Genomic DNA, 72,089 nt, shown 5'->3' on the forward strand with positions numbered 1-72,089 from the left:
TTGCACAGTGTAAATATCTTTTGGATCTACCTATCTCTTTCAACCAAGTGTCTATCTCTATATCAACTCCAAGCTCTCTTTCCCAAGCTCTAAATTGGTTTAGTTTGATTGGGTCTGTCTGGGATAATAGAAGGTTATAGTTAAATGAGAGAGTTCTCTTAGATGTTTTATGGGCATACCATCTATATTCCCATTTAGTCATTACCCTCACCACTGTCCTGTGAGGCCCCATGATCGCAAGAAACTTACTAGTCTGAGAAATTCGAAGTGTAGGGAGTTAGGAAGAAAAAATTTCAGTTTAGCTTCCTCAAAAGAGATTGGAAAATCTCCATTCAGAAGAGCCTCAATAGGAAGTTCTGCTGTCTCACCCCAGGCCCTAATATGAGTCTGGGAAAGAGTGATCAGAACACTTCGGATACTATGTGCTGGCGAAGGGTGCGGGGAAATGGATATTACATTCCTTTTTTGATCCCATAGTTTTAAAGCATCAATTAATAGTGGGTGATATATTTTCAATGTTTGTCTCATATGTGTTGGGATCCAAGGTAGATCTGACAGAGAGATTCCCTTGGGAAGCCAGGATTGTTCAATCTCTTGCCACCTGTATAAATTATCTTTGATGCTCCAGCCTAGAATGTGAGCGAGCCTCGCTGCATCGTGATATGAAAGGACACTTGGGGATGCTAGACCACCCCTTAAGATAGGTCGTTGAATGATTGAGGATGCTATTCTAGGCCTTTTGCCTATCCAGATATAGGTATTAATGATACTTGATACTTGTTCAGTAGGGGCCTAGGAACAGACAAAGAAATGCATCTAAACAGGTATGTCAATTTGGGGAGCAGGGACATTTTAATAGCAGCTATCCTACCTGTCCACGAGAACTCCCTAAATTCCCAACTCTCTAGTAGTTTCTTAAATTCCGACAAGCAATCTGAAAAATTTCTGGAAATCACATCCTCTAGACAGGGGCTTAGATAAATACCTAAATGTTTGATAAATGTAGGAGACCAATTAAAAGCATATTTCTTTTTAAGGCTGTATAGTTGCGGGGTAGGGATACCGACAGATAAAGCCTCTGTTTTGGACAGATTTAGCTTATAAAAACTGCATTGTGAGAATCTCTCAATCGTTTTGAATAATGATGGTACAGAAGTAGTGGGTGAGGTGAGTAGTAGCGTAATATCATCAGCAAAAAGAGCTATTTTATGACAGGACTTTCCTATCTATATTCCACTAATATCTTTGTTTATTCTTATGTCCTGAGCTAAGGGCTCGATGGAGAGGGCAAACAAGAGAGGAGACAGGGGGCACCCCTGTCTGGTCCCATTCAGAATATGAAATGACTCAGATTTGAAACCCGGTCCACTAACTATGGCTTGCGGGTGGGAATATAGGACACGGGTTGCTTTTATAAAGGCAGGTGGAAGTCCAAAGATCCGAAGTACTTCCCAAAGATAATCCCACCTGACCCTGTCAAACGCCTTTTCGGCATCTAGATACAGGGCCAGGAAAGGGATCCCCTGAGCTTTGGCTTCAAACAAGGTGGATAGAATACGACGCGTATTATCTGGACCTTCTCGGTGGGGTATAAAACCTACTTGGTCTATGTGAACAATCTCGCCTATTATTCTAGAAAGTCTATTTGCAAGAATTTTAGAATATAGCTTAGTATCTATATCAATAAATGAAATGGGTCTGTAGCTTTGGCATAATTGGGGATCTTTATCAGGCTTTAAAATAGTTATGATTTCAGCTAATAAAAATTCCTCAAGGCATGAGCCTGTGGTCATAAATTCATTAAAGGTCCTAGCTAGAATAGGATAGAGAAGGACGCCAAAAGTTTTAAAAAACTTTCCCGTGAAGCCATCCGGTCCTGGGGCCTTGTCATTTTTTAATTGTCCTACTACTTGTATCACTTCCTCAACCGTAATAGTTGCGCCTAGAATATCTGAGGCTTTATCGTCTATTCTTGGTAATCCTAGCTCAGATAAAAATTCTCGGATCTCTAGGATAGATAAGGTGTATGGAGCCGACCCTTCCTGTATATTATATAAGCTAGTATAGTACAATTTAAATATTTCTCCAATATCCTTTGGAGCTATTGCTAGTCTGTTATTATATGTGATCGAGGAAATAGTTCTCTGGGCCTGTCTGCCTCTAAGTTTTGCAGCAAGTAGGGTGTTGGCTTTATTGCTATGGTAATAGAATTTTTGTTTAAATTGACTAAGGGTTTTTTGTACTTTACTTAATTCCAAGGTAAGTAGTTCCTTTTTGATGGTTTCTAATGATTTAGCACCTGACTGAGTATGGTTTAGTTTCTGTTCTGCTAGTTGAAGTCTATATAGACAAGTAAGTTCTGCCAATGATCTACCTGTGTCCTTTTTATGATGAGCAGCTTTTTTGATCAGGCAGCCTCTAGTGTAGGCTTTTAATGAGGCCCAAATTATTTGGGCTTTACTCTGTCCATTGTCATTTATCTGGAGAAACTCCTTTAGTTCATTCTCCATTTCTTCTCTTATCTTGGGAATTGCAACTAACCAGTTTGGGTATTTCCATTTACTTCTAGGGGCTCTTACCAGGTTTGAAAATGAGGCTACTACTGGGTCATGATCAGACCAAGCTATTGCACCTATCTTGATGCTAGTGATTTCATCTAGGGAGGGAGCTTCTACAAAGATGTAGTCAATTCTCGAGAACATAGTATGTGATTTAGAGTAATAGGTAAAGTCCTGGTCTATTGTGTGGTAGGAGCGCCATGCGTCATAAAGATTATATTGCGTCATTAATGACCTAAACGCCATTGCTGAAGAGGATATCGACCTGTCAGACCTGAGTTGCTTTGAACTCTTTCTATCAATCATCGGGTCCCAGATTAGATTAAAGTCCCCTCCCAAAATTAACGTGCCCTGCTTAATCTTGAAAAGGAGTTTTAAGAATTTTTTCAAAAAAGGTATCTGTTTGGAGTTTGGGGCATAGAGACAGGCTAAAGTATACACATGGTCGTTCAATTTACAGATAAGAATCGTTTATCTAGCGCCTGGATCAGATTCCTTATATAAGACTTCTACTCTAATATCAGCTTTAATTAGTATTGCCACTCCCCTAGTTTTGGAGGAGTGCGAGGCCTCTGCCCATATTGGGAAATTTTTAATCGAGAATGGTATGTCGCGTGAACCGGTCCAATGGGTCTCCTGCAAACTCTAGTCTCTCTCAGGTGTTTACTCAGAAGACTTCGTTTTGTAGGGGAGTTGAGACCCTGTACGTTATGTGTGAGCACCTGAAGATGCATGTTTGCTTGAGGGGAAGAAAGAGAAAGAAGAAAAAAAAAAAAAAAAAAAAAAATAAAAAAAAAAGAGGGGGGAGCGGGGGGAAGGGACTGAGGAGAGGGAAGGGAGAACTAACTAGCTGGGGATAAAATTTAACAGTTTACTTATTAGTTTTCTCTTACTTTTCCTTTCCTCTCTATTATCCTTGTTTTATCCTTCCTACTCTTTTTACTTCCTCCTCTCTTTCTTTCTTACTTCTTAGTTTTTAATAACAGTGGGTCTTGATACAAAGAACTTAATATATAGCGGAAAAGGGGGGGGGATTTGGGGTACATCAGCGGATAAGCACCGCTTCTAAGATATATAATAGATCTATGTAGGTATAATGATGAAATACTGAAAATGTATGAGTGAGCAGTAAAGATAGTAGTATTAACAGTTATGGTCTATTAGATACTGCCAGTAGGGGGGGGGGGGGGGCGGAAGACCATAAAAAAAAAGGATGATAATCGACGCGGTCGATTAATTGGCTTGAAACTAACTACGGAGTGTATTACTTGAGATGTATGTTAGGATAGTACAGAAAAGGAAATAGAAGAAGGTGGAGGGGGTGGGACCCCAACTCTAAAGAGTTGAGAATTAGACAATTATTTGAGATAATCATATTCTCTCTGGTGTGTGTGCTGCTGAACTTACTATATCACCCAGGCAGGGAGATAGAAATGTATTGCATAGTAGGAAGAATAACCTGTATGTGCTAGAAAGTTCTGTCTATCTATCTGATATGGGGTCTTAAGCAAGCTCTATTGTGTTCAATAGAGAAATAGTTATAGAGTGTCTTCATACCTGGGTTTTCTGAATAGGAATCTAGCCTGCATGTATTTTATGTATATTACAAACAGTTACTTTTCCGAATATCAGCTGTTAGTGTTAAGCTAGAGAAGAAAATAAGATCTCTAATGTTACACCTGATATATATCAACTTCTTGAATTTTTCCATAAACTTTCATTAAGTACCCATTTATAATTAGTATGTCTACTCCCAGGATGGTAATAAGAGGGAGGGGTGACATATCAAATAACCCTCCTTTAGTCTTTAACTGGACATACTATAATAAATTAGATAAACTTTAAACATATTTTAACATAATACTGTTTTAACATTGTACAACTTTAGGGTGAAACGATGATAGTATGGCTTAATCAACGTGACTAAGACTACTTGTCAACCTTCAATTTTCTATATAAGTTACTGAACATCAGATGTACATATTACAACCTGGTGATGCTAAATCATTATTACTAATGAATAGTATCTTAAAAAGCATAGAATTATTAACATTCTCAACTATATGTAGGACATACCAGGGTTGGGCCCATCTACCACTTCAAGAGGGTTCCTGGTCAGATAGAGTTCTCCTTTTAGAAGGGGGAGGTGAGCGTCTGGGTTTTGGAGCCCACTCCAGGGACGAGGCCCTACGCAGAGAAGGGTTAGATTGAGAAGAGGAGCCTTGTGCAGAATCCTATCTGTTGATCAAGGTTAGATGACTGAGCCGAGGGGGATTTCTGAAGGAGGTCTAGTTTCCCCATTACCTCCATTCCTTGTTTGAGGGAAAAGATCGTATATGTGTTGCCATCAAATTGTATGAAGAGTTTTACTGGAAAACACCACCTGTATTTTATGGAGTGTTTGCGTAAACACTGAGTGACTGGAAAAAAAGGATCTTCTTTTAGCAAGCGTATGCGTGGAAAGGTCCGGGAAAAACAGGATCTCCTTGTATGGTTCAGGCAGTTCTTTGTTAAGGAAGCCCGCTTTCAGGATTTTTTCTTTAAAGTCATAATAGTGTAGCCGGACAATGACATCTCTAGGTTGTGCCTGATTAACATTACGTGCTCTCAAGGCTCTGTGAGCCCTATCAATCCTGTAGTCGGTGTCTTGAGGACTATTTAGCAGAGCCACAAACATAGTCATCAGATATTGAGGAAGTTCGGTCGCAGTAATACTCTCGGGTATTCCTCTGATGCGAACATTGTTGCGTCGGGATATATCTTCAAGATCCGCTAATTTACCTTCTAGTTCAGATATTAGCTCTGCTAGAGTTTGAGTGTATGATAGAAGATTTGAATGATCTGTAGCAAGATCTTCATGTTTACGCTCTAAGATATCCGATCTTTCACCAAGTGTGGCTATGTCTCTTTTAAGTTCAGCTACTGATGATTTGAGTTCCAGTTTCATAGAAGTGTGATGAGTATCCATTTTGGCTGATAAAGAATTGATAAGTTCTCTAAGAGATGATGTTTCGTTGTTATCCGAGTTTCTAGGTCCAGAGGAATGTTTCATACTTTCTTCTTCTTGTTTCGTAGGAGAATCTCTTGAGTCATCATCCGATAAGTCCCTCTCGGCTATACATTTACTATGAAAGTGGTCTGCTACCGTTCTCTTAGGCGCATCTGCTTGACTAAGTTTTTTTCCTGTTGGAATGAGACATTATGGTGGATGAAAACAAATGTATTAATATTTATGTAAGCTGCTAGACCAGAAACCCTCCTGTGTCTTATTCAAATTGGGGTCCCGAACCACCTTCTAATTAATAATTTAGCACATTTTCACTGTACCAGGCCTAGGAAGAGAATAAATGTACCTGAAAGAAAGATAATGAGGTAGGACCTGTATCTATTTAATAACTTAACAGTATCAATATATTCAGATATACTCAATATAAACGGTAAATACCAATCCAATACTATATATAGGTTGTCTGATTTCAATTATTAAAGACCTAGTGTGGTCCTCTCCTAGGGGAGTTGTCGCTCTACGACAGTCTGGGACAGGGAGAGAGGGTATGACCCGCCAGCTCAGGACTGGCGGGAAAGGGAAGGAGAGAACACACTAACAGAAAAGGTACAAATGCAAGTTTCCTGAGGATAGAATATGTTTACAATAGTGGACTATTACCAATCAACTGCAAGACAATTCTCTGGAACCCTAAGGAAGCAATGACAGGTTAAGGCAAAAATTACACTCCACCTCAGTTTGTGATTCTGAGGACAATAAGGCTGGCGCAGCAGCCTGTGGTTATTGGGTATATGATAATGAGATCAGATGTTGCCAAGTCTTACATGTAGGTATATATTTATATTGCCAATTCTACGTACTGAATGGGTTTACCAATTCCTCTAAGAGTTCCTGGAGTGGAATTATGCACTGTAGAGGCTATGGAGTAAGTCCATAAAACAAAGGGCCATTTATATCTTCTAAAGACAGATGTCAAATTTCTTAGACAAAAAGCAAAAGGGTGCTGGAAGTCAAGACTATCAGGCCCATTTATCAAGCTCCGTACGGAGCTTGAAGGGCCGTGTTTCTGGCGAGTCTAAAGACCGCTGCTTCATAACCCTGTCCGCCTGCTCTGAGCAGGCGGACAGGAATCACCGGAAATCAACCCGATCGAATACGATCGGGTTGATTGACAGCTCCCTGCTGGCGGCCGATTGGCCGTGAGTCAGCAGGGGGCGGCGTTGCACCAGCAGCTCTTGTGAGCTGCTGGTGCAATGTTAAATGTGGAGAGCGTATTGCTCTCCGCATTTAGCGAGGTCTTGCGGACCTGATCCGCAGTGTCGGATCAGGTCCGCAAGCCCTTTGATAAATGGGCCCCAATGGCTACATATAAAAGATTAAATGGTAACCCGGTATTTAATATTCAAAAGGAGGTTAGATCTATCTTAGATAGAGCCTTGTCCAGAAATATTATTGATAAAACTTTGTTCACTTATCTTTTTGTAGAATGACCAAAAACCCCTATATTGTATACAGTACCAAAGGTACATAAGAGCCTTGAGAGACCCCCGGGTCGTCCCATTGTGGCAGGAGTTAACTCTGTATTTACCAACATTGCCACATATCTGGACAAAATACTTCAACCAGAAGTGTTAAAACTAACTTCCTACATCAGGGATACTAGTGATTTTCTAGACAAATTAAAGAATCTATCTGTACAGAACACTAAATATATACTTTTTACCCTTGATGTATGTAGTTTATACACGGTTATTAACCATGAAAGTGGTATTGAATCCAGTATGTGTACTTTGAAAAATGCTGGTACTTATACTATCCCACAATTACAATTTGTGGAAGAACTATTGAGACTAGTGTTGTATCACAATTATTTCCTCTTTGCTGATGATTGGTATGAGCAGGTCAGAGGAACTGCAATGGGGTCCAATGTCGCCCCATCATACGCCAACCTATTTATGGGACAAATAGAAGAAAGGTTTGTATATGAGAATACCCTGTTTAAACTCTATGGAGCAGCCTGGTGGCGCTTCATAGATGATGTGTTTGGCGTGTGGTGGGGTGACATTGGAACCCTTCTATCCTTTGTTGAACAACTTAACAACTCTGTTAATGGGGTTAAGTATACTCTATCTCACAGTGAGGAAAGAATTGTCTTCCTTGATACAGTTGTATATAGGAATATTGATGGTCTACTGAATGTGGATATACATAAGAAACCTACTGACAGAAACACTTTATTGTCATTTGATAGCTATCACCCAGACCGATAAAAAAAATGTTTTAACCAGATGTTAAGGGTTAAAAGGATAGTCACTGACAAAGCGCTGGCAGAGCAAAGATTAAAGGAAATGGCTGTAAGATTCAAAGAAAGAGGTTATCCAGATGCTCTAGTTAACATTGAAAAAGAGAGAATCATAAAAGAAGAGGTAGCCATTAACAATAATAGAAGAGATAAAAATCAGCGCATGGTATGTGTCACACAATTTAACCCCTACAGCAAAGAGATTTCTAGAATTGTTCATAAGCACTGGAATGTGCTCAAAAATTGTAATCCTGATATTGCAGCCTTCAAAGATCCTTCTATGATGGCTTACAAAAGAGTATCTAATTTGAAGGATAAGTTAGTGAGGAGTGATGTAGGATCAGGTAAAACCCAGATACAAACATACATCACTTCAAAGAATGCAGGCACATTCCCTTGTTTAGGATGTGCCAGTTGTAATGCTGTCATTAAGGGTAAAGAATTCCTACACCCGTTAACATTGAAAAAAATTAAAATTAGGGAACATTATACATGTGACTCATCCTATGTTATTTATCTTATAAAGTGCCCCTGTTCAAAAATCTATTTAGGGGAGACGACCAGAAAGGTGAGAGATAGAATGAGTCAGCACAGATCCAATATTTGCTGCAAGGATTTAAATGCACCTGTTTCTTGTCATTTTATAGAGGCTGGTCATAGTATCAGCCAACTTAGATGGCAAGTTATAGATAGTGTAGGAAGACTTTGTAGAGGAGGCAATAGGGAGCAGGTGCTAAAACAAAAGGAATCTTTTTGGATTCATAAATTGAATGCTATGGTCCCTACAGGTCTGAATAGGGAACTTGATTTTACTGTGTTTCTGTAGGTTTAAGGCATCTGTTCTGTATGAGTATTGTTTTTAGTTTAATCAATAGGTTAAGTGCACTTAGTTTTGTCTGCATAGAATTTAAAAGCAGCAAAATAAGTAATTTAGTTAATAAGATGTAATGATTTTCATTCTCCACTAGGTGATGCTATAATATAAGTAATGCTCAATTGTATGTAAAGGGTTAAACTTTCCCCTTATAAAGCATTTGCACACACCTGTTGAACCTATGCATGATTAAGGGAGTGGATCCCGAAACGTTGCATTTTTTATCTTTTGTACCTGAATAAAGACCTAAAGTTTTAACTTGGTGCTGTGGATACTCTATTTATTAAACAAGATATGAGTGGTGGCACTGGGCAAGTGGGCACAGTATATGCTGTGAGCCTTACACAAAAAAGCAGACTGATGTTTCACAGTCAAAAATGTTTATTTTTTAAATATCTAAACTACTGTTACAACAAATATGAGTGGTGCCACTAACTTGGCCAGTGAGCCTGGCACACACGCTGGCAGGCAGGCAAATGCAATAAGATTACAATAACAGACTGATGTTTCACAGTCCAAATTTTTTTTTTAAATATTTACACTACTATTACAACAAATATGATTGGTGGCAGTAGTTGGCAAGTGGGCCTGGCATACACGCTGGCAGGCAGGCAACTTCAATAAGATTACACTAGCAGACTGATGTTTCACAGACCAAATTTTTTTTTTTAAAATATTTACAATACTGTTATAACAAATATGATTGGTGGCACTAGTTGGCAAGTGGGCCTGGCACACACTCTGGCTGGCAGGCAGGCAGGCAACTGCAATTCGATTGCACTAGCAGACTGATGTTTCACAGTCAAAAAAGTTTATATTTTAAATATTTACACTACTGTTACAACAAACATGAGTGGTGCCACTAACTTGGCAAGTGGGCCTGGCACACACGCTGGCAGGCAGGCAGGCAAATTCAATTACATTACACTAACAGACTGATGTTTCACAGTCAAAATTTTTTTTTAAAATATTTACACTACTGTTATAACAAATATGATTGGTGGCACTAGTTGGAAAGTGGGTCTGGCACACACGCTGGCAGACAGGCAACTGCAATTAAATAACACTAGCAGATTGAAGTAATTTTTTGTTTGTTTTAATTTACACTAATGTTACACCAGATAGGAGTGGTGGCACTGAGGATGGAAGTAGGCACAGTATATGCTGGGAGCCTGACACACAGGCTGGCACTAGTGGCAGGCTAGCCTGGCAACTAAAATTAAATAACACTAGCAGACTGATGTAAAAGTTTTTTTAAAAAAAATTTACACTAATGTTACAACAGATAGAAGTGGTGGCACTGAGGATGTAAGTAGGCACAGTATATGCTGGGAGCCTGACACACAGGCTGGCATTAGTGGCAGGCTGGCCTGTCAAATAGAATTAAATAACACTAGCAGACTGATGCAAAAGTTTTTTTTAAAAAAATTACACTAATGTTACAACAGATAGGAGTGGTGGCACTGAGGATGGAAGTAGGCACAGTATATGCTGGGAGCATGACACACAGGCTGGCACTAGTGGCAGGCTGGCATGGCAACTAAAATTAAAAAAACACTAGCAGACTGATGTTAAAATTATTTTTTGAAAAATGTACACTAATGTTACACCAGATATGAGTGGTGGCACTGAGGCTGGCAGTGGCAGGCTGGCCTGGCAACTGCAATTAGATTACACTAGCAGACTGATGTAAAAGTTTTTTATAAAAAGATTTACACTAATGTTACACCAGATATGAGTGGTAGAAAACAGAGCAATTAGGCACAGTATATGCTGTGGGCCTGACACACAGGCCTGATGGAAAATGAAATTAGATTACACTAGCAAACTGATGTAAAAGTTTTTTTTTTTTAAATTTACCCTAATGTTACACCAGATATGAGTGGTGGCACAGAGCAATTAATCACAGTATATGCTGTGGGCCTGACAATTTTTTTTTTTTTTTTTATTTTTTTTAATTTACCCTAATGTTACACCAGATATGAGTGGTGGCACAAAGCAATTAATCACAATATATGCTGTGGGCCTTGCACACAGGCCTAATGGAAAATGAAATTAGATTACACTAGCAAACTGATGTAAAAGTTTTTTTTTTTTAAATTTACACTAATGTTACACCAGATATCAGTGGTGGCACAGAGCAATTAATCACAGTATATGCTGTGAGATACAGGGTCAAAGTTTCCTCAATGATGACGAATAGGGGGCGGATCGAACATTGCATATGTTCGCCCGCCGCGGCGAACGCGAACAAACTAAAATCACCGGGAACTGTTCTCCGGCGAACTGTTCATGACATCACTACACCTGATAACTTTCAGCCTTAATTATCTCTATCTCAACTTGTATTTTATCCTCTAAACGTGAGACTTCCTGTACGGTGAGTAAAATTAGATCATAGGAGCATTTATTAAGGATGCAGCACCATTTACTGCAAAATTCAAGATTAGTTCTTCCTAGTGTAGGTACATTAGCAATCCTAAAGCCCCTTGGTATTAGTTTGTTTTTATAATAGTTAGACAAATAAACAGCGTGTAGGTTGTAATCAATTTTGCGTTTGTTTAAATTCAAAAGTTTGTGATAAATATCAATAGGGATATCTCACCTCAACTCACGCAAGTCAGTGGTGTTCAGTATCCGTGCAGCATCGTCATCAGTGAACATCAACGTGTCAGTGTTCACTTGATCATCATCTATCCGATGTGTATTCACTCCTGGGGGGGGAGTAACTGATCGCACCAGCTTCCATAGAAAAAATAAGGAAACAAAATATGGAAAAAAGGCTGCTAAAAACAACAACAGCTCAAGAGAGTTTTGAGACTGAAGCAGAAAAATGCTGTCACAGTGAACAGAGCTCACACTGCTGTGTGTCTTCGGGAAACAGCTTCTATGAATTCCATAAAAGGAATGCAAAAAAGTAATAGTCAAAAAAATATAATGTAATAAATGCTTGGGTGCAATTTCCAAAAAATATATAAAGCAAAGTCCTGTGTAGGAATGCACAACATATATTTAGTAGCAGCTTCCAGGGTGCAATGTCAAAACAGTATGTACAATGCAAAAAAGGCAGCACTCACTGGTCATTTGTAAGTAAAATTTAGCTTTTAATAATACAAAAAGTAAAAATCTTGGGAAAAACATGACGTTTCGATGCCTAACTGGCATCTTTTTCAAATGTCCCAAAAGGTAAATCCAAAGTGGTCACACCAGCTATGTGGTGTTCCCCATGAGAGCATAAAACTACTGGCTGAATGTGTTATATTTATACAAGTCATAGCTGACATTGAGGCTGTGTTCAGCTGTGGATAATCACTTGCAAATCTGATCAGCTGGTTCCATTCCCACCCACAAGCTTTATACTTCATTGTGCTGTTAGTTGAGCAACTGCATGGCTAATTTGCATATGTGGGAGTGATCTGCACCGGAGTAGTGTCCAATGATCTTGAGATGTTTTCAGGTGTCATCATACACGCCCACTTGTCTCTGCTGTGAGTGAAACTTCCCCAAACAAAGGGATATTAGCCTGTGACTTATGAACTGCTTCTGGCACAACGATGCCGTATGTTTCACACAGGTTGGTGAGGGGTCACCTTTGTCAATCAACGTAGAAACTGCATGTTCACCTTGGCACATATTGTACTGAACATTGTACTGGGATGTAATACACTTTCAAAAGTTGTAGTAAGAAGATCAAATGTCCCAGCTAATGCAGGAATGTCAGGAAATATCGATGGGGTGTAATACACATTCAATCTATTCAAATCAGACAACACAAATGCCCCACTTGTAGAGGGTATATCCCCATTGGGTAATATGAAGCTCCCATGCAAGATTAGCAGAAAATGCTTGATAGAGCACACAATACAGCAACATGTGGGGGTGGTGATGTTAAATAAATGACATCTAATAACACATTAGACAAATAGCAAAGGAAGAGAAAAAATGTAGAGAAGAAAAAAAAAAAGAAAAAAAAAAAAAAAAATTAAAAACATAGTAGAAGCTGGAACAGTGAGCAAATTCAAAAAGTGTCCATTTTGTAATCCAATGATAGAAACATTTAATGCATTTTTATTCATACATTAGTGGATCATTTTTATCCAATGAACGGCCCAAAGTCCAATTTAATGTTTAATCCTTTGGGAGAGACGTTGTCCAACATGTAGATCCATATGGACTCTAGTCTAAGTAACATATTGTTGCGGTCTCCCCCCCTTTTTGGAATAGGTAGATGATCAATAATCATGCAGCGTACACTAGAGATGCTATGTTTCTGTGTAGCAAAGTGTCGGGCAACTGGGAGATCAGATGCTCCATTCTTCAGTGCCTCCCTAATTGAGCATCTATGATTCGCCATTCTATCTTTGAAAGGGGTGGTCGTTTTCCCCACATAGACCAGAGAACAGGGGCAAATTAGGATATATATGACATATGAGCTGTTACAATTCAGACGGTAACGAATGGTATATATTTTATTCTTGTGTGGATGTTGAAAAGAATCTCCAACTTGCATGGAATTACGGTTAACACAATCACCGCATTAGTAGCAACCACTTTTTCGAGATTTTAACCACGTATCACCTTGATGGGTACTTTTGGGATCATTTTTTACCAGTAGGTCCCTGATACTCCTCACCCGTCTGTAAACCACTCTTGGAGTGTTAGTTTTCCAGGATGCCAGGCTCTTGTCGGTCTCAAGTAAGTCCCATCTATTGTGAATGGAATCCCTTATGGTCTCATGTGATGGAGAGAATGTGGTGATGAAGTTTAACTTCTCTTCAGTCGTGTTTTTTCTTTCTTTATGTTTTAGGAGCGAATCTTGGTTACACCTGTGAAGTTTCTGTCTCGCCATATTAATATCCTTAATGTCATATAGCCTTTCCTCCAATTTCTTACACATAGTTTACTGCAGATTTCTGGTTCAGAATTATTCCTGATTACTCGCGTGAGTTGGGAGGAGATAATGCCTAACTTTTGGTGTCATGGGTGATAGCTAGATGCCAGCAGCAGCGAGTTTCTATCAGTGCTCTTAGTGTATAAAGATGTACCAAATCTAATGTGTTGTTCAGTTCTGACTTTAAAAATATTTAATTTCAAAAAGTGTATTTGTTCATGATCACATTCCATTTTGAACCTAATAGGGCCTTTGATCTGATTCAGGTGTTCTACCCATAGTATCAAATCCTGTTCACTGCCACACCAAATCAAAAACAAGTCATCTATGTATCTAGTGTACATCAGGATGTTGGAATGTGTGTAGAGTTGCATAATATGATGCTCATACCAGAGCATAAAGATATTGGCATAGACAGGGGCCATGTTCGAGCCCATGGCTGTCCCTGCTATCTGCAAATAAAAATTACTTTCAAAAGAGAAATATTTTTTAGTTAAGCAATGTTCCATAAGTTCCAAAAGGAACTCTAATGGAGGACCTCTATAGTCTGGGTTCCCCGTGGCCATGGATCTAACAGCCTCCAAGCAATCCAAGTGGGGGATGACAGTATAGAGGCTGTCAACGTCCATGGTCACGAGGATATCCCCATCAGTCAATAAATGAAAAGTTTGTAGTTTACGTATCATCGCAGATGAATCTTGTAAATATGATCTCGAATTAGTAACTAGGGGTTGAAGGTGAAGCCTCTATACTGTCATCCCCCTAACATCCCCCACTTGGATGGCTTGGAGGCTGTTAGATCCATGGCCACGTGGAACCCAGACTATAGGGGTCCTCCATTAGAGTTCCTTTTGGAACTTATGGAACATTGCTTAACTAAAAATTATTTCTCTTTTGAAAGTAATTTTTATTTGCAGATAGCAGGGACAGCCATGGGCTCGAACATGGCCCCTGTCTATGCCAATATCTTTATGCTCTGGTATGAGCATCATATTATGCAACCCTACACACATCCCAACATCCTGATGTACACTAGATACATAGATGACTTGTTTTTGATTTGGTGTGGCAGTGAACAGGATTTAATACTATGGGTAGAACACCTGAATCAGATCAAAGGCCCTATCAGGTTCAAAATGGAATGTGATCATGAACAAATACACTTTTTGGATTTAAATATTTTTAAAGTCAGAACTGAACAACACATTAGATTTGGTACATCTGTATACACTAAGAGCACTGATAGAAACTCGCTGCTGCTGGCATCTAGCTATCACCCACGACACCAAAAGTTAGGCATTATCTCCTCCCAACTCACGTGAGTAATCAGGAATAATTCCGAACCAGAAATCTGCAGTAAACAATTGGATGCTATGTGTAAGAAATTGGAGGAAAGGCAATACGACATTAAGGATATTAATATGGCGAGACAGAAACTCCATAGGTGTAACCAAGATTCGCTCCTAAAACATAAAGAAAGAAAAAACACGACTGAAGAGAAGTTAAACTTCATCACCACATTATCTCCATCACAAGAGACCATAAGGGATTCCATTCACAATAGATGGGACTTACTTGAGACCGACAAGAGCCTGACATCCTGGAAAACTAACACTTTAAGGGCGCAATCCGATATAGATTGTAGTTTGCGGCGCAAGTGAGTGAACCCCCGCCGCCAGTAGTTTCAGCTCGCAACTCGAGCTATCACATATACGGCGCCATCAGAGGCTAAAGTTCCGTATGTCTGACAAACCAGCGATGTCCAGAAATCTGCGTAAGTACAAATTTCTGGAGTCGCCAGTGACTTACGGCACTTTAGAAACTGCCGGCACCTACAAAAGCTGACTAAGTTATAAAATCACCCGTACTGTCTAACACGCCTCCCAAACATAGCCCGACACATCTAACCCTCTATCCGCTATCCCCCCTCACTATCCTAACAATAAAAAATGTATTAACCCCTAAACCGCCGCTCCCGGACCCCGCCACCACCTAATAAAGTTATTAACCCCTAAACCGCTGCTCCCGGACCCTGCCGCCAGCTATATTAAATCTATAACCCCCTAATGTGAGCCCCTACCCCGCCGCCATCTACCTTACCTACCTCCTAAAGTGAGCCCCTTACACCGCCGCAATCTACCTTACCTACCCCCTAAAGTGAGCCCCTACCCCGCCGCCATCTACCTTACCTACACCCTAAAGTGAGTCCCTTACACTGCCACCATCTACCTTACCTACCCCCTAAAGTGAGCCCCTACCCCGCCGCAATCTACCTTACCTACCCCCTAAAGTGAGCCCCTTACACCGCCACCATCTACCTTACCTACCCCCTAAAGTGAGCTCCTACCCCGCCGCCATCTATTTTAAAAATATTAACCCCTAATTTAATCCCCCTACACCGCCGCCACCTGTATTAAACACATTAACCCCTAATCGAATCCCCCTACACCGCCGCCATCTATATTAACTATATTAACCCTAATTATATTAGGGTTAATATAGTTAATATAGTTATTATATTATATATATTAACTATATTAACCCTAATTATATTAGGGTTAATATTGTTAATATTGTTATTATATTATATATATATATTAAGTATAATAACCCTATCTAACTCTAACATCCCTAACTAAATTCTTATTAAAATAATTCTAATTAATATTAATATTATTAATTAAAATATTCCTATTTAAATCTAAATACTTACCTATAAAATAAACCCTAAGATAGCTACAATGTAATTAATCATTACATTGTAGCTATTTTAGGGTTTATATTTATTTTACAGGTAACTTGGTATTTATTTTAACTAGGTACAATAGCTATTAAATAGTTAATAACTATTTAATAGCTACCTAGTTAAAATAATTACCAATTTACCTGTAAAATAAATCCTAACCTAAGTTACAAATACACCTACACTATCAATAAATTAAATTAACTACAAATATCTAAACTAAAATACAATTAAATAAACTAAACTAAATTACAAAAAAAAACAAACACTAAATTACAAAAAATAAAAAAAATTACAAGATTTTTAAGCTAATTACACCTATTCTAAGCCCCCTAATAAAATAATAAAGCCCCCCAAAATAAAAAAAAATTCCCTACCCTATTCTAAATTAAAAAAGTTAACAGCTCTTTTACCTTACCAGCCCTTAAAAGGGCCTTTTGCGGGGCATGCCCCAAAGAAAACAGCTCTTTTGCCTGTAAAAAAAACACAATACCACCCCCCAACATTACAACCCACCACCCACATACCCCTATTCTAAACCCTCACAAACCCCCCTTAAAAAAACTAACACTACCCCCCTGAAGATCTCCCTACTTTGTATTCACCCAGCCAGGCATAACTCTTCATCCGATCCGGGCGATGTCTTCAATCAAGCGGCAGAGAAGTCTTCTTCCATCCGGGCGATGTCTTCAAGCAAGCGGCATAGAAGTCTTCTTCCATCCGGGCGATGTCTTCAAGTAAAGTGGCATCTTCAATCTTCTTTCTTCGCTCCTCCGCCGCGGAGCATCCATCCGGCATGACGACTGAACGAGGAATGAGGTACCTTTAAATGATGTCATCCATCATTTTTTTTATTTTGGGGGGCTTTATTATTTTATTAGGGGGCTTAGAATAGGTGTAATTAGCTTAAAAATCTTGTAATCTTTTTTATTTTTTGTAATTTAGTGTTTCTTTTTTTGTAATTTAGTTTATTTAATTGTATTTTAGTTTAGATATTTGTAGTTAATTTAATTTATTGATAGTGTAGGTGTATTTGTAACTTAGGCTAGGATTTATTTTACAGGTAAATTGGTAATTATTTTAACTAGGTAGCTATTAAATAGTTATTAACTATTTAATAGCTATTGTACCTAGTTAAAATAAATACCAAGTTACCTGTAAAATAAATATAAACCCTAAAATAGCTACAATGTAATGATTAATTACATTGTAGCTATCTTAGGGTTTATTTTATAGGTAAGTATTTAGATTTAAATAGGAATATTTTAATTAATAATATTAATATTAATTAGATTTATTTTAATAAGAATTTAGTTAGGGATGTTAGAGTTAGATAGGGTTATTATACTTAATATATATATAATATAATAACGATATTAACTATATTAAGCCTAATATAAGTAGGGTTAATATAGTTAATATAGCTGGCGGCGGTGTAGGGGGATTAGATTAGGGGTTAATGTGTTTAATATAGGCGGTCTAGGGGGATTAAATTAGGGGTTAATATTTTTAAAATAGATGGCGGCGGGGTAGGAGCTCACTTTAGGGGGTAGGTAAGGTAGATGGCGGCGGGGTAGGGGCTCACTTTAGGGGGTAGGTAAGGTAGATGGCGGCGGGGTAGGGGCTCACTTTAGGGGGTACGGGGGTACGTAAGGTAGATGGTGGCGGGGTAGGGGCTCACTTTAGGAGGTAGGTAAGGTAGCTGGCGGCGGGGTAGGGGCTCACTTTAGGGGGTAGGTATGGTAGATGGCAGCGGGGTAGGGGCTCACTTTAGGGGGTAGGTAAGGTAGATGGCGGCGGGGTAGCGGCTCACTTTAGGGGGTAGGTAAGGTAGATGGCGGCGGTGTAAGGGGCTCACATTAGGGGGTATGTAATGTAGCTGGCGAAGGAGTAGGGGATCACATTAGGGGGTTATACTTTTTATGTAGGTGGCGGCGGGGTCCGGGAGCGGCGGTTTAGGGGTTAAATACTTTATTAGGGATTGCGGCGGGGGATCGCGGTTGACAGGTAGATAGACATTGCGCATGCGTTAGGTGTTCGGTTTTATTTAGCAGATCGCAGTTGACAGGTAGATAGACATTGCGCATGCATTAGGTGTTAGGTTTTATTTGGCAGGTAGTTTAGGGAATTACGGGGCTCCAATAGACAGCGTAAGGCTTACTACGGCTGCATTTTGTGGCGAGGTGAAAATGGAGTAAGATTTCTCCATTTTCGCCACGTAAGTCCTTACGCTGTATATTGGATACCAAACTGCGCGGGTTTGGTATACCTGCCTATGGCCCAAAAAACTACGGGCGAAGGCAGAAATATACGAGCGTAACTTCTAGGTTACGCCGTATATAGGATACCAAACCCGTGCAAACTTCGGCATCGCCGGCTTTTGCGGGTGACGCTGCATATCGGATCGGACCCCAAGAGTGGTTTACAGACGGGTGAGGAGTATCAGGGACCTACTGGTAAAAAATGATCCCAAAAGTACCCATCAAGGTGATACGTGGTTAAAATCTTGAAAAAGTGGTTGCAACAAATGCGGTGATTGTGTTAACTGTAATTCCATGCAAGTTGGAGATTCTTTTCAACATCCACACAAGAATAAAAGATATACCATTCGTTACCGTCTGAATTGTAACAGCTCATATGTCATATATATCCTTATTTGCCCCTGTTCTCTGGTCTATGTGAGGAAAACGACCACCCCTTTCAAAGATAGAATGGCGAATCATAGATGCTCAATTAGGGAGGCACTGAAGAATGGAGCATCTGATCTCCCAGTTGCCCGACACTTTGCTACACAGAAACATAGCATCTCCAGTCTACGCTGCATGATTATTGATCATCTACCTATTCCAAAAATGGGGGGAGACCGCAACAATATGTTACTTAGACTAGAGTCCAGATGGATCTACATGTTGGACAACGTCTGTCCCAAAGGATTAAACATTAAATTGGACTTTGGGCCGTTCATTGGATAAAAATGATCCACTAATGTATGAATAAAAATGCATTAAATGTTTCTATCATTGGATTACAAAATGGACACTTTTTGAATTTGCTCATTGTTCCAGCTTCTACTAAATTTGTTCATTTATTTTTTTTTTTCATTTTTTCTTCTCTACATTTTTTCTCTTCCTTTGCTTCTTGGTGTTACTAGATGTCATTTATTTAACATCACCACCCCCCACATGCTGCTGTATTGTGTGCTCTATCAAGCATTTTCTGCTAATCTTGCATGGGAGCTTCATATTAACTAATGGGGATGTACCTGCTACAAGTGGGGCATTCGTGTTGTCTGATTTGACTAGATTGAATGTGTATTACACCCCATCGATATTTCCTGATATTCCTGCATTAGCTGTTGCTTTATGAATAAATGCGAGGGTGTACCCGCTATAGGTGGGACATTTGATCTCCTCACTACAACTTTTGAATGTGTATTACATCCCAGTACAATGTTCAGTACAATATGTGCCAAGGTGAACATGCAGTTTCTACGTTGATTGACAAAGGTGACCCCTCACCAACCTGTGTGAAACATACGGCATTGTTGCGCCAGAAGCAGTTCATAAGTCACAGGCTAATATCCCTTTGTTTGGGGAAGTTTCACTCACAGCAGAGACAAGTGGGCGTGTATGATGACACCTGAAAGCATCGCAAGATCATTGGACACTACTCCGGTGCAGATCACTCCCACTTATGCAAATTAGCCATGCAGTTGCTCAACTAACAGCACAATGAAGTATAAAGCTTGTGGGTGGGAACGGAACCAGCTGATCAGATTTGCAAGTGATTATCCACAGCTGAACACAGCCTCGATGTCAGCTATGACTTGTATAAATATAACACATTCAGCCAGTAGTTTTATGCTCTCATGGGGAACACCACATAGCTGGTGTGACCACTTTGGATTTACCTTTTGGGACATTTGAAAAAGATGCCAGTTAGGCATTGAAACGTCATGTTTTTCCCAAGATTTTTACTTTTTGTATTATTAAGAGCTAAATTTTACTTACAAATGACCAGTGAGTGCTGCCTTTTTTGCATAGTATATATATAAATAAAAATAAAAAAAAATGCATATCTGCCAAAAGGGTACCTACCATTTGTGTATTGATCATAGCTATATGATATTCAAAGTTATTTGCGTGCTCGTACCTTGTACAATTGTTTGACGTGTTCAAATCGCAATTTCCCGAATGTTGTGTGTCTGAACTGCATAACAGCTGATTTAAAATACCCGCGGTAAAGCTATTTTCAGTGACGTATAATGCGTCACCATTAAGGGGCGTGTGATAGCTATGAACTGACAAAACATAAAATTACAACTATTTTGTCAAGTATTATGATGGTACTGTTTGTTTAATACTATAGTTACATAGATGGTAATGTGATATAACTTATGTGGATTTGTTATATAACTTATGTGGATTTATGGAATAGGCTATTTAGATTATTGTGACCTAACCACAACTACAGCCGTATAGATTTTTTAGGAAGCAATAACTTTGAATATCATATAGCTATGACTATGCTTATACTTAGCCGATGTTGTCTGTTTATATACTAAGACTTAATATTTTAGCACTTTGATAAAATTGATTATAATGTGATGTTATTTTGTTATTTATGTGTGTACATAATTAATATACAGACATAGACGCATAGGATACAATGTAGGCAAATAAATGTATTCTTGTTAATATGCAACAATGTGGTTTTTGTTTTGCAACACTTTATAACAGTTACATATATAAGCAATGATAGAAGCATTGATTATTTGCAAAACTATCGCCTAGATTTAGAGTTCTGCGGCCAAAGGGGTGCGTTAGCTACGCATGCTTTTTTTCCCCCGCACCTTTTAAACAACGCTGGTATTGAGAGTTCTCTGAAGGGCTGCATTAGGCTCCAAAAAGGGAGTGTACAGGCATATTTACCGCCACTGCAACTCTCAATACCAGCAGTGCTTACGGACGTGGCCAGCTTCAAAAATGTGCTCGTGCATGATTCCCCCATAGGAAACAATGGGGCAGTTTGAGCTGAAAAAAAAACCTAACACCTACAAAAAAGCAGCGTTCAGCTCCTAACGCAGCCCCATTGATTCCTATGGGGAAACACTCTCTAAATCTGCACCTAACACCCTAACCTTACACGTATTAACCCCTAATCTGCCGACCCCGCTATCACTGACCCCTGCATATTATTTTTAACCCCTAATTTGCCACTCCGTACACCGTCGCAACCTACGTTATCCCTATGTACCCCTAATCTGCTGCCCCTAACACCGCCAACACCTATATTATATTTATTAACCTATAATCTGACGCCCCCAACATCGCCGCCAACTACCTACAATTATTAACTAATCTGCCGACCGGATCTCACCGCTACTATAATAAATGTATTAAGCCCTAATCGGCCTCACTCCCGCCTCAAAAACCCTATATTAAATAGTATTAACCCCTAATCTGCCCTCCCTAACATCGCCGACACCTAACTTCAAGTATTAACCCCTAATCTGCCGACCGGACCTCGCCGCTACTCTAATAAATGTATTAACCCCTAAAGCTAAGTCTAACCCTAACCCTAGCACACCCTAAATTAAATATAATTTAAATCTAACGAAATAAAATAAATCTTATTAAATAAATTATTCCTATTTAAAGCTAAATACCTGTAAAATAAACCCTAATATAGCTACAATTTAAATAATAATTATATTGTAGCTATTTTAGGATTAATATTTATTTTACAGGCAACTTTGTATTTATTTTAACCAGGTACAATAGCTATTAAATAGTTATTTACTATTTAATAGCTACCTAGTTAAAATAATTACAAAATTACCTGTAAAATAAATCCTAACCTAAGTTACAATTAAACCTAACACTACACTATCAATAAATAAATTACAAAAAATAAAAAAAGATTACAAGAATTTTAAACTAATTATACCTACTCTAAGCCCCCTAAAAAAATAACAAAGCCCCCCAAAATAAAAAAAATGCCCTACCCTATTCTAAAATAAAAAGTTAACAGCTCTTTTACCTTACCAGCCCTTAAAAGGGCTTTTTGTGGGGCATGCCCCAAAGAAAACAGCTCTTTTGCATTTAAATAAACATACAATACCCCCCCCAACATTACAACCCACCACCCACATACCCCTAATCTAACCCAAACCCCCCTTAAAAAACCTAACACTAAGCCCCTGAAGATCTTCCTACCTTGTGTTCACCACGCCAGGTATCACCAATCCGTCCAGAAGAGGGTCAGAAGTCTTCCTCCTATCCGGCATGAAGAGGTCCAGAAGAGGGTCCGAAGTCTTCATCCTATCCGGCAAGAAGAGGAGATCCGGACTGGCAAACATCGTCATCCAAGTGGCATCTTCTATCTTCTTCCATCCGGCGTGGAGCGGGACCATCTTGAAGCAGCCGACGCGGATCCATCCTCTTCTTCCGACGTCCTAAGTCCGAATGAAGGTTCCTTTAAATGACGTCATCCAAGATGGCGTCCCTCGAATCGAGGTAGGAAAAATCTGATTGGCTGATTCAATCAGCAAATCAGATTGAAATTCTATCCGATTGGCTGATCCAATCAGCCAATCAGATTGAGCTTGCATTCTATTGGCTGTTCCGATCAGCCAATAGAATGCGAGCTCAATCTGATTGGCTGATTGGATCAGCCAATCGGATTGAACTTCAATATGATTGGCTGATTGAATCAGCCAATCAGATTTATCCTACCTTAATTCTGATTAGCTTATAGAATCCTATCAGCCAATCGGAATTCGAGGGACGCCATCTTGGATGACGTCACTTAAAGGAATATTCATTCGGTAAGTAGGCGTTGGTTGAAGAGGATGGATCCGCGTCGGCTGCTTTGAAGATGGCTCCGCTCCGCTCCGGATGGATGAAGATTGAAGACGCCGCCTGGATGAAGACTTCTATCGGATGGAAGACCACTTCAGCGCCCCTTGGATGAAGACTTCTACCAGATGGAAGACCTCTTCAGCGCCCCTTGGATGATGACTTCTATCAGATGGAAGACCTCTTCAGCCAATCAGATTCAAGTTCAATCGGATTGGCTGATCCGATCAGCCAATCAGATTGAGCTCGCATTCTATTGGCTGTTCCGATCAGCCAATAGAATGCAAGCTCAATCCTATCAGCCAATCGGAATTCGAAGGACGCCATCTTGGATGACGTCATTTAAAAGAACCTTCATTCGGACTTAGGACATCGGAAGAAGAGGATGGATCCGCGTCGGCTGCTTCAAGATGGTCCCGCTCCGCGCCGGATGGAAGAAGATAGAAGATGCCGCTTGGATGAAGATGTTTGCCGGTCCGGATCTCCTCTTCTTGCCGGATAGGATGAAGACTTCGGACCCTCTTCTGGACAGAACGGTGGTCCCCGGCGTGGTGAAGACAAGGTAGGAAGATCTTCAGGGGCTTAGTGTTAGGTTTTTTAAGGGGGGTTTGGGTTAGATTAGGGGTATGTGGGTGGTGGGTTGTAATGTTGGGGGGGGGTATTGTATGTTTATTTAAATGCAAAAGAGCTGTTTTCTTTGGGGCATGCCCCGCAAAAGGCCCTTTTAAGGGCTAGTAAGGTAAAAGAGCTGTTAACTTTTTATTTTAGAATAGGGTAGTGCATTTTTTTATTTTGGGGGGCTTTGTTATTTTTTTAGGGGGCTTAGAGTAGGTGTAATTAGTTTAAAATTCTTGTAATCTTTTTTTATTTTTTGTAATTTAGTGGGGGTTTTTTTTGTAATTTAGTTTAGTTAATTTAATTGTAGATAATTGTAGATAGTTTATTTAATTAATTTATTGATAGTGTAGTGTTAGGTTTAATTGTAACTTAGGTTAGGATTTATTTTACAGGTAATTTTGTAATTATTTTAACTAGGTAACTATTAAATAGTTAACTATTTAATAGCTATTGTACCTGGTTAATATAATTACAAAGTTGCCTGTAAAATAAATATTAATCCTAAAATAGCTACAATATAATTATAATTTATATTGTAGCTATATTAGTGTTTATTTTACAGGTAAGTATTTAGCTTTAAATAGTAATAATTTATTTAATAGTTAATTTATTTCGTTAGATTTAAATTATATTTAAGTTAGGGGGATGTTAGGGTTAGGGTTAGACTTAGCTTTAGGGGTTAATACATTTATTATAGTAGCGGTGAGGTCCGGTCGGCAGATTAGAGGTTAATACTTAAAGTTAGGTGTCGGCGATGTTAGGGAGGGCAGATTAGGGGTTAATACTATCTATTATAGGGTTTTTGAGGCGGGAGTGAGGCGGATTAGGGCTTAATACATTTATTATAGTAGCGGTGAGGTCCGGTCGGCAAATTAGGGGTTAATAATTGTAGGTAGGTAGCGGCGACGTGTGGGGGGGGCAGATTAGGGGTTAATAAATATAATATAGGGGTCGGCAATGTTAGGGGCAGCAGATTAGGCGTACATAGGGATAATGTATGTTGCGGCGGTGTGCGGTCGGAAGATTAAGGGTTAAAAAAATGTAATAGAGTGGCGGCAATGTGGGGGGGGGCGTCGGTTTAGGGGTACATAGGTATTTTATGGGTGTTAGTGTACTTTAGAGCACAGTAATTAAGAGCTTTATGACCCGGCGTTAGCCCAGAAAGCTCTTAACTCCTGGCTTTTTGCTGCGACTGGAGTCTTGTCGTTAGATTTCTAATGCTAACTTCAGCCAAGACTCTAAATACCGGTGTTAGAAAGATCCCATTGAAAAGATAGGATACGCAATTGACGTAAGGGGATCTGCGGAATGGAAAAGTCGCGGCTGGAAAGTGAGCGTTAGACCCTATCCTGACTGACTCTAAATACCAGCGGGTGGCCAAAACCAGCGTTAGGACATCCTAACGCTGGTTTTGACGGCTAACGAAGAACTCTAAATCGAGGCGTATGAGAATTAGGTGCAAATTGACGGTATTTTCTTTTGAATTCCTTAAATTATGACCATACACAAAAGGTTGACATCTTTAGTAAATACTATTTTGCCATTGCAGTTGGGAATTTTTAAAGGTTTTAAATATTTCTAAGCAATTGTTATGCTTATGTTTAAACACAGGGTTAAGGTATAGAAAAGAAAAAAAGTGAATAAAAATGGTGTTTCATTATTTGTAATATATATATTAACACAATATATTGTTATATGTATATTAATTTGTAAATATTAATATTATAGATTGTCTAAAAAAAATCTGTGTAAATCTATACCTGTATATAATCATGTACTGTATATATATACAACGCCAATTCCGAAAAAAAGTTGTGACAGTTTGGAAAATGCAAACAAAAAGTAATTTGAAAATTCAATTCATCCTGTACTATATTGAAAGCACACTATTAACACATTATTTGATGTTTTACATTGTGAATTTAATGTATTTTTGAAAATATACACTCATTTCAAATATGATGACTGCAGCACACTCCAAAAAAAGTTAGGAAAGTCAACTGTTTACCACTGTGTAACATCACAATTTCTCTCAATAACACTTATTAAGCATTTGGGCACTGAAGACACTAATTAGTTAAGTTTAGCAAGCAGAATTTCCCCCCATTCATCCATTATGAATGTCTTCAGCTGCGCAAGTGTATGGGGCTTTTGTTGCCTTATTTTGATCTTCATAATGTGCCACACATTCTTAATCGGAGAGAGGTCAGGACTGCAGGCAGGTCATGCTAGCACCCACACTGTATGCTTACGCAACCATGCACTTGTAATCCGGGCAGAATATGATTTGGCGTTGTCCTGCTGTAAAATGTAGAGACTTCATCTGGATGGCAGCATATTTTGCTCCTAAATGTATATACATTCTCTCTGCATTAATGTTGCTCTCACAGATGTGCAAGTTACCCATGCCATGGCATTGACACACCCCCATACCATAACAGACCATAATCGCTTGGATGGTCCTTTTCCTCTTTGAGCCGGAGAACACGATGACAATTTTTTCCAAAAACTATTTGAAATGTTGACTTGTTGGACACAAAATACAATTCCACTGTGCTACTGTCCATCTCAGATGAGACCGAACCCATAGAAGTCGGCGTTGTTCCTTGACATTAAGCCTTAACTTGCATCTGTGGATGCAGCGGTAAATACTGTTGACTGACAAAGGTTTACCGAAGTATTCCTAAGCCCATGTCAGCATATGCATTACAGATTCATGACAGTTTTTGAGACTGTGATATCTTAGGGATCGGAGATCACGCGCATTGAGAAGTGGTTTTTGATCTTGCCTTTTACGCACCAAGATTTGACTGGATTCCTTGAATCTTTTAACTATATTGTGCACTACAGAATGTGAAATGCCCAAAATCCTACAGATTTGTCTTTGGGGTATGTTATTCTCAATGTGTTGGATTATTCACTGATGCATCTGTTGGCAGATTGGCGAGCCTCGATCCGTCCTTGCTCTTGAAGGACTGGGCCTTTTTTGGAAGCTACTTATATTTTATGATTGCCTCACGTTTTTCACATCACCATCTTATTTCAACTTGTCACATCGCTATTAGTCCTAAATTCCCCATGTCCTAAATCTTTTAGAACGTGTTGCAGTCATCAGATTGTGAATGTAATCTATTTTTGAAAATATAAACTCATGTCCCCATACTTAGGCACTATATCCCATACCCACAAAATCAAACATGGGGTTATAAAGGCCGCAGCCAATTTTATTTAGAAAATTTATAAACAAATAAATAACTTACAACACACATAAAAGTAATTGGCTACGAAGTAACACACAATAGTGCATGTCCCATAGGAGCTCAATATCTCTTAAAACTCTTTCAATTAAACATATTGCTAACCTCTCCTGAACCCACAGGAGGTACCCACATTGCTTCCGCAACTTCTCAAACAGCAAGCACATTGCTGTAAATCTTCTTCCCCACCATAATAAACAGGGAGGGAGGGCGGAAGCTTCTTCTCAGCTACTGGTCTGGAAATGAAGAGAGCACCTACACTTCCTTCACACCCCTATATGCCCTCTTCTTCCTAGCACCTCCCACCTACCCATCCAAATGCACACATGCTTCTTTATGGCCTGCCCTCGGGTCAAAAGCTCCTCCTTCATATTCAGTCTTTCAGGGCTGCCTTGACCCCATACTTAGGAACTATATCCCATACCCACAAAATCAAACATCCTTCAACTTAGGGTTATAAAGGCCGCAGCCAATTTTATTTAGAAAATTCGTAAACAAATAAATAACTTACAACACACATAAAAAATAATTGGCTACAAAGTAACACACAATAGTGCTTGCCCATAGGAGCTCAATAACTCTTAAAACTCTTTCAAGTAAACATATTGCTAACCTCTCCTGAACCCACAGGAGGTACCCACATTGCTTCCACAACTTCTCAAACAGCAAGCACACAGGCACAGGCACGGCCACTGGCCAAGCCCTGCCAAACACCCAAGGCCTTTAAAACCCCTTTTTTCAAATTAAAATTAAATAACTGCAAACGCACTTCATTCAAGTGCACTCCATCTTTAAAAAAAACAACAAATACCTGACTCCCCTTTAAATTTTACATGCTAAATGGACACCCCCTCTGCCTCACAAAACTACCTAAAACCCTGTTAATTTTTCGTCTAGAAGTATCCAACTTCTTGCTATCCCATGCTGCCCTCCAGAAAACCCTAGGTTCCAATTCAGACCAAACAACCCATAACTGATGAAATAGCTCTCACAATCTTCCCAAATCTTACTTCATCCTAAGCACCAGATCTCTCTGTGCCATAAAACCCAGATAATTTCCTCCTGCATGAATTACTAAAATACCTGGAGGGTGGAAGAGCCTTGAATATTCAACAACCTTTTAAAGTACCTGATCCCATTTCAAGCCCCTAACACCAAGCCAATGCAGGACCACTTCCTCAGTAGACAAACCAAGCTGACAACCATCATTTCTCACCGCTGAGAAAAAATATCCTGTAGCATATCAGTCTGACCCTGCCAGGGGCGTATTAAGGCATAGGCCAACAAGGCCGGTGCCTAGGGCAGCAGATTTTTAAGGGGCAGCAGAATTTTGAGTCCCTAGGGCCACTCTACTGAACTCAGGGCCGGGTGGCTAACTCAACCAATTACTAATGACTTAAATGGCTGGCCCGGCTATTGCTATCCTATGGGATTTTATGTGGGTGCGCATGACGTGGTGACAGTGGAGGCGGAGCTCACTTGCGCAGCCTGGCCTGGACTGAGAGGGAATGCGGTATTCTTCCTGGCTCCACCGTGTGATTGAGACTCACACAGACTACACAGTGCAGTGTGCACTACACAGTGACCACTGTGAAACAGCATATGTCTTTCTCCCTTCAATACATCTTCATTAGGCATTAAAATACTTAAACGGATTAGTCACTAAATACTTGTACATTTACTGTTTGTCTATCTGTCATACATGCAAAGAATAAGTATTTATTGCTGAATCTATACAACTATGTGACTTAAAACACAACTGAAAATATGTTGTATGCATTTAATACATTCAGAAACAATACAAGTATATACTTTATTATGAGTGTATCATGTGACTTTATCCCCTAGGATACAATTCCTAAACCTATCATAACTACTGTTGTATTTTTTAAGTACTTTTAAAGGCCACTTTGTATATTCATTACATATTTATCCAAGCAGATATTTTGCTTAAATAACTGTCAATCTCCAAAGAAGATGTTTAAGGTTAAACTACTATCTACTGACAAACTATCATACAGTGAAGGATATTATTTTCTGATATAAACACTTTAATCATCTGACTTGCAAAATAATGTCTTAATATATATATATATATATATATATATATATATATATATATATATATATATATATATATATATATATATAGTGAACATCTACTTAAAAAGACATTATTTTTTAAATTTTTTACACCCTTCCCAAAAATATTATGTCTAAAAAAGGCCTTAAACCTGGGGTGGGGGGCAGCAGAATTTTGAGTGCCTAGGGCAGCACAAAACCTAAATACGCCCCTGGACCCTGCCCAATGAAGTCCAGCGCCAAAATACCAGGCAATTCCTCTCTGAACAAGAGAAACAACAACCCCAGACAATCGCTTCGGCCTTCTGTGGGCCTTGTCAGTGAGGTGCAGTTGTATCTCTCTAAGGGCATATGTGCACAGAGTATAGTGTGTGTATATATATATATATATATATATATATATATATATATATATATATATATATATATATATATATATATATATATATATATATATATATATAGTTAGAAAAGGGATTCATAAACTGGGCAGGTTCCGTGTACATAGCATGAGGGTCACAAGACAAACAATCAGTGGTGGTGCAGTGGGGTGCGATAGCTCGATAACTCAAATAGGAGGCTAAAGGAAAATGGGAAACAAACACACTCACAGACTGAACCAAGGGAATCTTCTACTGCCGTTATCATCTCTACTTCAGCGCCGCCAACGCCAAGCTATTAGGGAGGGAAGCGACCATTCATCCACTCTTGTCTGTCTCTGTGTCTTGTAATCCAGTAGGTAAAGCACTCCAAGCAGTCGTCTGTATTTCCAGAAGCCAAGAGACATCTTTGACGTCACAATTACCACTCCACCAATTATCTGACTACAATGCACCACCTGACCCGAGTGAACCACCAATGGAATAACTGGAAACACGATCTAAAACAAAAAAGTGCCTAGCTGGAGGGGGAAAATCCAAGAACAATAGAAAAAGGTAGCAATAGCAAGTGTCTAACATGTTTCAGCCTGGGGCCTTACTCATAGCCATGAGTAAGTCTATGAGTAAGGTCCCAGGCTGAAATAGAAATATGTTAGACACTTGCTACTGATGTTTGCTGTATTATTTTAACTTGACCGATTAAAACTTTTGGACTTTTAAGAATCAGTGCTGGCTTATTACCTTTTTCTATTATATATATATACATATATAAACAATATATGCCCATAACAAGGCTATATAGAGGCCGAATTATGAAAGGTCTTGCGGACCTGATCCAACAGTGCGGATCAGGTCCGTAAGACCTCATTGAATGCATTCAGCATTGCACCAGCAGCTCACAAAACGCCACCCCCTGCTGACTCGCGGCCAATCGGCTGCCAGCAGGGAGGTGTCAATCAACCTGATCGTATTCGATCAGGTTGAATTGCGGGGATTCCTGTCTGCCTCGTCAGAGCAGGCGGACAGGGTTATGAAGCAGCGGTCTTTAGACTCGCCAGAAACACGGCCCTTCAAGCTCCATACGGAGCATGATAAATGGGCCTCATAGTGTCTAAATGTTAAAAAATGATACTTACACTAAATCACCAGCAAACAACCAGTAGACAGCCAAAAAAGAGGTTATTGAATAGGAGTAAATTGTAGATCCATAGAAGGAGGCAAAAGACAGGTCCCTGCAAGCAATTATGTAGGATCTGGGATAGATTTCCAATGAGGCAAACAAGTAACCACAAACCATACCCCATGTATGTCCCTCTGACAAGCACTGTACTCTGAGGGGAAACCAGAATATAGACTGAGAACTCCTCTCTCTGAAGAATCAAATACACATATTTATTCTTCAACCACCTCTAGGGTAGGCAAAGTAAATACTGAGGTAAATGTGAGATGGGGGGGGGGTTCATAGAGCTTATTGGTTTCGGAATCTTTGCCTTCTCCTAGTGGTAAGGAGTAATGGATCATTAACTCTTAATATATATATGAAAGAAATGTGTGTTTGTGGATCTGTATGTGTGTATACATGTGGATTGGAATGTGCGTTTGTACCCTTGAGTCCTACTTATTCAAACACCATGACACATGAAATATCCTTTTTTTTATAGAAATACCTTAAATACCTTTGTTTTTAACTTAGTAGAAAATGTTCTTTTTATTTTAAAATCTATATATGTGTGTGTATATATATTAATATATATAGTTACATTACGTTAACAAGTGAAGAACAAAGAAAATGTAATTATCTGTTAATCTAACTTCAGCTTTAATGCCACTGTCCTAGCAAACCTTAGTGTTAGCACGGGAGTGAAAGCCAGATATGGGTTTTGTAGCGCATCCCATATAAAAGTCTATGGGGAATAGTAGTTAGCAAGGTTGCGCTATCCGACCTCCAGATGCTATTGCTACAACTTGTAATACGAGAGCAGGAATAGGAGGATGATTTAAATTTGTACACATGGTGTGTGAGCACAGTACACAGGGCGTAGACAGTGAATAATACAGAAAGAGTTTAGCACTTTCCTAATGATTCACTAAAGCTAGGTGAGTGCCTTTAAGCTTTTTAATTTCACCTATTAGTTATCATTCTTTGGAGCCCATTTTCTAGAGAAATGAGAGACTGATGAGCTTGGGTAAAACATTGCTTAGAACATCATACGTATTGGTAAGGTAAGACACACTCGGCTAGATTTAGAGTTCTGCGGCCAAAGGGTTGCGTTAGCTACTCTGGCTTTTTTTCTCCCGTACCTTTAAATACCGCTGGTATTTAGAGTTCACAGAAGGGCTGCGTTAGGCTCCAAAAAGGAAGCTTAGAGCATATTTACTGCCACTGCAACTCTAAATACCAGCGTTGCTTACGGACGCGGCCAGCTTCAAAAACGTGCTTGTGCACGATTCCCCCATAGGAAACAATGGGGCTGTTTGAGCTGAAAAAAAACCTAACACCTGCAAAAAAGCAGCGTTCAGCTCCTAACGCAGCTACATTGTTTCCTATGGGGAAACACTTCCTATGTCTGCACCTAACACCCTAACATGTACCCCGAGTCTAAACACTCCTAACCTTACACTTATTAACCCCTAATCTGCTGCCCCCGCTATCGCTGACCCCTGCATATTATTATTAACCCCTAATCTGCCGCTCCGTACACCACCGCCAGCTACGTTATCCCTATGTACCCCTAATCTGCTGCCCCTAACATCGCCGACCACTATGTTATATTTATTAACCCCTAATCTGCCGCCCCCGCTATCGCTGACACCTGCATATTATTATTAACCCCTAATCTGCCGCTCCGTACACCGCCGCCAGCTACATTATACCTATGTACCCCTAATCTGCTGCCCCTAACATCGCCGACCCCTATATTATATTTATTAACCCCTAATATGCCCCCCACAACGTCGCCTCCACCTACCTACAATAATTAACCCCTAATCTGCCGACCGGATCTCACCGCTACTATAATAAATGTATTAACCCCTAAAGCTAAGTCTAACTCTAACCCTAACAACCCCTAAGTTAAATATAATTTAAATCTAACAAAATAAATTAACTATTATAAAATAAATTATTCCTATTTAAAGCTAAATACTTACCTGTAAAATAAACCCTAATATAGCTACAATATAAATTATAATTATATTGTAGCTATTTTAGGATTAATATTTATTTTACAGGCAACTTTGTAATTATATTAACCAGGTACAATAGCTATTAAATAGTTAATAACTATTTAATAGTTACCTAGTTAAAATAATTACAAAATTACCTGTAAAATAAATCCTAACCTAAGTTGCAATTAAACCTAACACTACACTATCAATAAATTAATTAAATACAATACCTACAATTATCTAAAATTAAACCTAACACTACACTATCAATAAATTAATTAAATACAATACCTACAAATAAATACAATGAAATAAACTAACTAAAGTACAAAAAATAAAAAAGAACTAAGTTACAAAAAATAAAAAAAATATTTACAAACATTAGAAAAATATTACAACAATTTTAAACTAATTACACCTACTCTAAGCCCCCTAATAAAATAACAAAGCCCCCCAAAATAAAAAAATGCCCTACCCTATTCTAAATTAAAAAGTTCAAAGCTCTTTTACCTTACCAGCCCTGAAAAGGGCCCTTTTGCGGGGCATGCCCCAAAGAATTCAGCTCTTTTGCCTGTAAAAAAAAACATACAATACCCCCCCCCAACATTACAACCCACCACCCACATACCACTAATCTAACCCAAACCCCCCTTAAATAAACCTAACACTAAGCCAGTGAAGATCTTCCTACCTTATCTTCACCACGCCGGGTTCACCGATCGATCCAGAAGAGCTCCTCCGATGTCTTGATCCAAGCCCAAGCGGGGGGCTGAAGATGTCCATGATCCGACTGAAGTCTTCATCCAAGCGGGAGCTGAAGAGGTCCATGATCCGGCTGAAGTCTTGATCCAAGCGGCATCTTCAATCTTCTTTCTTCCGGATCCATGTTCATCCCGCCGACGCGGAACATCCATCTTCACCGACGACTTCCCGACGAATGATCGAAACAGCAAATAGAATGCGAGCTCAATCTGATTGGCTGATCGGATCAGCCAATCGGATTGAACTTGATTCTGATTGGCTGATTCCATCAGCCATTCAGAATGTTCCTAAGGGATGTGATTCAATTTTTTGGGATTTTTAAGTAATGCTAGATATTTTCCAATTGTTACTTTATGATATAGATATTACTAGGTCCATATAACCAATGTTTGCAGGTGTAGAGAAAGAAATTAATAAGAATACAGGCGTGTGTGGAGAAGGTATTTGAACCGTATAAAAGTAGTGCCTTTTGTGATGCTGATTTTTATTTTCAATGTGTAAGTGGAAAAAATAGTAATATTAACAGCATGTGTATAATTTTATTATATTTTTTATAGCTGCATTTAGCTTTATGAAGAAACTTGGTGATTTAAAGGGGTAGTGTTTCTAGTCCATTAAAGTGTGCTAATTGTGTTAATCTTCTATATTTTAAAGGTTTTTTTGTGAAAACAAATTTGGTGTTAATAGTATTAATTTCCTATATAAATTTTTTTGTGTGTAAGTGTAGGTATAGTGTTAGGTGACTGATTTGTTGATAGGAATATGTCAAGAAACAGTAGACAAAAATACTAAATGACTTTAACTGGTGAAATTAAATCAACATGAAATTTATTTAAAAAATTATTATTAAAAGTTTCTTATATTTGGTAATTACCACTAGATGTAAAAATTTCTCTGGGACGTCTCCCAGATACAATATGAATATTCAGATGACCATATAAAAAAACTCAATATGTGTCAAAATTGCTATATAAAAAATTGTTAAACACAAAATCAAAATTAAAAAAAGGTCTGTTTTTAAAAAAAAAACTTGAAATAGGGTTCCAAATATCTACTCGTATTATTTGATGAATTCAAAACAGGTTGTTATATCTTTTGCTTCTTATACTTTACTTAGTACCGCTCTTAGTGCTATGCACGCGGCAAGAGAAGCAGAGAAGTAACTATGTATGTCCAAAAGCAAGGCCAAACTTTTAGCTGTTACAAGCACTCTTTTCAATGTATAATCCAAGACAGTTAAGCTTTCATGTACCGCTCTTAATGCTGTGCATGCGGTAATTCCAGCGCCTTATTATATCCTTCAAAAAGGTTTTAACATTCACCTTTCCAATGTGGTTATTAGCTTTGTTTTACTCACAGTTCTTATTGTTATGTCAGACCGCACTGTTCTGGCCGCTTACTGCTTCTCCATGTTGTTCTTTCACTCCGTTGTCCGTTCTCAGCGTCTGACGTCACACTTCTTCGTGGGAGGTCATCTTACAGTGGCAGTGGGATCGCTATTATGTATACTGTCACCTTGTATTGAGAATTACAACTGCACTTAGTGCTATGCATGCAGTTAATGGTGAAGGTCCTTTACAGTTCCCAAATTGGTGGTGGAATAAAAATATAAAAATAATAACCCGGGTTATTTTTAATGATCGATATGTCAAATGTGATATGAATGTAAGTTCATAGATAAAAGAAAGGTCACACAGCTCAACGCGTTTTGCTCTTACCAGAGCTTTATCAAGGATCTTGATAAAGCTCTGGTAAGAGCGAAACGCGTCGAGCTGTGTGACCTTTCTTTTATCTATGAACTTACATTCATATCACATTTGACATATCGATCATTAAAAATAACCCGGGTTATTATTTTTATATTTTTATTCCACCACCAATTGGGGAACTGTAAAGGACCTTCACCATTAACTGCGTGCATAGCACTAAGTGCAGTTGTAATTCTCAATACAAGGTGACAGTATACATAATAGCGATCCCACTGCCACTGTAAGACGACCTCCCACGAAGAAGTGTGACGTCAGACGCCGAGAACGGACAACGGAGTGAAAGAACAACATGGAGAAGCAGTAAGCGGCCAGAACAGTGCGGTCTGACATAACAATAAGAACTGTGAGTAAAACAAAGCTAATAACCACATTGGAAAGGTGAATGTTAAAACCTTTTTGAAGGATATAATAAGGCGCTGGAATTACCGCATGCACAGCATTAAGAGCGGTACATGGAAGCTTAACTGTCTTGGATTATACATTGAAAAGAGTGCTTGTAACAGCTAAAAGTTTGGCCTTGCTTTTGGACATACATAGTTACTTCTCTGCTTCTCTTGCCGCGTGCATAGCACTAAGAGCGGTACTAAGTAAAGTATAAGAAGCAAAAGATATAACAACCTGTTTTGAATTCATCAAATAATACGAGTAGATATTTGGAACCCTATTTCAAGTTTTTTTTAAAAAACTGACCTTTTTTTAATTTTGATTTTGTGTTTAACAATTTTTTATATAGCAATTTTGACACATATTGAGTTTTTTTATATGGTCATCTGAATATTCATATTGTATCTGGGAGACGTCCCAGAGAAATTTTGACATCTAGTGGTAATTACCAAATATAAGAAACTTGTAATAATAATTTTTTAAATAAATTTCATGTTGATTTAATTTCACCAGTTAAAGTCATTTAGTATTTTTGTCTACTGTTTCTTGACATATTCCTATCAACAAATCAGTCACCTAACACTATACCTACACTTACACACAAAAAAATTTATATAGGAAATTAATACTATTAACACCAAATTTGTTTTCACAAAAAAACCTTTAAAATATAGAAGATTAACACAATTAGCACACTTGAATGGACTAGAAACACTACCCCTTTAAATCACCGAGTTTCTTCATAAAGCTAAATGCAGCTATAAAAAATATAATAAAATTATACACGTGCTGTTAATATTACTATTTTTTCCACTTACACATTGAAAATAAAAATCAGCATCACAAAAGGCACTACTTTTATACGGTTCAAATACCTTCTCCACACACGCCTGTATTCTTATTAATTTCTTTCTCTACACCTGCAAACATTGGTTATATGGACCTAGTAATATCTATATCATAAAGTAAAAATTGGAAAATATCTAGCATTACTTAAAAATCCCAAAAAATTGAATCACATCCCTTAAGTGTACCACGCCCCTATAACTGCACAAATTTCTTTGAATATTTACATATATATAAGTTGGAAGGAGCTTATATAGATAGGGAGTTTGGGATTCGACAGTTCCAGCGCTCTATTCATTCTAAACTAAAAAATTCAGAATTTTCCTACCTTAATTCCGATTGGCTGATAGAATCCTATCAGCCAATCGAAATTCGAGGGACGCCATCTTGGATGACATCCCTTAAAGGAACCGTCATTCGTCGGGAAGTCGTCTATGAAGATGGATGTTCCGCGTCGATGGGATGAACATTGTTCCGGAAGAAAGAAGATTGAAGATGCCGCTTGGATCAAGACTTCAGCCGGATCATGGACCTCCTCAGCTCCCGCTTGGATGAAGACTTCAGTCGGATCATGGACATCTTCAGCCCCCCGCTTGGGCTTGGATCAAGACATCGGAGGAGCTCTTCTGGATCAATCGGTGAACCCGGCGTGGTGAAGATAAGGTAGGAAGATCTTCAGGGGCTTAGTGTTAGGTTTATTTAAGGGGGGTTTGGGTTAGATTAGGGGTATGTGGGTGGTGGGTTGTAATGTTGGGGGGGGTATTGTATGTTTTTTTTTACAGGCAAAAGAGCTGAATTCTTTGGGGCATGCCCCGCAAAAGGCCCTTTTAAGGGCTGGTAAGGTAAAAGAGCTTTTCAATTTTTATTTTAGAATAGGGTAGGGCATTTTTTTTTATTTTGGGGGGCTTTGTTATTTTATTAGGGGGCTTAGAGTAGGTGTAATTAGTTTAAAATCGTTTTAATATTTTTCTAATGTTTGTAAATATTTATTTATTTTTTGTAACTTAGTTCTTTTTTTATTTTTTGTACTTTAGTTAGTTTATTTCATTGTATTTATTTGTAGGTATTGTATTTAATTAATTTATTGATAGTGTAGTGTTAGGTTTAATTGTAGATAATTGTAGGTATTGTATTTAATTAATTTATTGATAGTGTAGTGTTAGGTTTAATTGTTAATTAGGTTAGGATTTATTTTACAGGTAAGTTTGTTATTATTTTAACTAGGTAACTATTAAATAGTTAATAACTATTTAATAGCTATTGTACCTGGTTAATATAATTACAAAGTTGCCTGTAAAATAAATATTAATCCTAAAATAGCTACAATATAATTATAATTTATATTGTAGCTATATTAGGGTTTATTTTACAGGTAAGTATTTAGCTTTAAATAGGAATCATTTATTTAATAATAGTTAATTTATTTCGTTAGATTTAAATTATATTTAAGTTAGGGGGGGTGTTAGGGTTAGGGTTAGACTTAGCTTTAGGGGTTAATACATTTATTATAGTAGCGGTGAGATCCGGTCGGCAGATAAGGGGTTAATTATTGTAGGTAGGTGGAGGCGACGTTGTGGGGGGCAGATTAGGGGTTAATACATATAATATAGGGGTCGGCGATGTTAGGGGCAGCAGATTAGGGGTACATAGGTATAATGTAGCTGGCGGCGGTGTACGGAGCGGCAGATTAGGGGTTAATAATAATATGCAGGTGTCAGCGATAGCGGGGGCGGCAGATTAGGGGTTAATAAATATAACATAGTGGTCGGCGATGTTAGGGGCAGCAGATTAGGGGTACATAGGTATAATGTAGCTGGCGGCGGTGTACGGAGCGGCAGATTAGGGGTTAATAATAATATGCAGGTGTCAGCGATAGCGGGTGTGGAGTTATAAAATCATGATTAGAAAAATATACAATTTCAAAGAAGAATTACACATTAAATATGTTATTCATAGATAAAACATTTAGATATAAATTAAGATATAGAATATTGAAGAGTTATAAATTAAATTAACTTAGATAGGATTAGTCAGTTTAGTTAGTAATGGGTTAAATAGTGTTTTTTTTTTTTTTGAAAAATATTTTTATTGAGGCAATAATAAGACAGAGTACAAACACAAAAGGTAGGGCAATATCTCAAACACAATTACATGACAGTATTCCATCATTTGGACATAAGTGCAATAGACAGTAAAAGGAGCATTGTATTGACCCTAATAGAGCCCCATTTTATAGATTTTAATAACAGGAGAAACATGTGTCAACAGGATATAATAGGTCTACTTATGGGACCTGGAACTTAAAACTTGTCTGAAGACGTAACTCGTAAGGAAAAAAAATTCTCAGAATGAAACATGTACAGCAAAGATCGAGTGTTAGGTTATGTTGATCGTAAGAATACGAGATTTGTAGAATATTAGGTAGGATACGGGAATCAGCTGGAAAAAGGTATGTGATGTGAAGGAAGGGGGGGGGGTATATCCCGGAGAACTTTTGCCAGGGTTGGGATAGGGAGGTGGGCGGGGTAGGCAGGAATGGGGAAGGGAGGAGGAGAGAGACAAAAAAAAAAAAAAAAAAAAAAAAAAGGGGAATAGACATATAGAAATATGTATAAATATTAAGGGTTAGGAGCCGCAGGGGTGTTCAGGTCGCCAGATCCTCGATAAAGACCAGGGCCTACACAACTATCTAGCTATTCAAAGAGGCTGAAGGTTCGCCAGATCTCTTATATTCATCCCATGCCGACCAAATAGAACAATAGTGATCATATCGGCCCTCAACTCTTAGAGCATATTCTTCCATGTTTTGGATAAATTCCAGTGAATCAAGAACTGGGGTAAGCGAAGCAGGGGCCTGTTTCAGCCACTGTCTGGCTATAACCAGTTTTGCCAACAGAAGGACAATAACCCCCAGAAGACGAGACGATTTTGGAAGATCTTGCAGACCAAAATGGAATAATGCCGTACTCCCTGAGAGGTCGTCAATGAGGCCTAGACCCCGGAGCAAACCAGCCACCTGGTTCCAGAAGTGTCTGAGCTTGGGGCATTCCCACCAGATGTGGAGGTGAGTGCCTCGGAGGGCGCAGCCTCTCCAACAGTCTGCCGACCTGGAGGGGTAAACTCTATGTAGCCTGGTGGGCACCCAGTGCCAGCGGAGCAAAATTTTGAGGTACAGTTCAAACATGTTGGAGCAGCGCACTGCTGCCCCGACATCTTGAAGAGCGCTCTGCCATTTACTCTCCGAAGCCTCCACTCCCAGGTCTCTCCCCCAGTCCTCTGAGGAGCGAGTTTTTGTGAAGCAAGGAGAGTCCAAGAGAGTCCTGTAGTGAAATGACAGAGAGCCTCGCAAAGGCCTACCAGCCAACCATCTCCTCTCCCACCTAGTAAGAGCTCTCAAGCTATCTTTCTGAAATCCCCAGGATAAGAGAAGTGAAGTCAGGCGGAGGTACTCGAATTGCAGCTCTCTAGGAAAGCTGTCTATCGGGTAGTTTTGGGGTGGGATAGCTAGGGCGCCCTCTCTGTACAGATCCGAGAGTGATCTGAGCCCCAAGGTCTCCCACCTCCCGGGGTGTGAGTCCGGAAGGCAATGTAGCAGGGCTCTGATAGAGTGTATGGGGGAGGGATGTGGGGCAACCGGGTCTAGGGGACGGAGCCCTCTCCATAGCTTCAGACAGGTCTTGACTATGCGGCAGTGTATTCCGTTCAGTACCTCTGCATGATCGGGGATCCATATGAGGTTGGCTATGTCCACTCCTGCGGGCAGCGAGCCCTGTTCAATTTGGAGCCACCTTGCAGAGCAGTCCCTCACTCCCCAGGCCGTAATATGCGAGAGCATGGCAGCTTTATAATAAAGCGTAATATTCGGCATCGACATGCCTCCACATCTTTTCGGTTTTTGTAATTGGGTTAGGGGAAGCCGAACATGTTGCCCCTTCCATATGTATTTTGTGAAGATAGATTGGAAATGGTTAAGAAGGTATGCCGGGACCGGAACTGGGAGGCAACGGAATAGATAAATTAGTTTTGGTAGTAAGAGCATCTTTACAGCCGCAATCCTACCCGTCCATGAGACCTCCGGGACCTTCCAACCAGAGATTGTCTACTGGAGCTCTTTGAGCAGAGACCCATAATTTGCTGCCACTATTCTCTTAGGGTCGTGGGAGAGTACTACTCCCAGATGCTTCAGACCCTCCTTTGACCACTTAAATGGGTAGGAGCTTTTCAAAGTCTCCAGGGTGGTTTCCGGGAGGCCAATAGCATAGGCCTCAGTCTTGGAATAATTGAGTTTATAATATGTTAGGTCGGCAAATTCGGTCAAGATCTCAAACAGTTTGGGGAGCGACTCTTCTGGATCCGCTAGGAAAATGGTCAAGTCATCAGCAAAGAGGGCAAGGACCTGGGGAATGTCATACAAGACTAATGGCTGAATTGAGGGAGCCGACCTGAGTCTAGTCGCTAATGGTTCCATTATGAGAGCGAAAAGGAGAGGTGACAGAGGACAAACCTGCCTCGTACCATTCCGGATCTCAAAGGACCTAGAGATGAACCCCAATCCTCTAACTCCGGCAGAGGGGTTTGAATACAGAGCCATTACTGCTTTGATAAAAGCGGGAGGAAATCCAAAAGAACGTAGGACCTCTATCATGTATTCCCACCGGACCCTGTCAAAGGCTTTCTCAGCGTCTAACGACAGGGTAACCAGTGGGATCCCAAGAGCAGCAGTTTCAAAGAAGATATTTAATAGGCGCCTAGTGTTATAGAACAAAGAAGAAGAACCAATGGCACTACTTGTGTGAATTGAAAAGATGCTCTAGATCTCTTAAAATGCTGTACTCTGGAGTGTATTCCAGGTCAATTTTTCTTAATAACAGAGTCTATGGTGCTGTGTACTAAATACAAATTTTAGAACAAAAAGTGGTTAAAGGAATAACCACCAAAAAAGGGGTACACTTATAGCACTCAAGAGCAATGTGCGCCTAGTGTTGTCCGAGCCCTGTCGTCCCGGGGTAAACCCCACTTGATCATGATGAATCAGGACCGGGAGAATTTTGTTTAGTCTTGAGGCTAATATTTTCGCATATAATTTTACATCACCGTTAATGAGAGATATTGGGCGGTAACTCTCGCAAAGCTCAGGGTTTTTCCCTGGTTTGGGAATAGTTATAATTGATGCCTCTAGAAAGTCTCGGGGGAAGCAGCCTGTGTCCATGGCCTCGTCAAACACCCGGACAAGAATAGGGCACAGCTGGGTCACAAATTTTTTGTAAAACAAGGCATCAAATCCATCTGGGCCAGGGGATTTATGCGCCTTGAGGCTTTTGATCGTTTTCTCGATCTCTTCAGCTGAGATAGGAGCTACAAGTTTCTCCATCATGTCCTCAGGAACCTGTGGCAAGCGAAGCCTGTCGAGGAACTCAGGGATAACGTGTGTTGGTGCATATTGAATGCCAGGGTCGTCAGCTATCTGGTATAGCCTACTGTAATAGTTTGCAAAAACATTGCCTATATCAGTAGGGGAATAGAATTTCTTGTCATCCCTTGTTATATAGGCTATCTTATTCTGTAAGGTTCTTTGTTGGAGTTTGTGGGCCAGGAGACGATCTGCCCTATCCCCTTTATGGTAGTATCTCTGTTTCAGGAGATAAAGTCCCCTCTGTACCTTCTCAAGTTCGCAGGCCTCAATCTGTTTTCTGAGGGACTGGACTCTCCTGGCTAGGGAATCTGATCTCTTTTGTCTAAGTTGGGTTCTAGAGACAGTATGTTCGTGATAGAGTTGGGCCAAACTGGCCCCCTTGTGTCTTCTAATCTCTGAGGATTTTTGTATGAAAAGCCCACGAAGGTAGGCTTTAAGCGCCGCCCAAAGAGTCAGCGCAGATGTGGATCCTGTGTCGTTTGTAATCAAGAACTCGTCTATCTCCTTTGTCCAAAGCGGGATCTGGGAGTCCGCAAGAAGGTATTCTGGTAGACGCCAAGAGAGCCCACTCTTCCCTGAGGGAGAAAAGGTGACATCCACAACCACTGCGTCATGGTCCGACCACACACAGGGTACTATTGTGGCCGCAGTTACCATTTGCAACGTCCAAGAGTGACAGAAGAGGTAGTCTAGCCGGGCATAGGACTGGGAGGGAGGTGAATAATAGGTGTAATCATCCGCGTCAGGATGTAGGGCTCTCCAAACATCATGGTATGAATGCTGAGAGACAACGTTTCTAAAGAGATGAGAGTAATGGTCCTCTCCGCGTCTTGGGGGAGCCCTACGCTGGGATTTCCTATCCCTGCTTGGGTCCCACACTAGGTTACAGTCACCTCCTATAATTACATGACCTTGTTTAAATCTGTCAACCTTATTTAGCAGACTATTGAGGAAGCGGGTCTGGTTAACGTTAGGAGAATACAGAGCCACCAGTGTAACCAAAGTGTTGTCCAGCTGACACACACAAATGACGTGGCGGCCAGAAGCGTCTATATCAAGATAAATGGGCTCGTAGGAGACGTGTCTCCCCACTAGGACAGTAACTCCTCTGGCCTTTTTGTGAAACGTTGAGGAGAGACGAACAGGGAAATCCCTAGGGTGGAACATGGCGGCCCGGGAACCCGTCCAGTGGGTCTCCTGTAAGAACACTATATCGAGGCGCTGGGTTTTCAGAAATTTAAGGAGTAAACTCCGTTTTGTAGGGGAGTTCAGGCCCCTAACGTTCAGCGTGCCCGCTCTCATTGTGGGAAAGAGGAAAAAAAAAAAAAAAGGGGGGAGGGGGGTATAGACAAGGGAAGGAAGTTGCAGGGGAGATGGAAGGGCAGGGGAAGGCAGGGGTGTTCACTAAAATCTATTAGTTTCTCCGGGCTGGGCAGAGGCTACTACACTCTGCCAAATAAGGAGTGCGGAGGACACAGATGGCAGTCCCTAACCGCACCAAGAAAGTGGCCCCTGGTAGGGGGGGTTAGGAGGTGGTGGGGGAGAGGAGGGCACAGTGGCTCCCCTCCACCGCCGGTTGTGGTGTACATTCAGTCATCGAGTTATATGGGTAGCTGTGGCCAGGTAGTTTTAGGGAGAAGATAGGGAGGGAGGAGTAAGGGAAAGTTTAGGAAAGGAAGGGAGAGAGGTGGAGGTCTAGGATACTGATGGTGAGGGAGAAATGTTGGAATGAGGGCTTTCTGGTATCTAGGTGCCTGAAGTCGGCGGGAGGTCAAAAGGGGTCCTATGGGTCCACGACTTCAGGTTGGACATGTCAGGTTTAGAGGGTGGGTCAGTTCAGGTGTACGGGAACTCAACAATTATGGGAGGCTTAATCGGACCTATGAAGGAAAGAAGAACGGATGGGAAGGAAAGCGGAGCAGCAACAAGAGGGCATAGGAATTAAAGAAGGATTGGGAAGCTGCTGCAGAGCAGAGCAATAGGGAAAAGGAAGATGGCAAGAAGAGGAGAGACGAAAAGACAGCATATGTTCATTAGATATACCTCTACATAGACCAATAACCTAGAATCCTATGCAAAATAATTGTACAATTCTAACAGTGCAGGTTAAGTTCAATTGGTCATATAGAAAAACAGTATGCACTAAACATCTTGACATTGTTTAGATGGTCGGACCCCTCCCCATCCCTCCCCGCAAAGATGCCCATTCAGTGTCTGAAGCAGCATATGGGTAGTTGGAGCCAGGCTGGAATGGGCAAGGAGGTGGGAGGGAAGGAAAGTGGGGTGTGTCAGTAAGAAACCTTGGAAGGGAAGGAAAGGATTAGGAATGGGGAATCAGGAAAGATTGAAGTTGAGTGGCACAGGGGTTATTCACCAGGGGGAAGAGAGGAGGGTAGTGAAAGGAGGATAGAGTAGTAGCAAAGGCTTAGGAGTAGGAGGGGTATCAGAGGCGGGTGGGGTAAGGGAAGGGCAGGCCGTTGGTGGGAACATATGAACCCTGAACAGATGGTCCGAAGCATGATATCATACAAATTTCTACAGTGCTAAACATTTGACATTTTCCAGATGATAGGGTGAGATCAGAAGATGAAGAAGCAGATAGGTATTAGGGAAAAGGAAGGTGACAAGAAGAGGAGAGATGAAAAGAAAGCATATATTCATTAGATATACCTCTACACAGACCAATAACCTAGAATCCTATGCAAAATAATTGTACATTCCTAACAGTGCAGGTTAAGTTCAATTGGTCATATAGAAAACAGTATGCACTAAACATCTTGACATTGTTTAGATGGTCGGACCCCTCCCCATCCTCCCCCGCAGAGATGCCCACTCAGTGTCTGAAGTGGCATATGGGAAGTCGAAGCCAGTCTGGAATGGGAAAGGAGGTGGGAGGGGGGGAAAGTGGGGTGTATCGGTAAGAAACCTTGGAAGAGAAGGAAAGGATTAGGAATGGGGAAACAGGAGAGATTGGAGTTAAGTGGCACAGGGGTTATTCACCAAGGGGAAAAGAGGAGGGTAGTGAAAGGAGGGTAGAACAGTAGCAAAGGCTTAGGAGTAGGAGGGTATCAGAGGCGGGTGGAGTGAGGGAAGGGTAGGCTGTTGGTGGGGACATAGAGAGATATGAAGAGAACATGTAAATTTTACAAGAACTTCTGTGTGAACCCTGAGCAGATGGTCTGAAGCATGATATCATACAAATTTCTACAGTGCTAAACATTTGACATTCTCCAGATGTTAGGATAAGATCGGAAGGTGAAGAGGCAGATAGGTAGGGTAGGGCATAAGGAGGGATGAGTGGAAAAGGCTGTATTGGTCGCACAGGCCATGTGAGGGAAGGTGGGGGTGGGAAGGGAAGAGCTTATGGATAAGGGAGATAAATGGTGAATGACACGAAGATCTGTCATCTAAGAAGGAAAGAAGAGCGCATGGGAAGCAAGGCGGAGCAGCAGTGAGAGGGCATAGGAGCTGAAGAGGGGTTGGGGAGCTACTGTTGAGCAGGTATTAAGGGAAGGGAAGGTGGCAAGGGGGAAAGAGATGAAAAGAAAGCATATAATCATTATATACACCTCTACACAGACCAGTAGCCCAGAATCTTGTGTGAAAAAAGAAAATTAAAAAATGTATACAGTTTCAACAGTGCAGGTTAAATTCAATTAGTCATATAAAAAAAAACAGTTTGTACTATACACCTTGACATTGCTTAGATGGTAAGACCCCTCCCCCACCCCCTCCACAGAGATGCCCACCCAGTAACCGGAGTGGCATATGGAGAGTTGAAACCAGGCTGAAATGGGGGGGAAGGAGGGGGAAAGTGGAATACATGGGTAGGAAAAGGTGGTGGGATCTAGTGGGAAGGTAGTAGGGAGAGAGGGGGGTGTTAGGAGGTCAAGAGAGACCAGATTAGAGTAGGAGAAGGGAAGATGAGCTAGGGGGAGTAGGGAAAATGCAGGAAGGATGAGTGGATGAAGGAGGTTAGGGAGAAAGACCAAAATCACCAGGAACATCTATGCAGGAAATATAAACTCAGAACTATACTTAGAACATTGTTGGAACAATACAAAGAATTAGTGGTGTGAATATAGCTTATTTAAATAATATGCATTTTGGTGAGAGTAAATAGTCCTTCAAAAGTACATTACCAGCTCTCTGGTCATCTCCGACTCTCAGATGTAATCCCAGTCCATATAGGGAAATGGTCTACTCAGGCAAACCATGTCCAGTCATCTAGAGGAGTGAGAGCTGAATGTGTAGAACTTAAAAAACTTGTGGTGGGGGAAGGGAGGGAAAGGAACATGGAATAGGGGATGATGTTAAGGCGCCTATCCACTGGGCCTTTCAAGTTCCTCGGCACAGTCATGACGATGGGGAGTAGAACAGTCCTCTCAAGGGTAGGACAGCTATAAGCAGTCTATGTAGCACCCGGAGAGGGGAGGTTAGGTAATCTTAAGGCCTCCCTAGGTGGGTTGGAGATGGTGATTCATCGTCCGGGGTCCAGTCGAGGTGGTACTTGTCTGTCCGGGTTCCTAGGCTGGGCTCCCACTCTCAGTAGAGGTCCTGCTCTCTGTGGGCGGGGAGGTTCGTCATCCCCGTTTACAGCGGGTAAATTCCAGGTTCTCAGGAGGTCTTGCGCCTGCCGAAGTGTTAGCACAGTGTGTTGGGCCCCATCTTTGGTAATAATCAATTTAGTCGGAAATCCCCACCTATATCGTATGTGGTGGGCTCTCAGAGTTTTTGTGGATTCACTGAAGCTCCATCGTTGTTGAAGAGTGAAAGGGGACAGATCAGGGAATAGCAAGATGTCTCTGAATTGATCTGGGAGTTGCGGCTGTCTCAAGGTGATCTTCAGGAGCCTATCTTTGAAGGAGAAATAGTGTAGTTTGGCTATGGTATCTCTAGGTTTGTCCGCAGGTAGATTTTGCGGTCTAGCTGCTCTATGTATTCTGTCGATTCTCGCATCTTGATCTCCCGATGGGCCCAGAATGGCCCTGAATAGTGCTTGAGCGAATTTTTCCAGTTCCTGGGGCCCCACAGACTCCGGGATTCCCCGGATCCTGACGTTACTCCGGTTAAATAGTGTTTTAAAGACAATGTATTTAAAACTGTGACATTTACATTCAGTTGCTGTTGTCAATCAAAACACCTATACTGCTAGCTAGACACTTAGGCCTAGATTTGGAGTTCGGCGGTAGCCGTCAAAACCAGCGTTAGAGGCTCCTAACGCTGGTTTTGGCCGCCCGCTGGTATTTGGAGTCAGTGATTAAAGGGTCTAACGCTCACTTTTCAGCCGCGACTTTTCCATACCGCAGATCCCCCTACGCCATTTGCGTATCCTATATTTTCAATGGGATCTTTCTAACGCCGGTATTTAGAGTCGTTTCTGAAGTGAGCGTTAGAGCTCTAACGCCAAAATTCCAGCCGCCTGAAAATAGCAGGAGTTAAGAGCTTTCTGGCTAACGCCGGTTCATAAAGCTCTTAACTACTGTACCCTAAAGTACACTAACACCCATAAACTACCTATGTACCCCTAAACCGAGCTCCCCCCACATCGCCGCCACTCGATTAAAATTTTTAACCCCTAATCTGCCGACCGCCACCTACGTTATACTTATGTACCCCTAATCTGCTGCCCCTAACCCCGCCGACCCCTGTATTACATTTATTAACCCCTAACCTGCCCCCCACAACATCGCCGCCAGCTACTTAAAATAATTAACCCCTAATCTTCCGACCGCAAAGCGCCGCCACCTACGTTATCCCTATGTACCCCTAATCTGCTACCCCTAACACCGCCGACCCCTGTATTATATTTATTAACCCCTAATCTGCCCCCCTCAACGTCGCCGACACCTGCCTACACTTATTAACCCCTAATCTGCCGAGCGGACCTGAGCGCTACTATAATAAAATTATTAACCCCTAACCCGCCTCACTAACCCTATAATAAATAGTATTAACCCCCTAATCTGCCCTCCCTAACATCGCCGACACCTAACTTCAATTATTAACCCCTAATCTGACGACCGGAGCTCACCGCTATTCTAATAAATGTATTAACCCCTGAAGCTAAGTCTAACCCTAACACTAACACCCCCCTAACTTAAATATAATTTACATCTAACGAAATAAATTAACTCTTATTAAATAAATTATTCCTATTTAAAGCTAAATACTTACCTGTAAAATAAATCCTAATATAGCTACAATATAAATTATAATTATATTATAGCTATTTTAGGATTAATATTTATTTTACAGGCAACTTGGTATTTTTTTTAACTAGGTACAATAGCTATTAAATAGTTAAGAACTATTTAATAGTTACCTAGTTAAAATAATAACAAATTTACCTGTAAAATAAATCCTAACCTAAGATATAATTAAACCTAACACTACCCTATCAATAAAATAATTAAATAAACTACCTACAATTACCTACAATTAACCTAACACTACACTATCAATAAATTAATTAAACACAATTGCTACAAATAAATACAATTAAATAAACTAGCTAAAGTACAAAAAATAAAAAAGAACTAAGTTACAAAAAATAAAAAAATATTTACAAACATAAGAAAAATATTACAACAATTTTAAACTAATTACACCTACTCTAAGCCTCCTAATAAAATAACAAAGCCCCCCAAAATAAAAAATTCCCTACCCTATTCTAAATTAAAAAAGTTACAAGCTCTTTTACCTTACCAGCCCTGAACGGGGCCCTTTGCGGGGCATGCCCCAAGAATTTCAGCTCTTTTGCCTGTAAAAGAATAAATACAATACCCCCCCCCAACATTACAACCCACCACCCACATACCCCTAATCTAACCCAAACCCCCCTTAAATAAACCTAACACTAAGCCCCTGAAGATCTTCCTACCTTGTCTTCACCATACCAGGTTCACCGATCCGTCCTGGCTCCAACATCTTCATCCAACCCAAGCGGGGGTTGGCGATCCATCATCCGGTGCTGAAGAGGTCCAGAAGAGGCTCCAAAGTCATCCTCCTATCCGGCAAGAAGAGGACATCCGGACCGGCAAACATCTTCTCCAAGCGGCATCTTCGATCTTCTTCCATCCGGTGCGGAGCGGGTCCATCTTGAAGCAGGCGACGCGGATCCATCCTCTTCTTCCGTTGTCTCCCGACTAATGACGGTTCCTTTAAGGGACGTCATCCAAGATGGCGTCCCTCGAATTCCGATTGGCTGATAGGATTCTATCAGCCAATCGGAATTAAGGTAGGAATTTTCTGATTGGCTGATGGAATCAGCCAATCAGAATCAAGTTCAATCCGATTGGCTGATCCAATCAACCAATCAGATTGAGCTCGCATTCTATTGGCTGTTCCGATCAGCCAATAGAATGCGAGCTCAATCTGATTGGCTGATTGGATCAGCCAATCGGATTGAACTTGATTCTGATTGGCTGATTCCATCAGCCAATCAGAAAATTCCTACCTTAATTCCGATTGGCTGATAGAATCCTATCAGCCAATCGGAATTCGAGGGACGCCATCTTGGATGACGTCCCTTAAAGGAACCGTCATTAGTCGGGAGACAACGGAAGAAGAGGATGGATCCGCGTCGCCTGCTTCAAGATGGACCCGCTCCGCACCGGATGGAAGAAGATCGAAGATGCCGCTTGGAGAAGATGTTTGCCGGTCCGGATGTCCTCTTCTTGCCGGATAGGAGGAAGACTTTGGAGCCTCTTCTGGACCTCTTCAGCACCGGATGATGGATCGCCAACGCCCGCTTGGGTTGGATGAAGATGTTGGAGCCAGGACGGATCGGTGAACCTGGTATGGTGAAGACAAGGTAGGAAGATCTTCAGGGGCTTAGTGTTAGGTTTATTTAAGGGGGGTTTGGGTTAGATTAGGGGTATGTGGGTGGTGGGTTGTAATGTTGGGGGGGGGTATTGTATTTATTCTTTTACAGGCAAAAGAGCTGAAATTCTTGGGGCATGCCCCGCAAAGGGCCCTGTTCAGGGCTGGTAAGGTAAAAGAGCTTGTAACTTTTTAAATTTAGAATAGGGTAGGGAATTTTTTATTTTGGGGGGCTTTGTTATTTTATTAGGGGGCTTAGAGTAGGTGTAATTAGTTTAAAATTGTTGTAATATTTTTCTTATGTTTGTAAATATTTTTTTATTTTTTGTAACTTAGTTCTTTTTTAATTTTTGTACTTTAGCTAGTTTATTTAATTGTATTTATTTGTAGCAATTGTGTTTAATTAATTTATTGATAGTGTAGTGTTAGGTTAATTGTAGGTAATTGTAGGTAGTTTATTTAATTATTTTATTGATAGGGTAGTGTTAGGTTTAATTATATCTTAGGTTAGGATTTATTTTACAGGTAAATTTGTTATTATTTTAACTAGGTAACTATTAAATAGTTCTTAACTATTTAATAGCTATTGTACCTGGTTAAAATAATTACAAAGTTGCCTGTAAAATAAATATTAATCCTAAAATAGCTACAATGTAATTATAATTTATATTGTAGCTATATTAGGATTTATTTTACAGGTAAGTATTTAGCTTTAAATAGGAATCATTTATTTAATAAGAGTTAATTAATTTCGTTAGATGTAAATTATATTTAAGTTATGGGGGTGTTAGTATTAGGGTTAGACTTAGCTTTAGGGGTTAATACATTTATTAGAATAGCGGTGAGCTCCGCTCGGAAGATTAGGGGTTAATAATTGAAGGTAGGTGTCGGCGATGTTAGGGAGGGCAGATTAGGGGTTAATACTATTTATGATAAAGTTAGTGAGGCGGATTAGGGGTTAATAACTTTATTATAGTAGCGCTGAGGTCCGCTCGGCAGATTAGGAGTTAATAAGTGTAGGCAGGTGTCGGCGACGTTGAGGGGGGCAGATTAGGAGTTAATAAATATAATATAGGGGTCGGCGATGTTAGGGCAGCAGATTAGGGGTACATAGGGATAACGTAGGTTGCGGCGGTTTACGGAGCGGCAGATTAGGGGTTAAAAAAAATATGCAGGGGTCAGCGATAGCGGGGGCGGCAGATTAGGGGTTAATAAGTGTAAGGCTAGGGGTGTTTAGACTCGGGGTACATGTTAGAGTGTTAGGTGCAGACGTAGGAAGTGTTTCCCCATAGGAAACAATGGGGCTGCGTTAGGAGCTGAACGCTGCTTTTTTGCAGGTGTTAGGTTTTTTTTCAGCTCAAACAGCCCCATTGTTTCCTATGGGAGAATCGTGCACGAGCACGTTTTTGAGGCCGGCCCCGTCCTTAAGCAACTCTGGTATCGAGAGTTGCATTTGCGGTAAAAATGCTCTACGCTCCTTTTTTGGAGCCTAACGCAGCATTTGTTTGAACTCTCGATACCAGAGTTAAATTTATGGTGCGGCCAGAAAAAAGCCCGCGGAGCGTTAACAGCCCTTTTACCGCCAAACTCCAATTCTAGGCCTTAGTATTATTAACACTCTAATGCACTGCGCATGAACAAGTTAAAATAGTATTTTCTATATGTCAGCCAAAATTATAAAGTCTTTTAAGGAAGTTAAAATATACAAAGATAGCATTTTCATTTATGGTATGCTTTGATTTCATTGGCTTAAAATGTGTATATAAGCTTTGCCTTTGTATAAGGCTATTGTTATCTTCAGCCTCCAGATCTCGGGGTATGTATTCATCTTTCTGTGATTAATAAATAGTTTATGTCAACTAATATTTGATAAATATGATTATTAATTTAATCTGTTAGATAACCCAGATTAAATATTTGTCTATAGTTAGGGTTTTGTCTAACGAAGGCATATAAAGTCATATTAAAATAAAGAATAATTCTTATAAGCATCTCATTTTTATCTTCTTTTGTGAGAATCATACATATACATCTGTTGCTAAACACTCATTTAGTGACAGCCCTTAGACTAGAAAGGTATTATACGACACATTGGGGGCATCGTCCTGTTGAAATTCGAAACCCTTGGACCATAGTGCATTCTTAAGCTGGACTTTGAACACTGTGTATGTGTCTATTGATGCTGAGTAAGTAACTTATTCTTTTTTATCAAATAGAGTTAAATTATGGCTGTGCACACCATAAATTTTGACTTAATTGACATAGATTAGAGATCCACCCTGTATTGTATAATCTCCTTTATGTGTTTCAGGATTGTGTAATTGCTAACATCGTGGTTAAAAAGGATAAAATGTTAGAAGGACTATTAGGAACCTTATTGAAATCCTTAAGTTTAAATGAGCAATTACATATTAATTATAATTTGCAGGCATCTCTTTTAGATTCCTTAGAGATACAGTTAGAAGACAGTAGGAAATATAGTATGTTATCTGCACATACATGTGGTCTTCTGAATGATAAACTTTCTACATTAGAAAATACTAATACTTCACTTGAAGAAATTGTTGAATCTTTGCAAAATTTGCGACAAACCTCTGCAAATGTTAAATTCTCTGATAGTACATATGGCAGTGGTATTTTTATGTATTGTACTAAACAAAATGGTTTTATTCAAATTGGTACTTTAAATACTGACCTTCCCCATAGTCTGAAACAAAATGAGAATGTGTTTTTAGACAATTCAGATGCACGTGTTACACCATCTGCTCCTCCCTTGTATAAAAACACTTATTCAGACTTTCAAAGTTCTGAGACTATTCCAGTATTTCCTCTATCACACCCTCCTGCTTTATCAGAAAATGAGGTAATCTCAGCTGAAAAGTTACAATCTCTACTGGCCCATTATGATAAAATATCTAAAGATTTTGATGATATGGAGATTGCTTTGCATAAGGCAAAGGGGTCTCTAGGTCAGGAAATTAATGCTAAATCAGACTTAGATAGTAAATTAAATTATTTATCTCAAGGACTATCTTTTGTTAAATCTGTAAATGAAAACTATAAAACTGAGTTTTCTAACCTAAAAAATGTTTCTAATGCTGAACTAAGAAATACTGACAGATTTGTAAAGGAACAGCTGCTCTTAGTTCCCTTTTCACAGTTGATTGATAGATGCTGTAAAAAGCAGTTTGGAGTGACATAGGTTTTAAGTTACAACTTACAAAATGAATCTTTTTACATTGATTCTCTTCCTAAATTATTTTTTGTAGTCTATTTCAGGAACAACAAAGTGATTTTAACATATTTTTTCTTAGACTACATTGGTTTGTATATATGTAAATATGCATGCTATACAATATAAGTTGTGAGAAAACTAAGAAAGCATAAATAAGGAAATACAGCACATAGTTTCTTTATGAAGAATTAAAAAAATAGTTTATTTTCAGGTATATATATTTATAAACTTGTGAATCCTCAGTTTGTTCAAGATTCTGCCTTTAACTGTGATAGGATTTGAACAACTATACTGTGAATGACACTGCTATAAAAGGATCAAAAGAACCAGTCTTGGAACAGTTTGTTATTTGTTTGAACAATTCCTACACTCTAAGACTACCTCATATTATGCCTGTTATATTTATGCTTATGGTTTTCATATAAATTGTTAAGTTGTCTAAGAAAATACATATATATTTTATTTTAGTTGTTAATATATTTTCTTGGACTATAAGGTTGCCTGACATATTTAAGCCATATTATATTTTTATTATATTATTGCCACATAGTTTATTCTAACCATTTAATATGTTTTCTTTAAAAGCATGTGCATGTTGTTTTTTTACTATAATGCTTATCTGTTTTTGCTATTCTAATATATTTGTTTCCCAAATAATTTATAATAAAATAAGGAGTATAACACAGAATGATAATTCTACTAAAAAATTTGATTATCAGCCTATGTTTCTTAAATCTCACTCCACAGCTGATACTAGTTTAATGACTCTGATGTTATCAAATTTTAATCGTCTCGTCCTTTCACCTTCAAGACCTATTTATCATATTTCCCATCCTTCTATTTCTCCTCAGTTTGTTGCACTTTTTGTTGCTAGTGTGAAAAAGTTTGATTATTTACAAGAATGGTATATTAATGCTTCTCATCTTATTATTCCAGGATTTGGTGGCATACCCCATACAGGAGTGAACATCTGTCTCCTATGCAGTATTTATTTACTTTCTTCTCCTGCAGGAATTCTACATGATGATAAACAAGTTCCTTTGGTTATGTCAGATAATATTTTATCTTGTGATACAAGTAGCACAGTAGATTTATTTAATGTTTCTTATATACCTGCTACTTTATTAATTAATCATTTGAATCCTTTTGATTCTGTAGGATTATGGCAATGTATGGACCATGGTATTTCACAATTTTCTGTTCATATTAGTTTATTTGTACATACTACTACTTCACTTCCTTTGTCTAAACCTATTCCTACCTCTTTAGAAAAACCTTTTCATGAAGGTGATCCTATTCAGGTACGTTTAGATTCTGCGACACAAGTTGCTTATGATGTTGAATATCGTTTAGTTACTTGGCATCTTCAATTGTCAAGGTGGATGGTTTCTACACAATATTCAAACTGCACTCCCTTTGTGTCTGTACAAGAAAAATCATTCCAATGGTGGTTTCATGAAAGTTTACTGCAAAATGTTTCTCTTCGATCTAATCATAGACCTAGGAGAGATGTACTTGCGACTGGCTTGGGAGCATATGGTAGTATGATTGGCTCTACTGCACAAATAAATACTGAAATATTAAGATATAAATTAGCAAATCTTACCTCTCATGCAGCTACAGGCTTAGATACTCAATATGGAATTAACAATAATATTGCTAATCTCCAGCAACATCAATCTTATGTTATGGTGGATATTACTAATATTATTAAAAATAAATTTAATGTTTTAGTAAATGAATTATATAATTTTACACATGAGACAGCCTGGGCTATGTTATGCTCTCAAGTACAATCTGATCTATCTACTGACTTAAAGATTCAACTTCAAAGTTTATGGTCTGGAAAGTGGCCAGCTTCTTTAAGTTTAGCTGCATCTAAGTCAGTCACTAATTTTGCCATGACACATCTTTTATGGTGGGAAGTAATTTTATCTGACTGCACCACTGAATTTTGTATGATTCATACATTAATTCCTTGGTCTGGTAAAGATACTATTATTTATCGCTTAGCGACAATTGGTCTTCCTGCTAATGGTTCATTACTGTTTCCAGTATTGTCACATCAATGGGTGTCACATAACATTGATGAATCAAAATGGACACTTGTTGATGTATCATTGTGTCATTCCAATGCAAATTCGTTTATCTGTTCCCTTTCACAATTCCATACAACCAATGAAACATGATGGGAAAATCAAAAGTCTTGTACCTTACAAAGTCATTTTAATGTACTTAGACCGGTATTTTATTTAGGATCTGACAGAGTTTGTTTTCATTTATTTAATTCTGATACTATTATATTCCAAACACAGGATAATGTATTTGCTAGTTCTCATTTATTACCTGGTACCTGGTGTAATACTATTCCACTTAAATATATTGCATCATCTAATTGGAATTTTACCATGCCCCAAACTCTTAATATTACTTTAAATTTAACATGGGAACATGTTATGAATTTTTCTGTTTATGATTTACCTTTGGGTATGGGATCACAAATGAAGAAATGGTTAACTGATTCTACTATAATTTCTTCCTTGTTACAAAATTTAAAACATATTTCTGTAGATACAAAAATTACAGTTGAACATGAACAAGGAATTTTAAAATCGGCTACTTCTAGTATTTTACAGGATGCAAATATATCTTGGTGGGAATCTGTATTTGGATATAGTAGTACAGCTACTCAATTTTTTTATATTATGTTACACCCTGTTATTGTTTTAACTATTGTTCAAATTTTTATGTTTATTTTTATGTGTGGTTGTATTTGTTATCAAAAGCATTTAAACACAAAATTAGTTAGACAACTTACAACCCTGGAACATCTTAATTCACAACAAAAACGTTATGTACCTTTATATTCTGCTTATTCGGTTTCGCTTGATACAACTAGGCTTCCTAATCCAATTTGACTGACATATAGAATAATTTGATATCAATATTGTATACTTATACTTTCTTTTAAATTTTTTTTTTTTTGGATACTCCTATCTCTCTCTTTTCTTGGTGTCTGGGTGGAATTCTTTTGATTTGCTCTTGGGCTCTTCTGAATTGATCTGCCTGACTACTACTGGACATGCTGAGGCCTTGTGACAAGTTTACCTATGGTTGCTGCAATCGTTACCTGCAACTAGCTGTGTCATCTACTTGTTTCACCCTATGGTTCTTCCTTGGCCTTTTCAGTGGTTATATACACTATTGTTCCTGTTTGTAAGCACTATGAAGATTACACATTGTATTTCTTGATGGAACTGCTCCTACAGACTTTATTGCTTTCAATTCTGCAACAAATGTATCTTACTACTAAGGTAGTTATGAACTGAACTTTTTCTGCAATGACGCTGCTATTGATTTGATTCCTTCAATCAAGACTTGAACATCTTTATTTATGAACTATGTAATTATTGGAACATTCTTTATAGTAGTGTATGACGTCAAATCCACTGTCTATTGTTTGAAATATGTCTGGTATATGTCTGGTAGTTTCTTCTGTGTTGGCCCTTAGTGTTTAATCATTGGGATTGTGTCTGACAAAAAGAAAATAAAGTGGGGGAATGTGGAGTTATAAAATCATGATTAGAAAAATATACAATTTCAAAGAAGAATTACACATTAAATATGTTATTCATAGATAAAACATTTAGATATAAATTAAGATATAGAATATTGAAGAGTTATAAATTAAATTAACTTAGATAGGATTAGTCAGTTTAGTTAGTAATGGGTTAAATAGTGTTTTAAAGACAATGTATTTAAAACTGTGACATTTACATTCAGTTGCTGTTGTCAATCAAAACACCTATACTGCTAGCTAGACACATAATATTATTAACACTCTAATACACTGCGCATGAACAAGTTAAAATAGTATTTTCTATATGTCAGCCAAAATTATAAAGTCTTTTAAGGAAGTTAAAATATACAAAGATAGCATTTTCATTTATGGTATGCTTTGATTTCATTGGCTTAAAATGTGTATATAAGCTTTGCCTTTGTATAAGGCTATTGTTATCTTCAGCCTCCAGATCTCGGGGTATGTATTCATCTTTCTGTGATTAATAAATAGTTTATGTCAACTAATATTTGATAAATATGATTATTAATTTAATCTGTTAGATAACCCAGATTAAATATTTGTCTATAGTTAGGGTTTTGTCTAACGAAGGCATATAAAGTCATATTAAAATAAAGAATAATTCTTATAAGCATCTCATTTTTATCTTCTTTTGTGAGAATCATACATATACATCTGTTGCTAAACACTCATTTAGTGACAGCCCTTAGACTAGAGAGGTATTATACGACAGCGGGGGCGGCAGATTAGGGGTTAATAAATATAACATAGTGGTTGGCGATATTAGGGGCAGCAGATTTTGGGTACATAGGGATAACGTAGCTGGCGGCGGTGTACGGAGCGGCAGATTAGGGGTTAAAATTTTTTAATAGAGTGGCGGCGATGTGGGGGGGGGCCTCAGTTTAGGGGTACATAGGTAGTTTATGGGTGTTAGTGTACTTTAGAGCACAGTAGTTAAGAGCTTTATAAACCGGCGTTAGCCCAGAAAGCTCTTAACTATTGACTTTTTTCTGCGGCTGGAGTTTTGTCGTTAGATTTCTAACGCTCACTTCAGCCACGACTCTAAATACCAGCGTTAGAAAGATCCCATTGAAAAGATAGGATACGCAAATGGCGTAGGGGGATCTGCGGTATGGAAAAGTCGCGGTTGCAAAGTGAGAGTTAGACCCTTTCCTGACTGACTTTAAATACCAGCGGGCGGTAAAAACCAGTGTTAGGAGCCTCTAACGCTGGTTTTGACGGCTACCGCCCAACTCTAAATCTAGGCCACTCTAACTAGAAATATTGGAGAGCCTGTTCTAGCTTTAGTGAATGTAAGCTTTTGATTACAGGATACACATATGCTACAAGATGGGGAGATATGTCATTCTGGTTCTTGCACTATAATAACGGGATGTGCAATGTACCAGAATATATTTTAATTTATATCACAGTATTTTGGTATCACTGTAAATAGTACCTGTTTTATTTGGTAGCCAGGTAACTTCTCTCCAGAATATTCTATGCTAAGGAGATGCATGTGCAGAGCATGAGCCATAGCGTACACCGCATTATACACGAGGTATGATGTATCTTTACGTGGAAGCAGAATCTGTTCATTTCCTGTGCAGTTTCTGAGAGGCTTCCTGGAAGTCATTTGGTATATAGAGTTCCTCACAGGGTTAGAAGACAAACATTTAGAATTTAATATCCATAGGTCCATAAGCAACAAGTCATCTGGATATTTTGAAGGACTGATATCGCTAAGCAAATGCTCCATCCCTGGAATACTCATTCTGACAACATCTAAGTATAAACTGTTATTAAATAACTCCCCTTTATTAATTGAAAGGTATTCCTGAGTTACAGTCGAAGAAGGTAAAATAATGAAAGTCTTGTTGGAGAGCAGTTTAGAAATACCAATTAAAAACATAATAAAGATTCCTGAAAATTTTCCACAAGGAACAATAACTGAAGATTTTGAATTTTTTAATATGTTGTTATATGCTTTCAGGTTTTTGTGATTAAATCCATACCTTTCATCATTTACCTTAAATATGTACTCAATACAGATCCCTCGTTCACTAGTTTGTTTAACCAGTTCCTGAGTCTCTTTCTCACCACTATCCAGCTCAGAGGCAAATACTCCAATCCAGGTCCATCCAAAATACTCCAGGAGCTTAGCAATAGCAGAATAATGAGTTCTGTCATCTTGATGTGTCCAAAATAGCAATGGATAAATATCACTGTTGCTTAGAATTAGGTTTGTTGCTCCAATACTGATCTGCAATAATCATCATAAATACAAAAATTAGTTTATTACATTTGTTTAAGACACTTTATATAGTAAGCTTTAGTGAAGAGGTGAGGATCAACTGATCCCTTTCTCCGCTATTTTTTATATTGCCATTTACTGAATGGTTTTCCTTACATGAGGATTGTACTGATAAAATGTGTGTGCTATTGTGCAATACAGGTAGCCCTCAGTTTACACTGGGGTTAGGTTCCAGGAGGAATGGTTGTAAATCGAAACCGTTGTAAATTGAAACCCAGTTTATAATGTAAGTCAATGGGAAGTGAGGGGGTTAGGTTCCAGGTCCCTCTCAAAATTGTCATAAGTAACACCTAATACATTATTTTTAAAGCTTTGAAATGAAGACTTTAAATGCTAAACAGCATTATAAACCTAATAATATAGATTGTATCATCATCAAACTAAGTTTAATGAATAAAAACATTTGCTAACAGCACCTAATTTAATAATCACACAACAGACTGCATCATAAAACTAAGTTTAATAAAAAAAACGTTTTTTTACTTGCATTTTTCTGCAATCAGTTCACTGCATTGTTAGCATGTTAGATAATATTGGGTCTGCACCTATTCTATGCATTTCAATCTGCAGTGATTAATAAGCAGTTAGGCACCCTCACCTCAAGCAGCTGGACAGGAAGATAATAGGGAAGTGGCTGCTAAACTTGTTGCTTGATAGCTAATGTCTGCTCTGTGTACACAGATCAATTTCAGGCTGTTAGGCTGCATAACTTTGCTGCAAAACAAGCGGACAGCTCCACCTACTGGCTATTTTAATTAGTGCACTTTGCTTTTCAAAGCTTTTCAATAGCAGTCACATGACTGGGAAAAAAGGTTGTTATTCTGAAACTGCTCAAATTGAACAATTTTTTTTTTTCTTTTTTTTTTCTCAAATCATCAAAATCTTGTCGTCAAATGTGGCTGAGGTTAATATTTCCCACCATTTTTTTATCAAAATTTCCCCACATCAGCACCAATAAGAACTGAGAATTCCTGTCGATCACAAAGCAATGCTGCTGTCTCACGCTCAGAATAGCGAATTATCTGGTATTGCAACTCCATTGTAAAACAGAGATTCTAGAGAATGTTTAGCTCAGACGACAGTATTTATCTTACACTACAGATCACTCATTGAACTCACAGCTTGTAATTTGAGCGATGTTTAGGGTAAGCTAAATACGTCGTCTGAGCAAAACATTCTCTAGTATTTCTGTTTTACAATGAACTCACAGATTGTAATTTGAGCGATGTTTAGGGTAAGCTAAATACTGTCGCCTGAGCTAAACATTCTCTAGTATTTCTGTTTTACAGTGGACTCACAGCTTGTGAGTTATATGTTGTGCATAAGCATAACAGCACTAAAAAATGTAACTCAACTTGAGACTTGGGGGTCAATGTACCATATGTCAGGCGGACATGATTCACTATAGCTAACAGCTTTTTAAGGGATATTATATGATTAATAGAGGAGCCAATTAGAAACAAAGCTATACTTGACTTACTGCTATTAAACAATACGGAAATAATATCAAACAAAGAAATCAAAGAACAGAGATCATAGCATGGTCATGCTTGAAATCACTTTCCATAAACAGTGTTGCAAAGGTTCAACAAGACTTTTAATAAAAAAAAAATAGATTTAAGGAAAATGTTAAAGAGCATAAATTGCATAAACAAATATCATGTGAAAACGTGTTATAAACACATAGCACAAGGTTATACCAGTACAATAAAGGTCAATCTATCTCAATTGGTCCAAAATAGGTTGCTTCACCATTTTTAATTTTCCTATTTTTGTTTTGAGTGATTTCTTCTATGTGCTGATATTGCAAAACCACCAGTTTTTTATTTAATTTTAATTGTTTTAACCATGGTGGCCATACTTATTAGTTATACAGATGTTTACGGAAACCTCAATATCTCATCTCAAGATGGTCCTTAGAATAAATACTGATGTCTAGAACACATTACAAGGTGCATGTACATTCCTGTTCTATAGACTTAGAACTTAAGTCCTAATGTAATGATAAAGATTGATGTAAAAGCCTCAAGTTATCAAGCCGTCAACCTCAAATACGCTGGAATTCTGCAGCGTATTTGTGGCGAGGCTGATTCGCCTAAGTTATCAAGCCCTACAGACCGGCAAAAGTAGAATTTTGTGACATAAGCTACAATCCATTGGACTCAGTCTGACACAGATCAATTCTTACGTCACTCCAGATGTGCCGAACGCAAGTTCGGCACAATCTGACTACTTTTGGAAGTTATCAAATGACTACCAGGTATGCTCGGCACTTTTCCGGCCCAGCGTACCTGGTTTTCAATCCGCCGCCCTGGAGGCGGCAGATCCCATAGGAATTAATGGGAGTCTGACCATAGCGAAAGTTCATGTTCGCTGCTGCCCGACATCCCATTGATTCCTATGGGAGCTGTCTACACCTAACACCCTAACATGTACCCAGAGTCTAAACACCCCTAATCTGCCCCCCTACACCGCCACCACCTATATTAAACATGTTATCCCCTAAACCGCCGTTCCCGGAGCCCACCGCCACTCTAATAAACTTATTAACCCCTAAACCACCGCTCCCAGAGCCCACCGCCACTCTAATAAACTTATTAACCCCTAAACCGCCGCTCCCAACTATAATAAATATGTTAACCCCCTAAACCGCCACTCCCGGACCCTGCCGCCACCTACATAATACCTATTAACCCCTATCCTGCCCTCCTATATCGCTGCCACCTATAATAAATTTATTAAACCCTATCCTGACGATCCCTTACCCTGCCGCAACTAAATAAATTGTTTAACCCCTAAACCACCGCTCCCGGACCCCGCCGCCACCTATATTAAACTTATTAACCCCTAATCTGCCCCCCCTACACCGTCGCCACCTATAATAAATTTATTAACCCCTATCCTGCCCCCCCTATACCACCGCCATCTATATTAAACTAATGAACCCCTAAACCTAAGTCTAACACTAACCCTAACACCCCCCTAACTTAAATATTATTTTAATAAATCTAAATAAAAATTACTCTTATTAACTAAATTAATCCTATTTAAAACTAAATACTTACCTATAAAATAAACCCTAAGATAGCTACAATATAACTAATAATTATATTGTAGCTATTTTAGGATTTATTTTTATTTTACAGGCAAATTTAAATTTATTTTAACTAGGTACAATAGCTATTAAATAGTTATTAACTATTTAATAGCTACCTAGATAAAATAAAGACAAATTTACCTGTAAAATAAAAACTAACCTAAGTTACAATTACACCTAACACTACCATTAAATAAATTAAATTAATTAACTACAAGTAGCTACAATTAAATACAATTAAATAAACTAACTAAAGTACAAAAAAAAGAAACACTAAATTACAAAAAATAAAAAAAGATTACAAGAATTTTAAACTAATTAGACCTAATCTAAGCCCCCTAATAAAATAAAACCCTCCAAAATAATAAAAGTCCCTACCCTATACTACATTACAAAGTAACCAGCTCTTTTACCAGCTCTTAAAAGGGATTTTTGTGGGGCATGCCCCAAAGTAATCAGCTCTTTTGCCTGTAAAAAAAAATACAACCCCCCCAACATTAAAATCCACCACCCTCATACCCCTACTCTAACCCACCCAAACCCCCCTTAAATAAACATAATGCTACCCCACTGAAGATCTCCGTACCTTGAGTCGTGTTCACACAGCCAGGCCAAAGTCATCATCCAAGGGGCGCTGAAGAGGTCTTCCATCCGATAGAAGTCATCATCCAAGGGGCGCTGAAGATGTCTTCCATCCGTAGAAGTCTTCATCCAAGGGGCGCTGAAGAGGTCTTCCATCCAATAGAAGTCTTCATCCAGGGGGCGTCTTCAATCTTCATCCATCCGGAGCGGAGCTGAGCCATCAATCCTATCAGCCAATCGGAATTAAGGTAGGAAAAATCTGATTGGCTGATGCAATCAGCAAATCAGATTGAAGTTCAATCCGATTGGCTGATCCAATCAGCCAATCAAATTCAGCTTGCATTCTATTTGCTGTTCCGATCAGCCAATAGAATGCAAGCTCAATCTGATTGGCTGATTGGATCAGCCAATCGGATTGAACTTCAATATGATTGGCTGATTGAATCAGCCAATCGGATTTATCCTACCTTAATTCCGATTAGCTGATAGAATCCTATCAGCCAATCGGAATTCGAGGGACGCCATCTTGGATGACGTCACTTAAAGGAATATTCATTCGGCGAGTAGGCGTTGGTTGAAGAGGATGGATCCGCGTCGGCTGCTTTGAAGATGGCTCCGCTCCACTCCGGATGGATGAAGATTGAAGACGCCACCTGGATGAAGACTTCTATCGGATGGAAGACCTCTTCAGTGCCCCTTGGATGAAGACTTCTACCAGATGGAAGACCTCTTCAGCGCCCCTTGGATGATTACTTCTATCGGATGGAAGACCTCTTCAGTGCCCCTTGGATGATGACTTTGGCCCGGCTGGGTGAAGACGACTCAAGGTAGGGAGATCTTCAGGGGGGTAGCGTTAGGTTTATTTAAGGGGGTTTGAGTGGGTTAGAGTAGGGGTATGTGGGTGGTGGGTTTTAATGTTGAGGGGGTTGTATTTTTTTTTACAGGCAAAAGAGCTGATTACTTTGGGACATGCCCCGCAAAAAGCACTTTTAAGGGCTGGTAAAAGAGCTGGTTACTTTGTACAGGTAATTTTGTATTTATTTTAGCTAGGTGGTTATTAAATAGTTAATAACTATTTAATAACTATTGTACCTAGTTAAAATAAATACAAAGTTGCCTGTAAAATAAATATAAATCCTAAGATAGCTACAATGTAATTATCAATTACATTTTAACTATCTTAGGGTTTATTTTACAGGTAAGTATTTAGTTTTAAATAGAAATAATTTATATAATGATAGTGTAGTGTTAGGTGTAATTGTAACTTAGGTTAGTTTTTATTTTACAGGTAAATTTGTCTTTATTTTATCTAGGTAGCTATTAAATAGTTAATAACTATTTAATAGCTATTGTACCTAGTTAAAATAAATTTAAATTTGCCTGTAAAATAAAAATAAATCCTAAAATATCTACAATATAATTATTAGTTATATTGTAGCTATATTAGGGTTTATTTTATAGGTATTTAGTTTTAAATAGGATTAATTTATTTAATAATAGTAATTTTTATTTTGATTTATTAAAATAATATTTAAGTTAGGGGGGTGTTAGGGTTAGTTTTAGACTTAGGTTTAGGGGTTAATTAGTTTAATATAGATGGCGGCGGTATAGGGGGGCAGGATAGGGGTTAATAAAGTTATTATAGGTGGCGACGGTGTGGGGGGGGCAGATTAGGGGTTAATAAGTTTAATATAGGTGGCGGAGGGGTCCGGGAGCAGCGGTTTAGGGGTTAAACAATTTATTTAGTTGCGGTGGGGTACGGGATCAGCAGGATAGGGTTTAATACATTTATTATAGGTGGCGGCGGTATAGGGGGGGCAGGATAGGGGTTAATAGGTATTATGTAGGTGGCGAAGGGGAGCGGCGGTTTAGGAGTTAATACATTTATTATAGTTGCTGCGGGTCCGGGAGCAGCGGTTTAGGGGTTAATATATTTATTATAGTTGCAGCGGGGTCTAGGAGCGGCGGTTTAGGGGTTAATAACTTTATTTAGTTGCGGGGGGCTCTGGGGCGGCAGGATAGGGGGTAGAACAATATAGTATGGTGTGGGTGCTTAGTGACAGCTTATCAATAAAGCTGTAGAAAAGCCGAAGAGCAGCGAGATCGGATGAGTGTCTTAAAAGTATCTCTTAAAAGAACTCTTAAAAGTAAACTCTTAAAAGAGCTCTTAAAAGTAATAATTTTTAGAGTACAAATATAATATTTAGTCTTAAAGTTTATTTAATATGAGGAATTTTAGATCCTTAATCTGACTTGTAAAGTGCGTATATATATATATATATATATATATGTATATTTATGCAATATTTTCAGATTTTACTCCCAGAGTGACAATATAGCATACGTCCATAAAACATATCTGTTTATTTACACAGCTTTTATGGCTCATTGAGGAATTAACAATTAAACTCTAACTAATCCAGATATATATACTTTATGTTTTCTTGACCATGCAAGGCATAAATTATATGAAATCTGGCTTATTATTTAGCTAAAAAGGGGCTTACAATGTACAAATTGTAGCTATGGGATTAAATATTTCTATATTATATTAATAGATAGAATTGACTAAGTAAAATATTGCATAAATACACATATAGATGAGAAACTGATAAATAACTCAATGTAATAAGACTCTTAAAATTACTGTTGGTTTCAAATACACAATTATTTATTAGGTCAGCTATAAAACATAAAATGGCACAATATTCAATGCATAGGCCTAAAGACAATAACAATTAACATCTACTTATCAGACAAATATACATTTACACAAACATACATGACATAGGTACCTTGGTATTATCTTGTGGACAAATTCTTTCAGCTAGCTTCCTGTCCTCATCCTCCTCTCTCTCTCCTGACTCTTGACTCCTGACTAACATCTACTACTATATATTCAATCCTTGCCCCATCTGTTAGTATTGCTTTGATGCAATTGGTTACTTTGTTTCCCGCTTCACCATATTTGGAAAACTGAATTCCATTGGTCCTAGCTGTTTACATGTAAATAGGGCTATTGTAGGGGTGGATGGCTATAAATCATGATAACCTGTTATCTACCATCCACACCCCAACAGGTACATGGAAGACTCCTATTTACATGTAAACATTTGGTGACTATATTGAATGGGAGTAAGCATGAGAAAATAACTCCTTCGTTTACCATATCTTGATTCTTTTTGAGATAGACAGGGCATGGTAAACAAAAAGGCTTGTATGGCTTCTGTTCTTGAGACAGGGCAGTAAACAAAAGACTTCATAGCTTTTGTAACTGAAAATAGAGCATAGAAAGATAGACAGCTTCTATATTTCTCATGGCTAATATTATGACTAGAATATTATACAAATACATAAATATGCTCATACATACAATATATACATTGAAATGGGACTATAACATAAGCGATTTGCCAAACTGTAACAAGTGATAACTATCACAGTCCGCTGCTCATCGGCCTGTACTTGGTGCGCGGCTTTTTGACAGCTTTTTTGATAACTTTGGCGAATGTATTCAGGTCCGCAGCGGCGTTGGTAGGCGAGCTTGGGTGAGCGTATTGGGGACGGCGAAGGCAGGAACGTACGGAGCTTGATAACTAGAGGCCATAGTGTGCATGTAGAATATTTCAGGTTTGAGACTTCTCTTATTTTTTTGTCTAAAGGTCCGAGAGAGTGCTATTGTTATACATTTCTCCTCATGCTATTGTTATACATTTCTCCTCATGCTATTGTTATACATTTCTCCTCATGCTATTGTTATACATTTCTCCTCATGCTATTGTTATACATTTCTCCTCATGCTATTGTTATACATTTCTCCTCATGCTATTGTTATACATTTTTTCCTCATGCTATTGTTATACATTTCTCCTCATGCTATTGTTATATATTTCTCCTCACTTTTGGGTTGATTTTCACTGGTGGGGGACCAGATAGGAACCTTAAACTTGCCATTATTCTTCAAACTCTTGCAATGCAGATTTAAAGAAGCACCTGATAGTACTCTCTGATACCGCCTGAAAATGAATCCTCTCACACTTGTCAAACCTGTCCTTGAGTTTCATTTCATGAAGTTCAGTAACTTCCTCACTTTTGTCATAGATTTATTTTCAAAGTTTCAGAAATCCTTCCTACTTAAGCTCTCAAAGCACGTTGGGCACCATGTACTAAGTAGCGTAAGCTGCTTTGGAGCTCTTGTGGTTTGCATATGTGAGCCTAAAATATTGCTGAAATTACAAGTTGAAGTTATGATTTGCAGTCAATTGAAAGCCTAAGGTGTTATGGCTAGAATAAAATTTACACAAAACACATGTAAAACATATATTGCACCCATATAAAACATATTTAATACAAAATATGTTTATTGTTGAGCAACTGTGAAAAGGGTGTAAAAGGTACTTACCTAGATATTCTAATTGCTTATGCAATCATTTCTATTATACTTTATGAATTGGATAATTTTAAAGGGACAGTCTACACCAGAATATTTATACTTTTAAAAGATAGATTATTCCTTAAGAGATAAATCTCCTATTACGTACTTTCTGTTTACCTTACTTAACAAATAATTAAGACACAACAACTGAATTGGGAAAAGACCGGTCACTCTCGCGTTTATTAAAATGTAAATGTATCGAAACTATTTAATAGTTTTTTCTTAGGCAACTCTTAAACTTGAACTTTGTAAAAGTTCTATAATCCTTGGCGGCACTTTACCCTTAACTAACTATCCCCTACCGACAGCCGGTCAAAGTCCAATATGGTACCTACAGCATAGCACGGATTGCTGATGCTTCTGAGCATAGAGAATGGATGTAAATGTTTTGAGCTCTTCAGCCATACTTCAAGGAGGGGAACCCCTAGGCCAGAACCTAATGGGCGTCACCCCTCCCCGATTCTCCAAGGCCGTCACTCATCATTCAGACTGCTCGCTCCAGGGCTATGACCGACCACCAGCTAGGGCACAACCACCAACCCAGGAGAGTGTCCCCCAACCAACTTGTTATACAACCCGCTGGTTAAGGGTGGAGGTCTAAATTAAAACCTGGGCTTATAAAGCTGATTCAACTAAACCTACTCAAGCCAGGGGGAAGACCTTACCACTATGCCACCTTCAGCTCCTTGCAACCAACTTCTGCTTCCAATTGGGACGGGTGAGTGGGAAAAATCCTCTCGAAGTCTGGAAGCAGGAAAAAAGTGGCTGGAACCACTGAAACATGGACCTATAAAGGTAAGCACACTCTCTGCCCCTCCAGTTGCAACAAAGTAACAACGACACACATGGCAAACTCCAGACTTCAACTCAGTTATCCCTTAATTTTGTTACAGACCCACTAGAGGGCCCTCCACTGTCATGAGGGATAAACCTCCTAATATGTCCTGTTTACCTTACTTAACAAATAATTAAGACACAACAGCTGAATTGGGAAAAGACCTGTCCTGGTCGCGTTTATTAATACGTAAACTTATCAAAACTATTTAATAGTTTTTTATTAGGTCACTCTTAAACTTGAACTTTGTAAAAGTTCTATAACCCTTGGCTGCACTTTACCCTTAACTAACTATCCCCTACTTACAGCCGGTCAAAGCCCCATACGGTACCTACAGCATAGCACGGATTGCTGATGCTTCTTAGCATAGAGAATGGATGTAAATTTTTTGAGCTCTTCAGCCATACTTCAAGGAGGGGAACCCCTAGGCTGGCACCTAACCTAGTGGGCATCACCCCTCCCCGATTCCCCAAGGCGTTCACTCATCATTTGGACTGCTCGCTCCAGGGCTATGGCCGACCGCCACAAGAGGAACTGAGTGCAATTCTTGCCGCCAAACAAACTAACAACTTTCTGACTCATTTTTTTTTTTTTTAAACTCTCTCCTCAGGTCTGCTGGAAATATATCCAGCCCTTCATCTGCCAAATGCACTCTGTCAGGGCGATAAAATGCTTTCTTGTCAGCCGTAATGCTGTCATGCCTAACGATAAATCCCGACAATGCTGTGACCGCTCTTCCCAATTCCCGGTTCACTTTTTTTCTAACATTGTATGCTGCCCTTTGAGAGACCATAAACCTCCAATGCAGTCATGCGACCACATTAGACCATCCCACCTTAACGACATGCAGCCATGCACACAGCCATTTTACATCTGAAACCATGCGTCTGATAAGGTCCAATGCAGGGAGGGATCCTAAGTCAAAACCCCCTAGGTGCAGAACCACAATATCCAGTAGACTCCACCTCCTGTAAGCATCCTGCAAGAGGATAGACCTCGGCATACTAGTCAGCGAACACTAGCCTTTGCCGCCAGAAAGCCCAACTGTTGGCCAACTGATGATGCAGAGCCCTGATTGCGGCCCAATGCACAAACGAGTGCCCCACAATCTAAAAACATACCAGCGACGAGACCTTACCTAGAACAACAGCAGTTGGATAAACTGAGCCCAAAAACTATCCCACCACAGATACCGCACAACAAAACATGACACACTGTGGCCCATGCAAAGCAGACCTTTACCTCAGTTATCCGCCCTCAAAGGCCTAATATACAATTTATATCACCTTGATCTCCAGCGCCCCAAACACTTGATCTCGCCCGCTGGCGTGCCCAGAGTCGCCGTGCTAGTAGCCGCCCCAATTCTGAAGGAGTGGGAGGCAATCCGCGCGGGGTCCAGTCCACAGGCAGTTGCTGCTAAAGCCAGGACCCTCTTAAACTGGAATACTGACAATGCTGACAGGTCCTCATGCACAAAGAGCTCCTATGGCCCCGCCGGGTGGACCCTCATGTGACTTTTAACGTTACCAACTGGGCAACACTCAGGAAGTTCATGCCTAGCCAGAGGAAGCCATGCCCCCTTTCCCGCTTGATCCGTCTTAGAACGCGGCATGAATAGCAGCAAACCTTCCCCAGAAGAACTTACATACTCCAGCAGAATACCTCCTTTGCCTCCTACCACCGCGGAAGATACCAGTTTGCCTACTCTCGAAGCCCCAGCCAATGCCATGGAAAAAGCTGCCCTAAACAGCAACGCCTCGTAATTTCCTGTGCAAACACCAACTAGCGCGTCTGCCAACTCCTTCAAATGCTGATGTGTAATCGGTTCCCGCTTGTCAACCGCCTTGGTTTCCGACCTGCCCCAGCCTTTCAGCACCTGCCACACCAAAAAGGAATTAGAAAATTCCAGAATGCCCAGCATCTTGCTAAAGAATGCCACTGCTGACATGTGACTGCCAGTCTAAAAACACTCTCTTGCTTCAAACACGCCAGCCACTCTAACACCTATACCTGAGATGTGTGCTGTAGCGTGAAACCCTTTTGCAAGCAGAATGATTCCCAAGCCTTCCAATGTGCCTCATAGGCCTTCCAGGTCTTGGGAGCCAAGGACGCCTTCACTAACGGAATGACTGATGCCCACATGTTGCCAACTGCCAGAGAAACAAGGGGCAAGGTAAACCTTGGGAGGCCGCCCTCGGAACTATCCTCCTAAACTCCTCCCACTTGAATCTAGACTGTGCATCTGCCACAACATTATGCACCCTGGGAACATGACGAGCAGTGAACACAATATTAAGTTGTAAGCAGCACAAAACCAGGTACCTAAGATACCTAACTACCACTGGTGACGATGCCGACAACCTGTTAATGGCGTACATCACACTCATGTTGTCGGACCAAAACACTACTGCCCAGTTTGAAAGCCTCTGCCCCCACAGTTCCACTGCCACTACTATTGGAAACAATTCCAGCAGTGTCAAATTCCTAGTCAGACCATTGGACACTCAATGATCTGGCCATGGGGCCATGCTCCATTTGCCCTCCAGGTATGCCCCATACCCGAAGCTGCCTGCCGCATCTGTGAACAGGTGCAAGGACTGGTTCGACATAGGTTCTTGTCGCCAGAGGCAGCCCCCGTTAAAATGTGTCAGAAATAACTCCAGACCTTAAAATCATCTTTCATCTCACCAGTGACACAAAATATGCCAGGGCCCACCCTCTGACCTTTCAGTTGCTCCTCCAACTTCCTGTTGAACATGCTCCCCATAGGAATCGCCCTACCTGCAAAGTTCAGCATGCCCAACAAGGACCGTAACTGTTTAAGTGAAATTCTAGCGAAACCTGCCACTGCCCTGACTGCTGCCAGGAGCTTGACAACTTTGTCCTGTGGGAGACGACATTCCGCCACAACGGTGTCAATCTCGATCCCCAAAAATGTAAGGCACGTGCAGGGGCCCTGAGTTTTCTCCTCTGCTAACGGTACTCCAAATTCCGATGTCACTGTTCTCATTAACTGATCACACTCTGTGGTCCCTGCTCTGCCTATCAGTAGGAAGTTATCCAAATAATGGGCGACACACACCACTTCCGCTGACTCCTGCACTACCCAGTGCAAAAAGAAGCTAAAGCACTCAAATAGAGCGCAGGATAAGGAGCAGCCCATAAGCAAACATCTATCTACATAGTAACCCCCATCAAATTTCAAACCCATAAGTTTGAAAGCAGACGGGTGCAATGGGAGAAATCTGAAGGCTGATTCTATATCTAGCTTTGCCAGCAGTGCCCCTCTTCCTGCCGACTATACTAACTCCACCGCCTCGTCAAATGATTGATAGTGTACTGAGCTCATTGCCGGATCGATTGCATCATTGACCGAAGCCCCTTTTGGGTATGAAAGTGGTGTATTAGCCTAAACGTTACGGCCTCCTTTTTGGGAACAACTCCCAGAGGGGAAACCACCATATACGAGAATGGTTGACCCTTGAATGGGCCAACTACCCTCCCCAATAACACTTCCTTTTGAATCTTATCCCGCACCACTTCCGGGAATTCATAAGCCGACTTAAGGTTGCGATGAACCGCTGACCCCTACACTACTACAACATGCACTACATGTTGCACCGGGATCTTAAAACCTATGGTCAGCCCCTCCTGCAGCACCCCCACCGCTTCCCTATCAGGGTAGCGTGCTAGACACGGGATCATGGAGAGCACCTTAAGAGGCGTTGGGGCCCTTGCCACAAACTCCGCCTCTAAGCGCTCCCTTGTCAGATCCATTTTCTTTCCTCTTTGAGCATTCGGCTCCAGGGTGCATGCCGCTACATAAACTACAGATGTGGCGAAAGGAGCAATTTGCTCCCCTCTCACACTGTTTGTCCTGATACTTCCAGAATTCCCTTCCCCACTTTTTCGCACGCAGCGCAGACCAAGAACTACCTGCCTTCATACTCCCTGGTGGAGAGGGGGTATGCTCTGACCCCAGTTTCGACCACAGGTGCAGTTCCTGGGTACCAAAGTGCAACAATGGGTTACCAACCATTTTTCTACAGAAGGCCATATCATAATCCCGCCAAGCACCTTCCTTGAAGCGTCTATGAGTGCTGTCAATTTTGTCAGCATATTTGTATAAATTATGCCCTTGTGCCGGCCACCTTTCCACCTAACAAGTAGACATGACCCTGAAGCACTACTGCCATTCCTCATAAGTCTCTGGACGCCTGACCCTTTTGGGTCCAGTACCATCCTCGTACCTCTCCTTATCCAAGTAAGCCTC

Source organism: Bombina bombina, chromosome 2 (genome assembly GCF_027579735.1).
Source record: "Bombina bombina isolate aBomBom1 chromosome 2, aBomBom1.pri, whole genome shotgun sequence".
In the NCBI taxonomy this organism is placed as follows: Eukaryota; Metazoa; Chordata; class Amphibia; order Anura; family Bombinatoridae; genus Bombina; species Bombina bombina.